Below are 72,089 nucleotides of genomic sequence, written 5' to 3' on the forward strand. Positions count from 1 at the left end.
CTGGAGTTCTTTGGGAAGAGAAGGTTTAGGAATTAAAGTCCAGATTTAAATTTATCAGCTGAGAAAAGTTGGACAAACTTCTTAGCTTTACTTAAGCCACTACTCGTGCAACAGTACTGTAGTATGAAAAGACAGGATAAAGGCCTAACTCCGTGAAAGCACACAGCAGGCCCTCCCTCAGTAAATAACTGCTTCTCACGCACACTGCTTTCCATCACTTACTCCCCCAGTGGCAGCTGCTGCCACAAGAGGGCCCCATCAGCACAACTGGAAAGGCCTGTCTGCTTTACCTTCTCAGATTTAACCAGCTACCAGCTCATGCCTAAGCTTTAAATCCATGGCGCATGGATTTTGAATGAAGAATGGCACTTGACGGGATATAGTGATGATGAGCTTGGTAGCACCAAGTCCATTGCAGGCAGACGCAGCGAGACAAGAACCTTGTATGGTGGTGAAGAGCAAAAGTCTCCCGAGTCCAGGTGACTGGGGTCTGAAGGTGGCTTTCACAACCACACGGGACAATTTACCTCACTCGGCTTCATCTCTTAAATATGGTTGTGTCTGGCCTCAAGCTCAGTCTAGCTTGATGGAGGGATGGATGGCTGATGCGACGAGAGCTGGAGGGAAGTGCTGGGCATAGCCGGTAACTGCTCACCTGCTACAGATACATGAAGGCACAGGCCCTGCGCTTTGCTCCTGTCGGCACTGCCTCTTCGGTGGTGGTCTCCAAAAATGACAGCCCCGTGCAGGGAAGCCACGCCGAGACAAGAAATCACCAAGGAGCTGAATGAAAGAGCATATAACTCACAAGTTAGAAAGATTTAAAAATCTAAGAGGATTTTTAAAACTTGATTAAAACATGCCTCAAGGGCAGTCTCTTCAACAAATGGTGTCAGTAAAACTAAATACTGGCGTGCAAAAAAATGGCATTAGACGATGACCTTCTACCACAAACAAAAACTGAAAATGGATATAAGCCTTAAATGTGTGATGTAATTTTACAAAACTCTTCGAAGGAAAAAATATAGGGGAAAAGGTTCATGACAATGGATTTGACAATTATCTCTTGGATATAACACCAAAAGCATAGTCAACAGAAGTAAAAATAGATAAACTGCAGTACATCAAAACTGAAAACTGCATCAAAGGGCAGAACAAGAATGAAAGGCAACCTACAGAGTAGAAGAAAATATTTGCAAATAATACATTTTTATAAGGAGTTGAAATTCAGAATGTACAAAGAATGACAAATCAACAAAAAGTCCAATTAAAAAACGGACTTGAGTAGACATTTCTTCATAAAAAGTATATAAATGGCCAACACGCATATAAAAAGATGCTCAACACCACTAATCATTAGGAAAATTCAAATCAAAACCACAATATGATCACCACACAAACACTAGGCTGGCTACTTTCAGTAAAACAAAGTAAATGTTACCAAGGATGTGAAGAAATTGGGACCCTTGTGCACACTGGTTGGAATGTAAAATATGCACCCACAACAGAAAACAGTACGGGAATGCCTCAAAAAAATAATAACAATAATAGAATTACTATATGACCCAGTAATTTTAAAAGAAAAAACATATGTGAAATCCCCATGTTAAATCGTATGTTAAAACCCTAATCCGCAATGTGATGATATTTGGAGATGAGGCCTTCAGGAGGTAATTAGGTCATAAGGATGGAGCTCTCACCATAGGATTAGTGCCCTTATAAGCAGCAGCAAGACAAAGCTTCGTCTCTGCTCTCCACCATGTGAGGGTAAGAGAATATGGATATTCCACAAACCAGGAAGCAGGCTCTTACCAGACACCAGATCTGCAAGCACTTTGATCTTAAACTTTCCAGCTTTTAGAACTGTGAGAATAAATGTTAAGCCACCCATTCTACAGTAATTTGTTACAGCAGCTGAAACGATTAAGACACCCATTTTTTGCAATTTTACAATGCCAAAAGTGGTAGTGAGCCAGTGTCCATCAATGGATGAATGGATAAACAAAATGTGCTATGTACACACAATAGAATATTATTCAGCCTTAAAAAGGAACTATGATGACATGCTACAGTATGGATGGACCTCAAGGACATTATGTGAAATGAGCCAGGGATTGATTTCAGATGATTTCACTTATATGAGGTTTTCCAGAGTAGCCAAATTCATAGACAGAAAGTAGGATGGTGGCTGCCCAGGGCTGGAAGGAAGGGGTAATGGGGAGCTGCTTAATGGACATGGATTTCAGTTTTTCAAGATGAAAAATTCTGGAGACTGGTTGCACAACAATGTGAATAGATTTAATACCACTGAACTGTACACTTAAAAATGGTTAAGATGGTAAATTTTGTGCTATAGGTATTTTGTCACAATCGTTTTTAAAGCCTTAATGTACACGAAATTCAGTTGAGCTTACCTGTACCAAAATGCCTCTCTTGATGAGCATATCTTATTTTGGGGTTATATCCTGGTAAAGCTACTCAGAGGCTTAGACAGCTGATTAAGCAGATGAAATATTTTATAAGTAGAAAGATTAGCATTTCTTTCTTTTGAATTTGCCACAAGTGTGCCAGAGACACTGGACATTTAATCATAATGCGCTAGTCATACAAAATACTTGTATGTATAAAGGAAAAATTCTTCCTGTGTCTTCTCTCAATACTATTTACGAAACAAATCTGCAACACCAGTTGGGTTAAGTATGACCCAGTTCTGACACTCTCTCTCTCTGGAGTTAGCATCAGGTCCTGTAATTCCCACAAGGCTCCCAGGCTCAATCCCACACGTCTGTGACCCCTTCCTCCCACCCCCTTCCAAAGCAGATCACAAGTCCAGGTTGTTAACCTATGCATCTGATCAACCAGCTATAAATCCAGGTTCCCAGGACCTCCCCCCTCAGTTTTGAATACTTTGTTAAAGCCATTTACAGAATTCAGGAAAAGTTTATTTACTAAACTACCAGTTTCTTATAAAAAGACATACCTCAGGAACAGCCAGATGGAAGAGAGACATACATTGGGCCAGGTGTGCAGCAAGGGGCGTGGGGCCCTCCTGCCCCCTCTAGGAGCACCACCCTCCCAGCACCTCCATGTATTCAGCAACCTGGAAGCCACCCAAACCTCATAGTTCACGGATTTTTACTGGAGCTTCCATTATGTTGACATAATTAAATCACTGGTCATTGGTGACTGATTTAGCCTCCAGTGCCTCTCCCCTTCACCTAGGGGGCTGGGACAAGGAGCCTTAAAGCTCACACCACAAATTGCCATGGTTGGTTCCCCCCACAACTAGCCCCCACCTGTTCTTAACAAAGTCAGGTGGAGTTGGTTAAAAGAGGCTCATTATGAAAAATAAAAGACACTCAATTCATCTTTATGGCTACAGAGCTATTTCAACAACTGGGAACAAAACTAAATATAACAAAAGACACTCTTCTACCACTTATAAAGTATAAGAGTGTTGGAAGCTATGTGCCAGGAGGAACAGGGACAAAGACCAAATATAAATTTCCATTATAAGTCACAATATCACAGGGGCAAACTTTTTTATTACCGGGTTTCAATCAACTAACTGGATGCCATCCTCTTGAATGTGGTAGACATATGGCTCTTTGTATGCACTTAGAAAGGAATTTTAATACATGTATTCAGGAAAAAGTATTTATTTGACACCTTTACAAAAATATTTAGGCACATAATTTTCATGTTTATGTCACCTGATTTACACATCTCAATCCTTAGTACCTTTTAAAACCACTAAAATGGTCATTTGGTAAACAGGATCTGTATTGAAAAAATACTATGATAGGCCAACATTTGTAGACAAAAATCAGTTGATCAGCATGAGAAATATTTATGAACAAAATAATCTCTAAAAACATTTTTTGAGACAATAAATCTAACCAGTAGATTTCTTTTTTTTAAAGTAATTCAAAAAAGAAAGCTTAAAAAAACCCACCACTGAATATCTTTCATTCCGTGAGGAAGTGGCACCCTAAGGTAAGAGCAAGAAGACAGTGATGGTGCCAGAAGTCTATAAGCACCAACAACTGAGATAAATGCAGGCTCACAGGCAACGTGGAAAAAGGATGAAGGCAGGTCTGGCCTGCAGAGGAGCAACTGGGAAAGTTTTAACTGAATCACCAATCTGAATCCTCATTCTGAAGGGAAGATAAAAATAATTTCTTCTGTTTTGAAATTCACCATCAAAATAGAAGTAATTTTGTTCCTTTTTAAAAACAGGTGGAATCACCTGCATCACATAATGGCCACAATTATATCCAGTAGGTATTTAAAAAAAAAAAAAAAGACTACTGTTATTTAAGCATTCTTGGGACAACAAAATAAAGGGTCACATTTTTCAAGAAATACACATATTGCCCGGGCCTCCAGCATTTAAGGAGCACAGATTAAGAATCTAGTTTGCCTACAGCCTCACCATGAAACAGTGACAGTAACAACACTTGCGGAGTGCCTCACATGGACTAGGGCATTGTGCTGAGTAGTTTAACATCCACTGTCTCACTTATTGTGAATATTATTGTTTTTCCCTCAAGGAAGGAAAAATCAACTACAGCCCTGTTCATAAGGAGAAATTATTCACAGGGGATATGTTCCCAGACCCCCAGTGGATTCCTGAAACCACAGAGTACCGACCCCTACACATGCTTTTTTCTACACGTACAGACCTATGAGAAAGTTTAACTTCTACATTAGGCACAGTAGGAGATTAACAATAATAAAATGGAAAAATGGTAATAAACTGTAATAAAAGTTATGTGAAGGTGTCCTCTCTCAAAGTATCTTAGGGTACCACACTCACCCTCGTGATGGCGTGAGGTGATCCAATGCCTGCTGAGGAGGTGGAGGGGAAAGACGCAGCACTGTGACGTAGCATTCAGCTACTACTGACCTACTGACGATATGTCAGAAGGATCCTGTGCTTCTGGACCTCACTTGACCGCTGATGACTGAAACTGAGGCAAGAGAAACTGCAGATAAGGGGTATGTCTATTTTATACAGTTATGGGGAAGAAACAATATGCGAAGTAGAGGAAGGAGGAACCCAGACTATTCCTGAATTCTAACGGCCTGGCACTGGTCTCAGAGCTAGTAGTTTGAGTTGTAAAGTCCTTTTAGATTAAAAAACTGCTTCAGCTCATGGGTGGGTGGGGCACCCTAATCTGTGATACCTGCAGGCAGCTCTTAACTTACAAATCACTGACTGCTTTCATCTTTCATCTCCTTTCTCTCACTATGGGTCTGGCTAAAGGATTACACATTCCTTGAGAGCAAGAACTATGTCCTGCTCAGGGTGGTTTCCCCAAAACTTGGCATAATGCCCTGGCATAAAGCAGATGCTCAAAAAATGTCTGCTCACTGATGAAACCATAATAACGAAAGCAGGCCCAAAATCCTAGGCACTATTCCAAAGCAGTCAAATATGAAACTCTACTGTTCCTTCTGTGAAGAATCTATATCTACTGACCTGAACTTTCCATGGATTCTTGATACAAAAGGACTACAGAAAACTTGCAGATGCATGGTGTTTTAAACCTACGTGCACGCTGGATCCTACAAATGACTCATAAAGTCAACAGCCAGATGAAGCAATTAAAAGTCACCTGACATGTTGGCAACATGTAGTCTGGTCAACCAGACCAGAATCAATCTGGCACCAACTAAAAGCAGACAGGCCAAAAAGGACCTTACTGTCATTAACTCAAGAAGAGGAGCCACCAGTCACAGAATTGGATTTTCAAAACTCTCATCACAGCTCATCTGTCTCAAAGGACAATTTAAGGATTTAACTATAAAGCTATCTCTTGTTCTCCCAGGAAGTAATTAATAGGCCACAGAATTTTTGCCTTCTAAGATAATAACCTTAGGGCAAAATCCAAACATTTTGGGTGATGTTAGAGTACCAGGTAAATCTCTAGTGCACTATAGCCAAGCCTGCACATAACTGAAAGACTCCAAAAATGGCTGGACAGTCTATTCAGTCTCCAACTTCTCCAGGCTGGTTTCTCTTATCTTGATATGTTGGTGGTAGTCAAAGAGGGAAAGAGAACAGGGCAGAAGCTGTGACCTGCTGTACTGCTTCTGGCCAGTCAGAAAATTCAGCACAGGTGGCAGGCCCTAAGGTCATGTGCATTTAGTAAGGCTGTAATTACACATGATTTTCTTAAACCTGGAGTGATGACAGATCTTCAAGGAACCTGACCCCCAAGAAACAGTTTAGTTCCTGCTGGAGTTTTAGCCCAAAAGCTCTAGACAGAGGCAAAGGCCTTTCATGATGAGAAATTCTACAACACAAATGATTTCTAATGTCAAATTCCCTCCATGTGCCTTGATATAAGAAGAATGAGAACCACTAAAATTAGCTCTCACAAGGCCTTTCCACTGTGCCTAGGCAAAACCAGGAAGCATCAGGCAACACTTACCAACTGAGGCCAGCCTGGAAGGTAGACAGAAGCTCTGGCATGTAGAGTGACACATCACTGTCCCTAATTTGCAAAGCCTATTCCTCTCTGACTCCAAATTCAACCAAGCACTTGCCTCCTTGAAAACGCTCAAGTTGACTCAGCCAGCCATCCCCATTTCCTCACTTCCTCAGAGGAAAATGGCAGCATGGTTCAATGGAAAGAAATGTGAATTTTTACTTATTAACAAGTCACCTACTTTCTCTTGAGTCTTATTTTCTCATTGGTAACACAGAGATAATAAAAATCATTTTACACAAGATAATATCCGATGCTCCCACTGAATTATCTCAGATCAGGTGATCCTGGAAAAAAAAAGTGAGCCTTGGGAGATCTGCGCCTGGAAGCTGGCCATGAGGCTAATTCTAGGGACCCAACAACACTGGTCAGGCTTTAGTAAAGACAAACCCAAATAAAGGAAACACAGGAACATGAAAATGACCTCAATATAATTTTTTAAAAATAAAAAGAAATCAAAACCTTCCAGGCCTCCTGTTAAGCCATCAAAATACTAATTGTTTAGATCAGCAGAGCCCTGTGGATTCCAAACCAATGAAAGAGAAGTTAGTGTGCACCAGTGCAAAAGTACCCAGTCTCTTCCACACTGACTGCACAACTGGCCTGTGGAAACACTCATACTCAAAGTCGGTGGATGTCTCTGTGCCAAGTCACAGGGCTGTGTGAGTGAACCCCCTCCCTGCCCGAAGAGGCAATTCAGGCAATGGCTACTCACAGCTGCTCTCCCAGGATGCAGCAAAGGTCTTGAAAGGTGATGTGCTCATAAGGTAAGCCACGGGACACAGGATGCAGATAACAGTATGAAAGGACACAGGTATACTTATGCCATTTAAGGAGAAAGGATAGTGATGGCTGTAACACCGACATGCAGAACAAAGACCAAGCCTTGACAATGCAGAAACCTCTTAAAAGGCTTTCCCCTCAAACCAATCCATTCATAAATATAAGACCTAGTTGTATTAATTCAAAGAGGAGTAAAAAGAGTAGCAACCAAACCTAGAGGAGGGAAGCACATGAAAGAGACAGCGGCCACCTTGCCTGCCTGCCATCCTCACTCAGAGAAGAAACACTGAGTTGCATGGTTTACAACAAAATGTAGCTCTTCATACGACTCATGATCTTGGGATCACAAGTTCAAGCCCCATGTTAGGTAGCGTGTACTTTAAAAAAAAAATAAATTTTTAAAAAAATAAATAAAGAAAATGCCGCTCTTCACATACATGTCATCTCATACTGGAGCATACGGTTGTGCACCATTGTGGGGTAGACAGGAGCAGATACTTTTAACCCCATTTATAGATTTACAGTTTCTAAGAGCTGAAAAAAGTTTCTGTGACTTGTTCAGAGTGACAGCATCTTCTGAATGGATCATAAAGTTAAGTTTTCTCTCTTAACCCTCAGTCACAATAGCAAGGGTGAGATCATTCAACTACCTCCAAAAACATCTCTGCACCCCCAGCACTTAGCATAATGGCAGGCACATATTACATACCCAGTACATTTCAGCTGAATGAATGAATTATATAGATGGCCGCCTTCCTCCATACCTTCATTATCCCCATCTTACACAACAAAGAGGGAATAGCATAATTCCAAGGAATGCACTCTGCCCATCCCATGACTTCCCAGGGAAGCCAATATGGAAACCAATATAACTTCAAGGTATCTGTATTTTTTTAGTGCCAAAGTTGTCATCTTTAGCAAATGCAGGGATAATATCCTTATGAAGAAAATGCAATCATTAAGAAAATTTAAAAAGGAGAAATTTTAGATACTTGGCTGCATTTCAGCAGAAGGAAGGCTGAGCTGCCTCAATATGCAGCAGCAATTTGAATGAGGAGGCTCCCCCTGGAGCACTTTATATACGCAGCTCTAAGGGACACCTGGCTATCAAACTATGGAATAAAATATTTTCAAAACACTGATATTTCATTGTCAGCATAAAAGAAATAAATTAAAGAGCCAAGTACATTTTCCAGTTTGATATAAATTAATTCCAACGGCATATTTAAAATAGACTCAATTATAAGTTTCTCTCATAAAATTTTAAAAGGCAGCAATCAATCCTCAGATTGTACAAGTGCAAAGGAATGGTTATTTTCTCCATAATCAAGACACCTGAATGTCTATATAAGAAATGCCAGTGTTCTCAGTTGATCAAAAGCTTGGGCTTAAGTAGTGGAAGCGATCCTCTGGGTCATACTGCTCCTTTCCCCTTAATGTCCAGCTTGTTACTGGCCTCTGATTGTTTGCTCAGCTGCTCCTCAGAGAAAGTGATGTAGGAATACACCAGGCTCCCAGCAATGCTGCAAAAAAGAAAAACACCATCAGGGAGGAAGGAAGGAATGGCAGATGAAAGGGAGACTGGTGTGAGGTATCACAAATCAACAGCACGTAAAATTAAAACAGAGAATATGGAATTTTCATCTACCAAAGAAGAGATGCTCCCTCATCATGGCATTAGCCACTGCTGTTGATGCTCTGAGGAAATGAATGCTTGCACATACCTGCCAACAGGAGTGCCAATTTTATACCTCCTTTCTGGAATGCAACTTGTTGAAATCATACACTTTAGAATTCTGCTTATCTTTTGACCTAGCAACCTACTCCATGGAGGAATTGTGTACATCTTCAGAGACTTATCAAGAAAGTGTTTACCACAAAATTCATAATAGCAGAAAATTAGATGAAGGGTAAATGTCTCCAAGGGGAGTTATATAAATTCATACAATAGAATATTACATATCTCATAAAATCATATAACATGAAAACAGACAATGACATCTTAAATGAAAAAAATAATCTCACAAAACATTAAATGCTGTCTAATCCCATTTAAATAAACATGAATTTGTACATCGATATGCATCAGAAAAAAAGTCTAGGAAGAACCCAAGAGTATTAATGGCTTTTACATCTAGATGGTGAGTGAGCTCATAGGTGATTTCCTTTTTTATTTCTATTTCCTGGATTTTCAAAACAAATCAGTCAAAACAAAGAAATGAAATTTTTAATAAGAATGAAAAACATACCAATTATTAAGTAAACATACAGGTCCTAGGGGATTCACAGAGTTAGCTGCTGTGTGACTAGAACCAAGTTCACAGTGGAGAGCCCTTGGCCTCAGCTGATTTCTCGTAACCCTCACTTGTCCACTGCACTGACCACCAGGGAGGGTTCACACATTAGGGACACTGATGATACTTATCTATTCTCTGTGGGGACCTCAAACCCACATAGGATACACAGCCTCCTGCCCCAGTCACTAAGTGAAAGTAAACTGGAGGAGCTCAGAGAGACACTCTAGACTGTTCTGACATGCTCTTCTGCTAAGCCTGACACCCGTGACTCTTGGGTCTCCAGCTGGCAGCCTGGCCTGGACTCTGCTTTCAGATGTGCCTGTCCTGGGTTGGGCCCACTATCTTTTGCCTGACCCCTTGACTTACAAACTTGCTTATCTGAAATTAGTTCTATTCTTCAGGTTTTGGAATGCCAGCACCATACCAGTTGCAGCAGGGTAAGAATGCCTAGCTAGCTCCTACAAACAAGGAAGGAAGATCAGGCAGCACTTAATCATCAAATTGTGACCATTTACTAAAGTCTATTACATGTGATGCATTTATCTACATCCGCCATGGCAATATTCCTACAAAGTACACTATCCCTGGCAAGGTGTTCAAGGTGAAACTGAGTTCGAGAGTCATATGATAATTTGCTGAGGGTCACAAAGCATCCTAATAATGGACCAGAATAAAACCCATATCAATCTGATTTTCTCCACTGAAACAGCTTCCTCCCTTATGGCCCCTGCTCCACTTGATAGAACAGAACCCAGTCCTTATTTTGTTCCCATCAGCCTCTATATTTCTAAGGCCTTACTCTTAGCTCTACAGAGTCCCTTGCACAGGGCTGACACTTTGTGGCAATACAGTAACTGCTGAACTGAGTATCTGTGATGGCCCAAAGAACCTGCAGAGCCTCATAAACCCAATCTTTGTGCCGGTTTCATAGAGCTTCATCTTTTCTCTTATCTGGTAGTTTTTTTTCCATTTCTTTTTCTTTCCTTTTTGGGTTTTTTTTTTTTTTTTTTTTTAAGGAATTTGATCTCTCAGACTCTTCTGGAAACTCTTCAGGTTTTCTAGTGCATTATGTAGATGATTTCCCTGTTAGCTGGGCTAAGGCGATGGCTTACTGTAGCCTTCTGGACTAAAGCTAAAAATTCTTTGAGGTTCACATGCACATCTACATGACAATTTCCCTTCACCTCCAGCCCCATCCCACCTCACAACATCCAGCCTTCTGGGTTCCCCCTCCCAGGACAACCTCAACATAACAATGCTTTCTTTATCTTCCCTGTCAAGACAATCTTTGATATTTATATTAAGCTGATTAAACCTGCAGAGAAACAATGGAGCAGTGCAGGATTGAAGAAGACAAAGAATACCCTGGAATAACCTTAAGGATGAGGCCTGGACCCTCAGGTCCCTAGCATATCCCTATCCCTAGCATAGTTAGTGTAATGAAAAGACATGGACTTTGTGGAGTTAGGTCTTGGTTCAAATCTTGAATATACTGTCAGCTCTGTGCCGCTTGGCAAATTCATTAACTTCTCTGAGATTCTATTTCTTTATTAATAGAAGTAATATTACCTATCTAGGTTTGTTTGCAGATAAAATGAGATAACTTGCATAAAGAACCAGGCCCTAACCATGGCACATGGTAAACAATCAGAAGATATATATTCCCTACTCCCTCCTTCCTGTCAGCTCCGCCTCTCCCAGACTCAGAGGGGTGAGGCACTATGGGAAGGGGGTGAGGGGGCTGGGAGGAGGGAAAGAAGAGGATGGTGAAAAGAAAGGAAAAAAGGCCAGATATGAATCTATATGAATCTGGATACGTCACTATCAAATGGTTTGGAATTAGTATCTTCTATTACTTTAAACAAACAACTTCTCAATCTACTGGCTCCATAAATATTCACATTAGATATGATGACTTCTGATACTCTGGATTTGTTATTTATACATTTGACCATCCTAAAGATTCATTTTATAAAATCTCAAGCAATCTTCCACTTGCCTAATATTGAGATCACAGCACTACCATTAATTCACTGAACATGCTGTGACAGACCCAGGTGATAAACAGAAGAAAAAGACGAGGCTCCGATGCCCTACAGACAGGGTCGAGTTAGAATACTGCAAGACTGGCTGGAAAAATGCTGAACAGCGCCGCCTCATCTGCTCTGACCGCTTCCGCTCTTCCAAAGTCACACAAACACAATCTATCTCTTCCAGACTTACAGCTCTGGACACATTTACCAGCCTCAGAGAATTAGACATCCATTCGATAAATATATGCTAAAAATGCCTTCTATATAGCAACTCCATAGCCAGAGAGCAGCGAGTCCTAAGGTCCAGACTGTGTCCATCTCCCTTTGTGGCTGCCATATCTGCTCACGTGTCTAGCCAGATAGCTCTACCTCTCCGACTAGATTCTGCCTTCTATATTCCACATGTAAAATATGTCAATCTATACCCAAACCAATGAGCCAAGGCAGTTTGACTTTTACTGCTATTTCTTAACATACAGTAATTCCTGCCAAATAACTGAAACTGAACCTCTGGGTACATTCTTCCTACACCCCATATTAACTCCCCACACGGCAGCATCTAGCGAGCCCTTTCTCATCTTTCTCACCAGCCAAGTAAAGCAGAGCTGTGTTGCCTCTATATATATCACCTTCCAGAGCTTTCCTATTTGAAAAGAGAGACACACAGAGGTGACAAAGGACGGAATAAAAGCCACATAATTATTTACTCTGACATTTACAAAGCTCTGTGATGTGGGACAAGTTACTTAAACTCTCAGAGCCTCAGTTCTGTGAAATGAGTCCATCTGTGAAACGGCAATTAGAATACTACTCTTACAGGACTGAAGTGAGAATTCTATAATTTATGCAACAAGAGGCTACATAGAATTATGTTAACTACATAATTTAAATTCTATACTTAAATTATATAATAGAAACAATAGATCATTAGGACACAGTAGGACACAAAAGACCTAATTAAGACACAGTAGACATCCAAGAGGGATAAAAATGCCAAGGCACACCACGAGCTAATGCCAGTTGCTGCTTTTCTTCATCTTCAAGGCTGCATACCCGTTCACTCAGAAAATCAAGGAGTCTTCCATATAGTAAGACTTCTTTGTCTTTGGTCATCCCAGAGAGGCCTTAACTATACTGAGTAACAAATCTTTACCTAATCCCTATTATCTGTGGGTCAGTAGAAACTCTCACAGTATCTCCTAAGTTGGGTATTCCTCCTTCCTCTGTTAGAGGCATTCAAGGTACTCACTCGGGTGCTGGCCTACTTTTCCAGTAGTACCCCTGTGAAATCTCTCTTACTCTAGCCACATTAAAGTACCTACAGCCCACCCTCCCAGTCTCCCATCCAACATCTGCATTTCTAGCTCCATGCCTTTTTCTGCTCATGCAGCACTCAATGGCCAGAACACCCACACTTCTGTATTCCATCACTCCAAATTCTACCTACGGTTCAAGGCCTCACCTAACTGTCCTTTTCTCTATGAAGTCTTTCACGCAGACAACCATAGCCTTTATGAGAGGTACCAGTCTAGATAGCTACTTTGTGACATTTGTGTGATGACAGCTGTTGAAAGCCCTCAGGAGAACGTGTAGAAATGCCTCCTCGTGGCTGTTATTAAGACCATATAAATGCCAAATGCTATTATAAATGCTTTATGATTCCTATATGAATGAAAGCCACTGGTGTTAACAATCATTTCATACCTTCCCTTCTCATTCCACCTAATCTCAACATAGTGGGCAAAGTAATCCTATTAAAACTAAATCAGATCTTGTCATTCCTTTAGTCAAAACCCTCTGTCTTCCTCTCTCTTAAAAGTAGTCCTCAATCTGTCACTCCACCCCATCTCATCTCATCCACTCTACTGCTGTCACACTGGCCTCCCTTGTTCCCTGAATACACCAGAACACTCACACTTCAGGGTCTTTTTACTTGCTCTTCCCTCCAGAAATTGATGTGGCTCATCCCCTCCATTTTTTAGGTATTTCACAAAATGTAACCTTCTCAGTAAGTGCCCCAAATCCCCTGCAATACTCCTTCTCCCCCCCCTTTCTTGCCTCATTTTTCTCCATTACTATTTATCATCACAGTTAACATTTACCACAACAAATACTTCACTCACTATAACTTCACTCATTTTTTGTCTTCTCTATTAAAAGGAAAACTCCATGAAGGGCAAGAGTTTTAAGCAGTTTTGATAGCAGCTTTATCCCCACTGCCTAACACAATGTTTGGTAGGTACCCACCATACATTGGAAATAAATCTTCCCAGCTAGATTACAAATTTCCTGAAGATAAAAATTACGATAAAAATTAAAATTCAACACTAAGTCTTCACTTTAACATATGTACAGAATGAGTTCAACAATTCTGATTCTTACTTGCCTGCCAAAGAACACAGAAGAATGAAGACAAATCAGTGGTAAGGCAGGAGCTAAGCAAGGCAGACTCAGGAATGTTCAAAACAAAGAGGGGCCAGTTAATCTCTTATCCCATGTGCCCTCACATGGCTACCTCATGGGGAAGATTTTTACAGTCAAATCAGGGTTAGAATCTCAGTTCTGCTCCTCACTGTGGCAGCTGTGTGCCCTTGGGTAAATTACCTTCCCAGAGTCCCAATTTCACTATCATGTGAACTGGGAGATGGTTAAATGAGATAGCACTATAAAGGTAGCATCATGTAATAGGTACTCAACAAACATTAACTCCCTATCTGCTGCCTTACCAGAAACGTATTTAGGTCCTTTCTACACTAGGATAAGTACTAGTCTGTGCACATACTTTAAAAATAGAAGTACCTTAGTCATCGATGTCTGGCCAGGATGTGAACCATTTCATCTGCCTAGGAGTTTTAGGAATTTGCTCAGGAATAAATTTAGAAAAAAGGCTCTCAAATCCTGTTGTGATGTTGTTTGGAACTCATGGCCTTAACATAGATATTATTTGTTTCATTAACTGATACAAATCAAGCAAATACTCAGAATTCTGAGGAAGCCCCACATAGATAAACAGATTTTTGTTTGTTTTTAAGACGCTGAACTAAAAAGTGTTATGGAAGAAAAAAGAATATAAGCTTAAAAGCTTGTTTTCTATCTATTCTTACTGTTTAATGTTAGCTTTTTCCAAATATAAAAGAGAAATATTCCTGCTTTTCAAACAAAATTTTTTTTCCTTTCATACTATTCCTCAACTTGGGGCTAAGTCCATACTACTTAGGTATATCCATCTTTTTTGGGGCGGGGGGAGAGGGCACAAGTGAGTGAGGGGCAAAGAAAAAGAGAGAATAATCCCAGGAGGGGCAGAGGGAGGGAGAGGGAGGTGCAAAGGGAGAGAGAGAAAGAGAGAAGTGAGGCTCACCTGAAGTGGGGCTCATGCTCACCCAAAGCAGGAAGCTTGCGCTCACCAAAGCGGGGGCTCAGGCTCACCTAAGTAGGGACTCATGCTCACCCAAAGCGAAGCTCGAGCTCACCCAATGTAGGACTCAAACTCAAAATTTTGAGAGACAGAGTGAGACAGAGCGGGGGCGGGGGAGAGGCAGAGAGAGAAGGAGACACAGAATCCAAAGCAGGCTCCAGGCTTCAAGCCAAGCATTCAGCACAGAGCCGGGTTCGGGGCTCGAACCCATGAACCGTGAGATCATGACCTGAGCAGAAGTCGGAAGCTCAACTCACTGAGCCACCCAGATGCCCCCTTACCTGTATTTTTCAAACATTCATAAAATAACTCTTGAGATACAATTCATACTATAAAATTCATCTTTTGGAAGTGAATATCTACATAGTTTATAGTATATTCATGGTGTTAGGCAGCCATCACCATGGTCTCATTTCACATTTTCATCACTCCAAAATGAAATTCCCTCCCCTTAAGCTGTCACTCCCCAGAACTGGCTACCCCTAATCTACCTTCTGTCTCTAGAGACTTGCCTCTTCATAATATTTCAAATAAACGGAATCATACAAAAAAACAAACAAACAAACAAAAAAAAAAACCGTGACCTGAACCAAAGTCAGATGCTTAATGACTGAGCCACCCCGGTGTTCTTAAACATATCCACCATTTTCTACCATACATCTATACTGCTTTTTTTTCCCCCTGCCTCTTAAAAATCCTTAAAATGTGGGTGGAGGCTCCCATCAGAACTAAAAGGATAACATATCTTATGTGTTTTCCACACCTGGAAAAGGTTCCTTCAAATGTCACAAGTCTCCTGAAAAATAACTTTCGGCCTACTGAGCATGTGACACAGTTCCCACTGGACTGTGGAAAAGTCCAGTGACAGAATCAGGATAGACAACTCTAGTTCAAAAACCGAGAGCAAGAAAACTGAGGCTGTGAAAGGGGAATTAGAAAAGAGCTAGCGGCAGTACTGGTACAGAACACATGTTTTGCAATATTCCATTTCAACGTTCTTCTGTCAGGAATTATGATACAACCAAGGACTAGCCAACCTGCCCAGATTCTATGCAAAAGTTCAAATTATTCTAGTGTGATAGATGCCACTTATACAGCTCTATAAATAGCCTGGGGGATAGTACATCAGTAGCAACTAGCTGATAATGCAAAACATGTCCTTTGCTCTCTCCAAATGAGAGAATCACTAAGCAAAGGAAAAGCTTATGTCCTTCAGGAGAAGTCTGGAACCAAAATAGAATCTAGTAACATGAAATTATACAGGAGGAGAAGCTGTCTGAAATTCGGATGCAACTCATCTTTCTAAAGAAACAGGCAAAGGAGTTCAAAATGAGGGAATAGAAGATTCATGTGCTGGGTAGATGTAGCTAGACTAAAGTCCTCAGGAACTAACTTTGGGGCTAGACTCTGAGCTGCACCATGTCCCGTTCCAGAGACTATGCAGACCCTAGGGTGACCTCAGAAGCTACAGAATGAGTTTTGTTACACAAAAGGAGTGTGTATGGCATATCATGAAGAAATACGAAAATAAAAGTAATCCATTCATGTATTCACTATTTACTAGACTATCATTAAGAATGAAGACTTGGAAGGTAAATTATGGATTGAAAACTTACCAGCTGGGTAACATGGGGCAAGTTTTTAGCCTCTCTGTGAAATGGAATACTGGCAGCATCTATCTCATAGAACTGTTACAGAGATTAAGTATGGGTACTTAGGATAACGCCCAGTTCTAGTACACATAAAACATACTGGCCAGTATTTTGTTATTAGTTCTAGATGAATGCTTATTATGGGCCAGACACTGATAAGTACTGGCACAACTGTAGAAGACATGTGATTTCTGCCCTCAAATAGCCAAATATCTAAAATGGTGATGCATACATATATGGTTTACTAGGCTACATTATAATTAGTCATTTGCTGAATGATAAATACATTAAGGAATGAGAACTTGGACTCTGGAATCCAATCCATCTGGGTTAAGATCCTTGTGACATGCCTTACTAATCGTGTGACCCTGGCAGATCTACAAGGGAATGTACCATGTCTCTCTAGAACATAATGCCTCACATACACACACGCTCAATGCATAGCTTCAGAACGCATTCAACTCTCAGCCTCTTGATTGATAAAACAGTAATAATAAAAGAACTTCAAAACAGTGTTACAAAGAATTAGGCGATTCAGCAGAGAAAGGATAACATTTGCAATAGAAGGTACTAAAACTGGATCTCTATATTAACACACACACACACACACACACACACACACATAAACAAAATAAAAAGAACTTTTCATCCAGACCTCACACAGTACATAAAAATTAATCCAAAAAAAGAGCTACATACCTAATTTTAAAACTGAAAACTATAAAACTTCTAGAACACATAAGAGGAAAAATCTTAGTAACCTTGGGGTTAGGCAAAGATTTCTTAGATACCTAACAATGAAAGCACAATTCATAGAAGAAAAACAGATAAAATAGCCTTAAAGTTTTTGCTCTTTGACAGAGAGTATTAAAAAAATGAAAAGACAGGCCATAGGCTGGAAAGTAATATTTGCATATCACATATCTGATAAAAGGCTTGTATCCATAATTAATAAAGAACTCTCAACACTTAAGAAAACAAAGGGCACCTGGCTGGCTCAGTCAGAAGAGTACACAACTCTTGATCTCCAGGTTGCAGGTTCAAGCCCCATGTTGGGTGTAGAGATTACTTAAAAATAAAATCTCTAAAAAACAAAAACACTTAAGAAAACAACCCAATTTTTTATAAATGGACAAAATATCTGAACAGCCACTTTACCAAAGAATATATATAGATGGCAAATAAGCACACGAAAAGGTGTTCAACATAATGAATCACTACAGTACTTAAAATCACAATGAGAAACCACTACAGATCTATTAGAATGTCTAGAATTTAAAAAACAAAAACAAACAATACCAAGGACTGGGATGTGGTACAACCAGTACAGAGCACCACATATGGCTGAGGGATATCCAAAAATGTTACATACATTTTTGATAATAGTTTGGCAATTTCTTACAAAGTTAAACGTAACACTTACCACACAAACCAAGAATTCAGTATTTACCCAAATGAAAAACTTACATTTACAAACTTTTAAGCAAATTATTTTAACAGCTAACACAGAACAGTTAAAAATTGGAAACTACCCAAATGTCTTTCAGTCTTTCAATTCACTGGTGAATTGATAAACTGTGATATATCCATTACAGAATATACTCAGCAATAAAAAGTTAAAAACTACTGATATATGTAACAACACAGAATCTCAGAGTGCAACACAGAATCTCAAATGCAGTATGTTACTTGAAAGACATCAGACCAAAAGTCAGTCAGTCACTGTTCCGTGACAATCTGGCCACTACACGGATAGAAAACAGATCTTTGTCAGGGGCTGATGGTAGTGGGAGACGTCCGATGCAAAGGGACACAGGGAGATTTTAGAGGTTATATAATTGTTTTATATCCTGAATGTGGTGGTAGTAGTTACAGGACTGCTGTATCCATTGGTCAAAACTCACAGAACTGTAAAGTTAAGGGTGTGAATTTCACTGTATTTAAGTCATATATTAATTTTTTAAATGGAAGAAAAAAAAGAATCACAGATAAAGATGAGTCCCAAAGGATCTAGGAATTCTAGCCTGAGTCGTTATGAGGATGATGATGTCATTATCTGGAAAGGCTATATTACATAGGCCAAACCCATAGGCTAACTCCAATAACTGATGAAAGTAAGTACAGAAGCAGGCTCTTGTCATCACCCTTCACTAATCATTCCCTACCCTCTCCACTGCCTTTTGGGGTTTGGTGAGTACTCAGTAAGTGGCTACTGGAAAAACAAAATTTAGAAGGGCTGAAGACAGCCAGGTTCTCAATAGAGTCCTACTGAAAAAAATGCTTCCTAAATCCCAAAATTTGGATGAAGCCAAATAACTTGCTACCAGTGCAAACCTCCTGATTCTTGCACTTGGATCACACCAGAGAAGACTATTTAAACTCTTCTTAAAACAACAAAGAAACTAGGCAGGGTAGAGGGAAGCTAGATGTATCTGGGTCTAATCAGAGAATCTTTTAAGAATATAGTTCAATTACAGATATGTAATAAAGCATACTCATAGTAAAATTTTCATTATATAATTCAGGTAATAAATATATGATGCTGCTGTAAAGTGCTTTCGACTTCTCTGTGAAATATTTTATGCTAAAATGTGGAATAAGAAAGTGGGTTACAAGAATGTGTGAATTCCCTTCCTTCTTTGAAATTAAAAATCATCTAATGGCTAATGGCACTCAATAAACACTAAAGAATAACACACACACACACTTCCAAAACAAAACAAAATGTTCAATTAATGATTTCCTTCAAAGTGCAGTCAACCAAAGATGGACTGACACCATTTCAATGAAAGTGAATCTGATAGCCACTTTGTTTTTTTGCATTTAAAAAATAATGTCCAAAACTTATAAGTCTACTTATTAACTTGTGGAAGAACTCAAAAAAAGTCCATAAAAAACCATAATTTTCATTTTAGAGAGAAAAAGTAAAAAAAAAAAAAATAGATTATACTTTCCTCCACACAAAAAAAGTTACATACTTTATATTAAATTATTCCATTCTAACAATTCTAAGGAGGTATTTTCTCTTTTCTTTTTATTTAAGGAGGCTCCACGCCCAGCATAGAGACTAATGTGGGAGGTTGAACTCACCCCGTGAGATCAAGACATGAGCCGAGATCAAGACTCGGATGCTTAACCGACTGAGCCACCCAGATGTCCCAAGAGACAGGGGTATTTTCATCCCCAGAACATAAGAAAGCTGGAGCTCAGAGAAGATAAACAACTCACTCAAAGTCACACAGATAGGAAGCATCAGAACTGCAACTCCAAACAAGCGCTAAGACTGAATTACTCTTCTTCCTTCTATAATATACAATCCTCAAGTACACATTACACCCGCCGCCACCACCCCCAACTCCTACCCCCACAAACAACAAATGACTTTTCATCTAAAAGATAAACAACTACAGTGGCAAATAAATGTCAGGGAAGGGGCAACAATGAGTTATTAACCTATTATCAATATTAGTATTAAATTCTCATACTGATTCATACAGAAGGTAGACTAGGTATTATCTCAACTTATTTATATTTGAAGAAGTAAGAGCTCAGAGAGGTTATATAATTTGCTACAAATTAAAGAGATGACACTTCCATATTCTATTAGAGTTTACAAAGTGCTTTTTCACCAATCCATACAGAATTCATCAAACACTTATTAAGCAATAGCAGGATTCATTCTAGGAGCTTGAGAAATGAGGCAACTACATAGGTAGAGATCTCTGTCCCCATGGAACTTACATTCTAACAGGAAAGACAGAAAATAGGCAATGAATATAAATAATAAAATTATATAGTATATTAAAAGAGATTAAGAGCTCTACAAAAACAGAATAAGAGGGTTTAGCAGGATTAGAAGTGGAAGAGCAGTTTGTAGTTTTAAATAAGGTTGTCAGGGTAGACTTCCATGAGAAGGCAACATTTGAGCAAAACCTTACAGGCATAAAGGAGTTAACCATGCAAGTGGAAAAGACTTGGCAGTAATCTAGGCCAAGAGATATTGATGGCTTAGATGACCCTGGGAGCAATGCTGGTGAGAAGTGACTCTTTTCTGGATCTATTCTGAAGGTGAGCCAAGAGAATTTGTGAACACACTGGGTAGAAGATTGAAGAGTCGAGAATGACTCCAGGGTTTTGGAACTGAGAGGCTAGAAGGACAGAGTCTGCACCAGCTGATATGTAGAGACTGTGGGTGGAGCACACATTGGAGGAAATAAAAGGAGTTCAGGTTTGGACATGTCAGCTAGAGACATCAAGTGGCCTGTTAGACATACAAGTTGGAGTTAAAGACAGGGGTCTGGCACAAATACAAATTTGAGAATTTTCAAGCACACAGATAGTATTTAAAACCATGAAATCAATTCTGGAACTGAAAAAGGTCTTTTATACACGCCACTCTCATCACTGATAAAGTCTAAAGGAATCCAGTGATATGTCCAAGGTCAGATACATATAAAGCAATTCTAACAGAGCTGCTATTCTGTAGCCCTGAATTTTCTTGACAACGCTGTACTGCCATCTAGTACAATAAGTAAAGGACTGTTGCTTGAAGGCTAAAAGGAGTTTAGCTTCCAGAAAACATTCCCTAAATACTGTGCATAAAATACGGAACCATTTTATTCCCATTTCTTAAAAAACATTACGTGAAGACATTAAATATATATAATATACTGTAGGTGCTCCATAAATGTTTAATAAAGAGACAAATTTGCAACAAAATAGCCCCTTACTGTGAGACTATTTGAGTATCCAAATCCCTCTTGTCAAAGTGGTTACATTTAAATATTTTTACTTACCTGATATTTAAGCCAATGAAGTTCGTCCATGTGAAAATATAATCTCCACCAAAGACCATTCCAATATAAGTTATTAATATATTCTACAAGGAAAAAAAGTAATATGCTATTACATAGGTTTAACTGAGCTTTTCAATACTTATCTACACAATGGCCCAAATAACTATTCTTAAAATATAAAATTAAAGATAGAAAAACCCACCAATCCTAAAATGAGTGTAGCATGAGGAAAACCACTAATAAGGAAACAATGACATTAAGCTCTTCCCAATCTACACCTCCAAAAACTAAATACTTTCACCAAGATTTATCACAAGATTTTCCACTTTCCCCTCTCCCATGGTATGGGCTGACATTATAAATCTAAATAGAGAAACACTGCTGTCACTAGGGGGAGAAAACACTAATGCACATTTAGCAATCTTAGAAAAAAATGTTTTTTTCTCCCACTGAGGTAACCACTAACTTGTGAGGGGAAAGTGAAGCAGGAAAACTTCACATGTAAGCATCTTTCTCTCTTGTTTTAAAAAGGAAAAAGGGGATGGTAAGGAGTTCACCAACATCAACACTTTTTAGAGGCATCTTCTTTCGTATCTTAAGAAAACACGTGATGGGCACCTAGGATAAGTGCCTAACTCTTGATTTCGGCTCAGATCATGATCCCGAGGTTCATGGGACCGAGACCCACATTGGGCTCCACACTGACAGCAAGCAGCCTCCTTGGGATATTCTCTCTCTCTCAAAATAAATAAATAAACTTAAAAAAAAACCCACACATGAAAAGTCATCTCAAAGTGGCATACCTAAAATTACTTCTCCTGACTCCCTAAACTCCTAGGTCTAAACATCTGCTTCTCTGGCTTTAATTACCTTCAGACCACAGAGATGAAATAAACTTTCCCAAAGTTCAAGCTATTATTCAATTCTTCCCTAACCTCCTCTCTTTCACATTCACAAGTCACTGTCTCCCTCTCCACTGTTTTTTTTTTTTAATTTTTTTTTTTAATGTTTTATTTATTTCTAGGAGAGAGAGAGAGAGACAGCGTGAGCAGGGGAGGGTCAGAGAGAGAGGGAGTCACAGACTGAAACAGGCTCCAGGCTCTGAGCTGGCAGTCAGCACAGAGCCCGACGCGGGGCTCGAACCCACGAACCACGAGATCAGGATCGAAGCGAAAGTCGGACGCTTAACCGACTAAGCCACCCAGGCGCCCCTCCCTCTCCACTGTTATAGCTGTCGCAAATCATAAATGTCACAAACATTTTTAGAACATGGGCTCTCCTACATTGGGCTTATGAAGCAGAAGTAAAGTACCAGAGTGTTTTTAAAAGGCCAAAAAGAAACTTCAAAATTAATTTTATAATGGGAGTGCCTTTGAGAGAACATTCAAAATTATGTCAGCCTCTTCTAGGTCTAAGGATGGAGACACCAAGTTACCTTAGAACATGTTTTTTTATTATTTGAGGGAAAAATTAAAATTAAATACCACGTAATAGTAAATAAGGTCAGTAGACAACTTGAGAAAATGTGTGACAGGATCTCACTTGGAACACAGAGATCCAGAGAGAAAGCAGGTTAATTTGCATAGACTGCCCAGGGAGCTATAAATATCGAAAGGACTGAGAATCCAATTGCTGCTCAAAATCAGTCAGGAAAAGACAGCAATGCTCCCAAAGGAAAACTTGCCAGCATGCACAGAAGAGTCTATGGTAGTAACTCAAAACTAAGACGGCAAGTTTCAAACTTTAGTCTACCAGAGAAACACCAGGAAACCTTGTTAAAAATAGGATTTCCAGGTTCTACTTTAGAGATTTTGATTCGTATATGTAGGTGGGCCTAGGAATTTCCACTTTTAACTAAGTAACCTAAGTAATCTTCCCACCATGATTCAGAAAAACAAGAAATACTGACAGTCCCTTGGGGCAGTGACTGAGCTAAAAGGGCTGTAACTGGAAGGCGGATAAAAGAAACTGCGCTGTGACCAGGGAGGCTCTGAACCAGCAAGGGCAGCAGTGTATTCCCATCTGTCTGAAGATGGAAGACGTCCTTCAACAGCGATACAAACAGTGAGAAGCAACAGCAGTTGTAACTAATCCCTCTAGACTTTGGAAGTAAAACTGATCCCTTGGGGACAGAGTAAATTAACAGGGTTCTGTGGGGAAGAAGAAATATCAAAAGAAAAGTACTGGACTTTATGTTAATAAGAAGGTGATTATATCTGTACTCCATGCTGATAAATAAAAAGAAAATACACTAAGAAATCTTAAGCAAACAGGTTAGTTATTAAAATTAAACAATGACTTTCCTACACTATCCTTTTTGGCTAAAAACATGGCAACAACTGGCCTCTTATTTTCTTGCTGTTCTTATTCTGCATTCACTCTGCTTTACAAAACCAAAACAGAGCTGAGAGTTGATTTGAGGGGCTGAAACTATTTTAGCAGCCTAGGCCTTTGCATGCAGATTAACTGTCTCTGGGTTTCCTGGGAATTCACACAACTAACTAGTTATAGCTTAATTTAGAATTTTATTTACACCAAACACTACAATTCCATGATTTGAAGTCATGGAATTTCTGAAATTTTAACGCAAATCAAGTTGCTAAAGCGAGGGCAAGTAGACACCACTCCATGGAGAGACAAAGGAAACATAGCAGAGCAGTGAAAACTTTATTCTCTAATCCCTTCCCTCACTATTCACAAATGGGGAATCAGAAAAGAAGCCCAAAGGGCAAGCATTCTTTTCACCAAATGATCAAGAGCTTACCTTTCTCTTCCCTCTTTCTCTTACCTCCCCTCACCCTCCTTACCTTTTTTAGAAAGCAAGCCTACCCTGCTAATTCATTTGGAAATCTGGCATGCTGTGGGATCTTAAAGTACTAGAAACACATTAAAGTACTAGAAGCACAAAGTCAGATGGAAGAGGACTCAGGCTTCAAGCCACTAACTTCACCTCAATACTCAAGTCAACTTGGCTCTCCTGGCTGAAGACAAATGAGCCTCCCTCAAATAAAATGGATCTAGAGGAAATGACATCACTGGAAATGTTAGACACAGCTTTTAAAAGTGGGCCATTTAAGGTCTGGCTCATGCATTGGAAAAATCCCTTGATTAACTTCTGGCAGGCATCCTTTCCCTACAATAGCCAGAACTCAGTTAAGGGAGAGAACAGAATAGTTTTCATTGGGTGTTAGAAGGACAAACTTATCACTATCAAGCTCGTTACCTACCCTGTCTTAAACAAGCCTGATTCCTCTTCCTCTACACTAAGATAACACATTCTCCTTTTCCCATACTCCTCAGAGCTGAGTTGCTTGAAAGTGGAGATTATACCCTCCTTGAGTTCTTAAAGATCGCTTTAGAAACCATCACCACAATCCGTCAAACTAAGACATTCTGTCAGGAAAAAAGGATTATGGAGCTTAAGGCCATAGCAAGACTTAGACTAGTAATTTTCAAATAAAGCAGGTACCTAAGAGATAAACAGTATTCTTTTCAACTCACCTTAATACAGCCAACTATTGTAGTTGTAAGAGCAGAATTATACTGCGTGCAGAGTACTGTTGCATACATCAAGATAAACCTGGAATGAAGAAGGATGAGGCATAAGAGCCAGTTGCTTACTTTACAGCAATCTCAAGCCAAGAGAAACAGTGTTGGCCATGCTAGCACATTGCAGTCACTGACCATGAGCCTTCCCCACCTTGCCCCTGCATGTACTACAGCTTTAGATTTTAAAAATTTCCCTAACAAGAAACACACATCCATTTGTTGACCAGGTGTCTTCCCAGCTACCCTCACCAAAACCTTGAAACCACTGTTGCTAATCCTGAGTACTCTTTATATTATATTCCCACTAAGTCACCTAACCCAGATAGAAAGCTGAGCTCACAGACCATGAGTCAGGTGTGCACCTCCCAATGGACAATATGACCACTGGACCAGGAGGAAAAAGAGATTCTTAAAGATGGAAGAAACCCAAGCCAGCATTACCTTAAGAGGGGCTACAGTTCACCTAACACTTAAGGATCACTTAAGTGGCAGCAGTTAGAGCGGCCAGATTTACAATGAGGTTTCCAAGCTGGAGTATCAAGGTACCATGTCAATTTTATTTTGAAGCACTTGCTCACCATGTGCCTAGCCTGTGCCAGATTTAGTCATAAACACCAACTAAACTGACTGGCCAAGGAAAAACATTCATTAGGGAAATACAAAGGTGAAGAAAAGAGGCACATTACCAGATACCCTCTTATTTTCCACATCCACTCTTCTGAGAGGGAGATAACCTGGTGGAGTGAGTCAGCCCCAAATTCAAAGGCTGCTACTGCCACCTGCTAACTGCAAATTTGGACAACTTACTAGAGTTCTGAGCCTACTTTCTCATAGGTAGGAGGACAAAAATACGTGTCCAATGGTTAATGTAGAAATAAAATAATGCCTTTTGACATATAATGGTGCTTATCGCATACTAGGTTATTTGGTAATGTTAGATTTTTTTTGGTTAATGTAGAAATAAAATAATGCCTTTTGACATATAATGGTGCTTATCGCATACTAGGTTATTTGGTAATGTTAGTTTTTTTTTTAATTTTCTTTAATGTTTTATTTACTTTTGAGAGAGAGATAGAGACAGCGTGAGCAGGGGAGGGTCAGAGAGAGGAGGCGGCACAGAATCGGAAGACAGGCTCCAGGCTCTGAGCCAGCTGTCAGCACAGAGCCCGACGTGGGGCTCGAACCTACGAACCGTGAGATCATGACCTGAGCTGAAGTCAGACGCTTAACTGACTGAGCCACCCAGGCGCCCCATGGTAATGTTAGTTTCTTGTCTGCATCCTTCTGAGCTTGACTCTGGGATCAGTTTAGAAGCCCCTAAGGGCACATTCCCAAGGTCAGTGAAACCACCTGAATCTGGAAGTTTAATTATTCTATGCTGATACATTCAAGTCACAGAACAGGATACTGAGGAATGAAGCAAAAGGACCCTAGAACAAATTTCTCTAGGAAAACGACCTGCTAACAAGGAACAAAGGCTTACCCCATCACACAAGAGAGAGTAAACTGCAGAAGAAAGAGGGTGTCAGCCCAGCCTTCAAAATCCATTGCCTGTAATACAAAACAAAGTATCTGATTTTAGAGCAAGCCCTCCAAATGGGACATTCTATTCTTTAATCAAAATCCCATGAGAAAAAATCCTATGTTGCTCCTACCATACATACATATATATACATTTCCCTTCATCACTCAAAGGATAGAGAGTGATGTTTAAGAATTTGATATATATGGAGCTGAACCAAAACAGCCATTTTCAGAAGGTTTTCTCCTTTCTGAACTGTCATGTGAGGAAGGTCTCATACTTCTCCCTGCTGGTACAAAGAAACAGGTATTTGCTTTAAAGCAGAAGCCATATCTGAGACATGGCTAATCTGAGCAGCTCTCCCAGATGACTAGTATGAAAGACTTTCTCAAACATTAAAACATACTTCTTTCCTACAACATGTGAAAACTCAAACACAGCCTTAGTTACACAAATTTGGCTGAGGCCAATCCAGGGAGAATTACTATTTTAAAACAGCTGATGGTAAAAGCAAGGTTTTATGCTGTTTTGTTTGTTTTTAAGCCAAAAGCAAAGGAATGAAGAGAAATGAAAGGGTGCAGTGATCACCTCATCCCTCATCCAAGAGGGAAACTTTCCCTCTCAAGTACATGATATCTCTTATAATATCAGTTTGTTAAGCAAATACAATAAACATTCCGCCTTTTATCTTTCTGCCAACCCAATCAGCTTCAATTCTTGTCACTTCAACATAAAGCTCACAGCTCCAGGGCTCCAGCAACACGAGGCTCTTTACTGTTTATAAAATATAACATGCATTTTCACACTCATGTGCCTTTGTTTGGAATGCCTTTCTCAACACTCAGAATTCTGACTCTTCACAGATCAAACTAAAACTTAAGCAGCCACTATGTGAAGCCTTCCTGATAAAAACCCTCTCCTGTGACCCAACAGTACTTCTCTCTAGGACTCTTATCTCTCAGAACTGCAAGTCTTTCCACACAATGTCTACAGCTCCCTTCAAGGAGGACTGACACCACATCTACCTAAGCAAATTCCTAACACAGCATTTGGCATACAGCAGACATTCAATTTGTTCATGGTTCTTTGTTGAGGCACAATATGCAAAAAATAAAATTAACCATTTTTAAAAATGTTTTTTATTTATTTCTGAGAGAGAGAGACAGACAGACAGACAGACAGACAGTGTGAGCAGGGGAGGGGCAGAGAGAGGGAGACACAGATTCTGAAACAGGTTCCCAGCTCTGAGCTGGCTGTCAGCACAGAGCCTGACGCGGGGCTTGAACCCACGAACCGTGAGATCATGACCTGAGCCGAAGTCAGACGCTTAATCGACTGAGCCACCCAGGTGCCCCTAAAATTAACCACTTTTAATTGGTGATCCCCTCCCACATTTACAACCTCTAATCTACTGTCTGTTACTAGAGTTTTGTTCTTCAACAATTTCCTACAAATGGGATTGTATAGCATGTACTCTTACGTCTGGCTTCTTTTCACTTGGCATAATGGTTTTGAGAATCACTTATGCTGTTGCATATTTTTGTTACATTCATTTTTTATTACTGATTAGTATTCCATCTTATGGCTATACCACAATCTGTTTAGTCACTAGTAAATAAATATTTAAGGTTGTTTTCATGACTTATTATCAATAAAGCTATAATGAACATTTGAGTACAAATCTCTGTGGACATTTTTATTTTTCTTAGGTAGATACCTAGAAAATGGGTGGGCTGGTTCTTTCAGCAAATGTATCTTTAACTTTATAAGAAACTGATAAAGTTACTATACTATTTTGTACTCCCACCAGCATTCTATGAGAGCTCCTATTGCTTTACCTTCTCATCAGCACTTGGAACAGTTTACAAGATCACTGTAGTAAGTAAATGGTATCTCACTGTAATATTAATTTGCATTTCTCTAATGGTTAATGAAGTTGAGCATATTTTTTTAAAGTTTTTTAGAAGATTTTAAAGTAACCTCTGTACCTAATGTTGGGTTCAAACTCAGAACCCCAAGATCAAGAGTTGCATGCTCTACTGACTGAGCCAGTCAGGGCCCTGCACTGAGCATATTTTAATGTGTTTATTTGCAATAGCATTGCTTCTCTGGTGAAGTGTCTGTCCAAATCTCCCAAATTTATCTCTTTGTCTTATAACTGAGTTATTTTTTTTTATGTATTCTGGATACAAGTTCTTAATTTTTTATATATAAAAAAGTCACACATACATGATTGTGTAAATATTTTCTAAAAAATTACGTTATATATGATTATTATATATTATATACATGATTGTGCAAATATATCCTCCCAGTCTGTGGCTTGCCTTTTCATTTCCTTAATGGTGCCTTGAAAAAAAAATTAATTTTGATGTAATCTAACTAATTGATTGTCTTTTACAATTCTTGCTTTTTATGACTTTACTATGAAACTTAGTCTAATTCAAAGTCACAGAGATTTTGTCCTAAATTTTCTTGTAGTTTTATAGTTTTAACTCTATAATTCAGGTCTATGCTAGGGGCTGTTATAAAGTTCCACCAAGAGAGTTTTGAACAACAGAAACTTTTGAGTCACACTTCTAGATGCTGAAAGTCAAGATCAAGGTGCCAGCAGGGATGGCTCCTTCTGACAGCTGTGAGAGACAATCTATTCCAGATTCAAGGCCTAGAGGTTTCCTTTTGGGAAAGTTTTTAACTAAAATTCAATTTCGTTAATAAAAATAGAGCTAAACAGCCCCATTAATTAGGGCTTCTAATTATTTTAATTAAGAAGAGCTTTTTAATTATTTAGTAGAATAGGGCTATTCATGTTATCTATTTCTTCTTGAATAAGCTTTAGTAGTTTGTCTTTTTCAAGAGTTTGTCCATTTCATCTTAGTTTTTGAGTTTACGGCATAATGTTCATAATATTCCATTATACTTTCAGTATACGCAAACTTTGTAATATCACTCTTTCATTCTTTTAATAATTTTTAAATTTTTTTTGATGTTTTATTTATTTCTGAGAGAGAGAAGCGTGAGTAGGGGAGAGACCGAGACAGAGGGAGATACAGAAACTGAAGCAGGCTCCAGGCTCTGAGCTAGCTGTCAGCACAGAGCCTGACGCTGGGCTAGAACCCACGAACCGTGAGATCATGACCTGAACCGAAATTGGACGCTTAACCAACTGAGCCACCCAGGCGCCCCTCTTTCATTCCTTATATTGATAATTTGTGCATTATCATATTCTGTCCTGATCAACTGGCTATGGTTGAGCAATTTTATTGAACTTTCATTGGCCTCCAGGTTTTAGGTTCACTGATTTTTCTCTATTGCTTTTCTGTTTTCTATTTCATTGATTTCTGCTCTTACCTTCCTTATATTTACTTTGGGTTTAATTTGCTCTTATTTTTTTCTAGTTTCTAAAGGGAAAGGCTTAGGTCACTGATTTTAGACCTTTCTTCTCCTCTAATATATGCATTTAATTAAGCTATGGATTTACCTCTAAGCACTACTTTAGTATTAAGTAAATTCTGCTGTGGCTGTGTCTTTTTTAATGTTTATTTTTTTATTATTGAAAGAGAGAGAGACAGAGTGCAAGCAGGGGAGGAGCAGACAGAGAGGGAGACACAGGATCTGAAGCAGGCTCCAGGCTCTGAGCTGTTAGCATGGAGCCCAATGCAGGGCTTGAACTCACACACTGGGAGATCATGACCTGAGCCTAAGTCAGACACTTTACCAACTAAGCCACCCAGGTGCCCCTGTTGGGTTTTAAAATTTTTAATGTTTGCTTATTTTTGAGAGAGACAGAGCAGGAGTGGCAGAGAGAGAGGAAGACAAAGAATCTGAAGCAGGCTCCAAGCTGTCAGGATAGGGCCCAACATGGGAATCAAACTCATGAACCATAAGATCATGCCCTGAGCTGAAGTCGGATGCTTAACCAAATGAGCCACCCAGGTGCTCCGCTATGTTGTGTTTTAATTTTCATTCAGTGTGAAATGCTTTCTAGTTTTCTTCATGATTTTTTTTGATCCATGTGTTATTTAGAAGTGTTTATTTACAAACATTTGAAGACTTTTCCATGTATTTTTATGTTATTAATTTCTAGTTTAATTCTGTTCTGACCAGGGAACATACTATGATTTCAATTATTTAAAACTATTAATAATCATTTTATGGCCCAGAATATAGTTTATCTTGGTAAATGTTCCATGTGCAGTTGAAAAGAATGTATACTCCATTGTTTCTGAGTAGAGTGTTCTATAAATGTCAAATTAGTTAATGGCGTTGCTCAAGTGTTCTATAGCCTTAAACGGCTTTCAGTTTAGTTGTTTTATCAATTATTGAAAGAGGAATGTTAAAGTCTTCAACTATAATCGTCAATAATGTGCTAATCCTTTCTGTTTTATTAGTTTTTGCTTCAGATATTTTGAGGCTTTCTCATTAAGTACATTCACATTCAGGACTGTTATGCCTACTTGATATATTAACTCTTTCAGCATTATGAAATGTCCCTCTTTATGGTATAGTTTCCTTTGAGTTTATTATACTTACAGTTTGTTGAGCCTCTTATATGGGTAGATTTAGTTTTCATCAAATTGGGAAAGACATCTGTCATTAATTCTTCAAAAAGTTTTTCTACCCACCCTCTTCTTCAAGACTACAGTTACACATATTATAGACCGTGCACATCACTAGCAATCTGTTCATTTATTTTCCAGTCCTTTTTTCTCCATGTGCTTCATCTTGGATAATTTCTATTGCTATTTCTTTAGTTCACTGATCTTTTCCTCTGCAGTGTCTAATCTGCTGTTTAATGCCTTCTACTTTATTTTTCAATTCAAGTTATTATATTTTTTTCCTTAAAGTTTCATTTGGGTCTTTTTTATAGCCTTCTTTTCTCATCCTTTCTCCCTCCACAATCCTTTACTACCTATTTTCTAATGTCTGAAAAACACTTTTCATACATGTTTGGTATTCTAGTAGGTTCAAGCAGGAAGATTAATCCTGTCCCTGTTACGACATCATGGCTAGAAGCAAAAGACCAAATTCAATCACTGACTCGAATTATACACCTATCTCATATGATGCCTCCACTGGGAAGATTTCACAAAACAGTGCATTCATATAAAGTTCCTTCTAAGTGCTACTTTTATCACTGACGCTGCATGTACGTGACTAAGTATATGTAGGTATGTGACTATTTGTATCTACATGATCATCTATCCAGACACTGTGAATGCCTTCATGGTTTATCTCTGTCTCCACAGTGCTTAACAAAGGGATAGCAAATAGATGTATCCCTTATTAGATAAATGAAGAATAAATGAAAGAAGTCATACATTGTCTCATGCTATGCACTTTTATACTGGTAAACACACCCCTCCTCTCCGATAAAAAATCATTTAAACACAATAAAGCACAGGCTGAGGACTCAGGAGACCAGCCTCTACAAGCAACACTATAAATTCCTTGAGAGCAGGAGCTATGTCATATGTCACTTCTGCATAGCCCCAAGCAGTTGGAAGTGTTAGGCACAAATAGCTGAGTGGATAAAACATCCATGATCTCTGGCTTAGTATAATTTTCTACTGGCAGATAAATCAGACTTTACTTTTAAAACATCCACACACCCGTGGACCTGGGTAGCTCAGTCTGTTAAGTGTCTGATTTTTGACTTAGGTCATGATCTCATAGTCTGGTCATGAGATAGAGCCCCACATCAGGCTCTGCGATGGGCATGGAGCCTGCTTAGATTCTCTCTCTGTTTCTGTCTCTCTCTTCCCTGCCTCTCCCCCACTCATGCTCTCTCTCTCAAAAAAAAAAAAAGGGGAAAAGAAAAACATTTAATACACCCACACACTACTTGTACATGCTACTAGGTTTCAAATTTCAGATTAAATCTATGTAATTTTAAATTTTCTTAAAATAGCAAAAGTCATTTTACTGGCCTACAACTCATTAGTTTTTGCACTGAGTTTAGTTTTTCCTTTTTTGAAGAAAAAGGCATAGCCCATGAAACCAGCAGGCAGGCATGGAAGAAGTGTCTTTGGGACTTTGGAAGGGTTATTGGTACCGTGCAGTAAAAGCCACTGTACCTAAAAAAAGCAGCACACCAGGATTCAGAAGCTCAGTAACTTGCAATACCTCACCACTGTTTCATTAGGCCAGCATTAGCTTCTGTGAGGGAGGTTAAACTGGGTACATATTAAGGCTTCTTCCAACTCTAACATGAATGTTAGATCAGCTTCTTAAGGAGAGACTTTACTTCACTCAAGCTGAAACACATAAAAGAAATCTCAGGTCTGGGGCACCTGGCTGGCTCAGTCAGTTGAGTGTCCAACTCTTGATTTCAGCTCAGGTCAAGATCCCAGAGTCATAGGGGCGTCTAGGTGGCTCAGTCAGTTAAGCGTCCGACTTTGGCTCAGGTCATGATCTCATGGTTCATGGGTTCAAGCCCTGCATCAGGCTCTGTGCTGACAGCTAGCACAGAGCCTGGAGCCTGTCTCCGGATTCTGTGACTCCTCTCTCTGAACCTCCTGTGCTCACGCTCTCTGTCTCTCTCTCAAAAATAAATAAAACATTAAAAAAAATAAAAAGATCCCAGAGTTGTGGCATCGAGCCTTGAATCAGGCTCCACACTCCGCACAGAAGTTCAATCTCTCTCTCATTCTCTCTCTCTCTCTCTGCCCCCCTCGCCCACCTGTACATATCCAAAGGAAAGGAAAGGAAAGGGGAAAGGAAGAGAAATGAAAAAAGAAATCTCAGGCTTAAGAACTTTCCTCAACCCTAAATTATCCTCCTTTCGACTCTTTTACCCCAAAGTCACTAAGAGAATAAAAATAAGCTGGTGTGATGACCATGAGGATTCTCTGAACCTTAGTTTCTGCATACATAATAAAAGAAATAAGGCTATCTTGTAGAGTTGTTATTAGAATTAAAGATAATATGGATACACTGCCTGATATGAAGGAAGTCCATCTCAATTAATAAATGATGACATTTACTGTATGTAAACATCATTTCTAATTTTTAATTTAAAAAAATTTTAATGTTTATTTTTGGAGGAGAAAGAGACAGAGCATGAGCAGGGAAGAGGCAGAGAGAGAGGGAGACACAGAATCCGAAGCAGGCTCTAAGCTCTGAGCTGTCAGCGCAGAGCCCAATGAAGGGCTTGAATTCACAGACCACAAAATCATGACCTAAGCTGAAGTTGGACACTTAATCAACTGATCCACCCAGATACCCTTTAATTTTTTTATCAGTGACTTAAGAGTGGAAAGAAATCAGTTATTTGGCAAAGGCTTCAAATAAAACTCTCAGCTCCTTCCCTCCTTTAGCTCTAAACATCTCCCTGCTTTCACTGTACATTTTCAAATCTACTATGTCCCCATTATGTGCCAGGTCCTACGGCTGGCCTGCGGGCACTGTGCCGAAGACAATTTAGTTTAGGTTTGCTAATAAATGAAGGAACAAATTGTGACAATAAAAAAGTACTACCTCCCTTATATTTGTGGAGTGCTTTATAGTTTACAAAATGCTTCTGCATACATCATGTCACTTCATTCCCAAGTAACCCTCTGAGGTAGAAAAGCCAAGCCTTATTATCCCCAGAAGACAATGAATGACTTACTTTACATAACAGAGCTAATACATGGTAGCCTTGAGTCTATACACTCAAGCCCAAGTTTTTCTACACTGAGCATTAAATTTTATTTAGAAAAATGCCCCAAATAAATACTGCACAGTCACCTTTGGGAACATAAGAACTCTATCTACAGAATATCAAAATAAATCCCATGAACAAAATTCCATTTACACAGAATTCAAAAATCGAAAAACAATTCTCATGGGATTGTTTCCCCTCTCTAAATACTAGGCCTGTCTCTGGAGAAAGCCAGTCTACGGCACAAGCAGCCTATTGCATTCCTCTGCTTTGCCACAGGAATGTCTCTTTGGCTACAACAGAACAAGCAGCAGCCATCTGAAAGTATAGCTATAGGGTGAATATGACCCAAACCCTACTACAGTAGAATGGAGTCTACTCCATATCATAAAGATAGCATAAAAAAATAATCGAAGCTACTGCTTAGTAAGAACTTATTATACTTCCAGGTTCAGAAATGTTAAGTAACTTTCCCCAAACTATCCAGCTACTAAGTACCTGCTCAGCTCCATAGCCTATCATATTCTTTTAGTTAAGTACCAGGAAAAACCAAAGGCAAGGAAATATGCTCTGAGTTTTTTCTCCTAGAGAGCTTCACATGCTTATTATTAGATCACTGAGTCAAAAAGTGGGCATTTAAATTCTAAATCTGCCATTAATTTTCTGAGTCCATCATAAAGTCACTTAACCTCTCTAAGCCTCTACAAATATAGACAACAGTCTGCTTCATCTGCCTCTTGTAAGACATCAATTCAGAGGTTGAAATGCAGACACTTTATACAAAATACACATACTTCCATACCACTGTTACCTCTCAGTGATAGATTTGCATGCAAATTTTTCTTCTCCCTAAGACAGGAAATACAGAAAGCACAGTGAACACATATTTTGTTAATCAAAGGCGGGGGGAACATTTAAAAAAATAAAATGTCTGCCTCCAAATATAGATAATAAAGAGCATTGTGAACAAAAAGACTGCTTGGTCATTGCGATACAGAACTAGATGGGCTCCCTTCCACAAGTGCTACAATCTTCAGTCTTGGCTGAGTGGTGGCTGTGATTATAGGCTGCACATACAAAGATGCTTACACTTCCCTTTTGTTTTGAACGAAGTCTCTGGTTCTGCCAGTGCTGGTGGTATAATGTAATGCCACAAGCCAATACATACCACAGGCATTAAAAAGAACATGGCATAAATCAGTGGGGACCTACCGCTTCTGAAAACTAGGCATTTGGTTTGAATGAGACTTTCAGTTAAATAAAAATACTTGAAAAAAAAAAGTTTAATAAAAAAAAGTGTTCTCTTCTAGTCTAGGTTAAGGAAATTAAGAAAGGGGGTATGCGAGTAAGATTAAACACTACCATAACCTAATCAATAAAATCTAGTCTGAGGATACAATCAGATTTTGTCTTCAATCCCAGCTCTAATCAACTGATTCTGGCTATCTGAACCACTATCTTGGTGAACAGTCAGTCAGTGGCTATTTCTGGGTTAGCAAGGAAGTGCCATGACTACTTGACAACGTCTACAATGAACAAAGGATAACATAAGCACCAATTCACCACCCCTAACATAAAAAGAAGCATGTAATAATTTCAGGGTACACCTGAGTCTTAGATATAACCATTCTCACTCACTTTGCTAAGCAGAGTCACCAGCTTAACTGAGATTTGAAATAAAACCCAAAGCACAAATGGCAGATTTCTTACATGTTTTGAAACCTTACAAGCTTTGATATCTGTTTACTATAAAGTCTAAAAATAAACAAATCACTTGGTCTATAGACTTCATGGTAAACTGAAGAAAAACTGATCCAACCCACGTGTTTGGTATGAGGATGCAAGGCCCAGAAAGCAGAAGGGACCTATCTATGTGGAAAGAGTAATTCAGGGTTTGAGAATCAGTCTGTATGGTCTACAGTGACCTAGAAAAGATTAATAACTCTGGACAGGCTAAACCAACAGCCTAAAATTCTTCATTATTTAGTCAGCAATGCTTAAAAAGAGACACCTCTACTTTTCCTGTAAAACTCATCTGAGCCCTGTAATTTAACCAGTGATATAATGAAAACATTATACAATGTAGCAGTGTCCACAGTACCAGCCTTGTGAGATCTACAGCAAGGGGTCTGTTCCTTCTTCCCTACGTGAGAACACCTAGCAGGGTGTGCTGTCAGAAAGCCAGGCTCTAGCTCCTGTGACTGTGAATCACTGGCTTTGTGCTGCAGACATTCCCTCTTGGGGCAAAAACTAACAAGTTTAAACACAGTCTACCCTGACACTTTGGAAAGCAATTAGTCAACTGATACTTGATCTACCTTTATCTATGTTAACTAGTTATCTTTTATTTACAGTGGGTTGGCTTTTGAAGAAAGAGAATGTTTCAAAATTAGAAGACATGCTTTAAAAAACCAAATGCTGACTATATTGGTTCCTTGTTTTCTGGTACAGCCAGGATTTTGAGAATCTTGAATAAACTTTTTTTTAAAAAATTACACACACACACATTTGCACACAAGTTTGGTTTCTCAGAAAGCTTCCATGGATTTGCATTACGTGCTCACTGGGTTGTGTTCAATTGGATCCTGCCCTTCAATTTTTATGGTAATTTAGGTTTTTTCTCCCTTGGCCTTCAATTCTTGCTTAAAGATGGTGTCAGCCCCATCAACTGCTCTGTAGAACTGCTGCCTCCCTGGGGAGCTGCCCTTTCAGAGCCCTCTTACTGGATTCCTGTCCTAACACAGAGAACTTTTCTTTCCTCTGCCTTCTAAAGTTAACAGTGAGATTTTGAAAAAAATAATTTGGATCTGATCTTGCTTTAATTTGTATGCTGGGTCAAGAGTCTGTAACCCTGAATAATGAGAAGCAATTAATCTTATTTTAAACTTTAGGATCCATCATAGAATGGTCATTATTTATAGAAAAACTTTATCCTTTCCTTACTGTTCCTTTTATAAAATGTAATTTAAGATACATTCACCCGGCTCTACAATCAAAAAAATATAAAACGTAAATAGTGAGAAGTCTCCCTCCCATTCCCGTTCTATACTTACTCTGTTCTCACGCACCCTCTCACACACGAATTGGTTACTTTATTAGTTTCAGGTATATTCTTCCAGAGTTTCTTTACTTAAATTAGTGAATAAAATGTATGTGTATATACATTATTTTTCCTTTTTATTTTACTCAAAATGTAGCATACCATATGCAGCTTTACACCATGCTTTAACAATTTATTTTCTTGATCTTTTCATAAATACATACAGAGCTTCCACGCAAAATGGCTCAGGGTCAAGAAAGCCAGGAGTCCAATGGAAGAGAGCAAGTTAATAAGCACTGGTATTCAGGAGTCAGGGAGCAGCTGGGCTCGTGCCAACCATCAAAACAGCAGCCTAGTCTCCACACTGGTATATCTTCTGCTCCTCAGAAATTCCATCTCAGCCCAGGAAAGGGCCCTACCTAGAGAACTAACCAACTCAGTTGATAAAACCTACTCAGTTTACACTTCACAAAGCAGGGCAGGGGAGCAGAGAGCCTTGTCCAAAATCAGGCAGTGGTCAAGGACAGAACTGGAAGTTGCTTCTGCATTCTGCCCCAAATTCTCTCCTTTGTATCCTTTATGTCACAAACTTTTAGGGACTCATCATATCTTCAGAGTAAATTTCAAATTACTGTATCTAGCACTTGTCCCAACTTAGAAGGAGGCAGGGTGTGACGTTGTAGGAAAAGTGAGAGTACTGGTCACAGTCAGGAAACCAGGATTCTAGTCCTAACCCTCTTTGGGCCCCAGCTTCCTCAACAGTGAAAGAGTAGGCTTGAACCAGAGTTCTCTAAGGTCTCTTCGAAGGCCTCCAACATCTTTGACTGGCACCACCTAAGCATACAGAAGAGGCTGGTCCCCGCAGCTGGGCCTGAGCTTATGATGTTAGTTCCACCCAGAATGTATCTTCTGTTTCTCTTCCGCCGCATCTTTCAAGGCCCACCTTGATCTTCCTGGTATTCACTTAACTCAGAAAATGCTTCTTGTAAAGAAGCCAGGCACTCCCACTCCCACCTCAGCACTTAGAACCTGCTCTTACCTCCAACTAGAGGACTCCTTCAGAAGTGCCGCACAAACTGGTCTCAGTCCATTCAGTTCCATGCCTGATCATATGAAACTGAGAAAGATGCCTTCTCTATCAACTCATCCCAAGCAGCACTTTCCCAATCACTCTCCTCCTTGTTCTATTTCTCCTCGTAGTTCTTTTTTTACTATTTGTTTAGTTGACTTCACCCACTGCATTGCAAGCTCCTTTAAGCAGCAAGAAGTCTTTTTTTTTTTCTTTTCTTAAATTTAGAACAGCACCTGAGTAAAGCACTCAGTAAATATTTGTCGAATGAAAGAAATATGATTACTTGTAAAAGATTAAGTAATGATAAGGCCAAGTTTCAGAAACTTTACTTCCAATATTACTCTGAAGGTGTTTCTCACAAGCTTGTTCTGTAAGAAAGCTCTGCGTGGAAGTCCCAAACAGGGGTAAACGTAAGTCAGAGACGCAGCAAATGGCTCTGAGAGATGTAACCAGACAAACAGTAAGAGATCTATCTGGAGTCAGACAGATTCTAGTTCTGAACTCTGCCACTGTGGAACCTTAATCTTGTTCTTAACCTCTAAAAATAATAACCAACCTCACAGGTATACAAGGAGGATCAGAGAAAATGATTTACGTGGAAGCATCTTGTCAAGTATAAGGCATCATACCTTACAGGCAAAGTCTTCCTAAAGGCCAGAAGTAGCCTCAAATTGTTAACCTGGAAACAGCTTTATTTAAAGATAAACTGTCTCAGGGCATCTGGGTGGCTCAGTTGGTTAAGCATCTGACTTCTTATTTCAGCTCAGGTCATAATCTCACGTTTAGTGATTTCGAGCCCCTCATCGGGCTCTGCGCTGATGGAGCGGAGCCTGCTTGGGATTCTCTCTCTCTTTCCCTCAAAATAAATAAATAAACTTAAAAAAAACTGCCCCACAAAAGTGTCCACTCTTAAAAAAAAAATAAATGCACATACATGAATGTCCACTTAATCACATACAGTGAAGGAAAAGCACAAGTCTAAAAAAATACATACTGAAAATGAACCCAACTTACTAGAAAACTCTCATCTGAAATCATGCTACATATCCCCTCAGTAATATGAAACCCTTTTTGCCAGGACTTCAGACATACAGCCTACTGACTATGTAAAACCAGATCTTCCAATGGAGGAAATAAAACTGTAACCTCTTACAGAACACTACAGCCTCTTGGGTATGCTAGGTCATCTGTGGGTAGCTTCTGTACATTGTTTCTGTGCTGGTGAATAAAAGCAAACCCCTCAACCACCTAAGTTCTATCTTTAACAGCAACTCCCAGAACAGGTTAGCATTACTTGTTGCATTTAGTGGATAAGAAAACCAAGCTCTATCTCTTCTAAAAAGTCAATCCTGATATTTAATCCAAACCAATTTCTTTCTAACCTGAATACTTATGGTACTGACTGACAAGCACGCACTTTGGTGCTAGATCTCATTCCATCTCTGTAGCATGCCAGTGTCTTCCTTGTGAAGCAAGGACTATGTCATATTTCTCATATATTCCCAATGAAGATGCTCAGACACACTCATCTGAATTGAACTTAAAATGAAATTGCAGTGACTAGTCTCATAAGCATACAAGGAATTTAGGCACAGAATCAAACAGAAGTCTTACTTCTTTCACTGTTACTTGTTTCATAACCTCCTAAAACAACACTGATTATTCATATCACTTATATTTTACTTTGTTTGTAGGCAAAGTTCCGTGAGGCACTTTGTCCCCAGCAAGGAGAAAGAATTGACCCACTTCCATTTTATATCCCACTACACCCCCAAAACACTTCTCCCACAAAACCTAGAACAGGTTATTACTCCAATGTTCACAGGTCTACTCCCCAAGACGACCGTATGGTCCTCAAAGACAAGAAAACCACCTAATTCATCTTTTTCTTCCCTTATCACCTGAGCCTAACATTGTGAGACACAAAGTAATACTTAACTATTTGAGAATGTTACAAGGAGAACATGTGAAGGAGAGAATGTTAAGAAAAAGAGCAGGAGATAGTAAGATTGGCAGCCAGTGTGTCCATCTACACCCTAGTAAGCGTATGATACGAATAATATTGGGACGCCGGGGTGGCTCAGTTGGTTAAGTATCCGACAGTGGCTCAGGTCATGATCTCACGGCTTGTAGGGTCGAGCCCCACGTTGGGCTCAGTGCTGACGGCTCAGAAGCTGAAGCCTGCTTCGGATTCTGTGTTTCCCTCTCTCTTTTTCTGCACTTCTCCCACTAGCGCTCTGCCTCTCTCTCTCTCTCTCTCTCAAAAATAAACAAACATTTAAAAAAACATTTTTAAAGAACATTAATTAATAATAAGAGTGAGGATAAACAAACACTCATGTGAAACCTAAAATGCTGATGGGGTTTGATTAGAAAGTAATAAAATTCAGCTTCTATTAGTTTATCATCCCAACTTGAAAGTATCCAGGTGAACTCTGTCATTCTCAACATTTCTTCCAAAATAAACCTTTCTTGAAATTGCCTGGCATTTTTGTTAGAAATTAAAAAAAGATTACTCATATTCTACTCCTATGCATAAAAAAGGAAAAAACCAGTGAGATGAAAATCTAAATTTCATCCTATGATAGGTGGCAAAGCAACTTTTTTCACTACGAGTAAACATTCTCAAATATACTGAAGCACTGCAAGCTGACAGTTACTGAACTTTCAAATATGCATGAATTACGTTACAACCTGGCCAACAACTTCTATTTAAATGATCATCACTCTGGAATGAAGAAATATCCCCTTTGGTCATTTTTTTCAAGTAGCTACAAGCTACTAGTCAAAGTCTCAAATTAATGAGAATTCCATCTTTGCCAAGTCTATAGACTACCTAACCACATTAATTCTCCCAACTTTCTCATATACAGACTGACCTCAAGATTTGGATCCCTCTGTGCTACCATGAGGAGTCTGGTGACTTTACCTTACATTTTTGCCCCATAGCTAAAGGGTAAGAGGTGTTTCTGTCAAGGTCTCCTAGAGGGTGAGAGAACACTGTGGAAAGACCACGGCCTTTGGAGTTCAGGCCTGAGTCTAAAATTTTTTTGTTTTATTTATTTTTGAGACAGAGAGAGACAGAGCATGAGTGGGGGAGAGGCAGAAAGAGGGAGACACAGAATCTGAAACAGGCTCCACACTCTGAGCTGTCACCACAGAACCCGATGCAGGGCTCGAACCCACAAACCATGTGATCATGACCTGAGCTGAAGTCAGAAGCTTAACCAACTGAGCCACCCAGGGGCCCCTAGGCCTGAGTTTAAACCCTGACTCTATTCACCAACAGTATGACATTGGGTCAGTTACTCAGTCTCTCTGAGCCCTTATTTCCCCTATTTCCTTAATGGCATAATAGAGATAATTCAAACTTTTAGAGGTGTTCTGGCGACTACATTATATTACAAATGTAAAGTAACTAGCACGTAATAGGGACTCAATAAATGTTAGTTTCTCTTCCCATTGTTTTCACAGCCACAAAATACTTCTTCAGCACTTTTTATCACTCAGAGTACCAGCTCCATTTCCTACTTCGGAGTCATTTTTAGGCCTGCTGGTAGCCAGGTCACAGTTCATTAAAACATTTATACATTTTCAAGATGATCTATGTGTTTTTTAAAAGAGTTCTTGATGAATAAAACAAAGGGCCTTTATAAGCTTTATAAGGTTTTTTCTGACCTTTGATTGAAGAACAATTTTTTAATAGTCTACTTTAAAACCTTGTCTTTATTTTGGCTCCTGCTGATTTGTGGGAATTGTCACTGTCATTAGAGTAAATAACCAGTAAATTTATTCTGAAGAAACTAGGCAGGGGGATCATTAGAAGAAATCTTGTTACAGAAATCTTGGCAAAATTCTAGGTTTCCATTTAGTCTGCAAAATTTTGTAAATTCTAACAAAATGGTATCAATTTTTCTCCTATGAATAGGGGTTTGTTTTAAAGAAATATGCTTGTATGGATTTATTTTGCTACTCTACTGTGGGTTTAGCCAACCATTTTAGAAAATGAGTAAACTATTAAATGTGTTTTTACATGGTTAAGTTACCACATGATGCTAAATATCTCCTAAGGAAAAAACCTAGCTTAGGATTTAAACCAGCATGACAAATGTAAAACAAAACAGAGAGCTTCTTCAAAATATCAAATATTTTGTTTAGATTTGAAGAATTCTACTACTTCAGGATTTTTTCATTTCTCAAAGATAGTTTGCCTCTATTCTTATTTTGTAGTTTAGTAGAAATGTGAAAAGTCCCCTCCTCTCTCCTTCTGGCACATTAGAGAAGGACACTAGTTGGCATGCACTATTTTTACGTTAACAGGCAAAGCTATTTTGAGCCATTTTAGTACCATCCAATACTATGCCAAGAAAAAAGCTTAGCATGACATTAGCAAGCTAAAAAACAAACTCTCAGTTTTTGGTCACTCAATAAGCACATTACTTTTTAACAACCACACAGTCTATCTTGTGGACATAAATAATAATAAAAGTCAAAAACATAAGTCATTAAATAATTACAAAGTCTTACCTTTTGCGCATCTCCTGTAAAATATGCAATGGCCAGGGTGGGCAGAATCATGAACAGTGCATTGTAATAGAGAAGACCATATTTTCCCAGCTCCTAGAATAGTAAATAATTACGTATTTCATTTCGTTCTAGCAGACAGATATACACACCCATGTGTAATGGTAGAATTCCACTACCATTACACACACACACACACACACACACACACACCATTCCCCACAATATAGACAGAAAATCAGCCAAGTCGTAAGTCTGCAAATGTTAATAACCTAAACTTTCAAAAGCAAAAAAGAAAAGCAAACCTATAAGATTTTAAATTTATTTGAAATAAATCCTTTGAGTGCTTAAAATGAGAGAAATAAAAATAACTTCAACTGGCTACCTCAAAATAGCAAGCAGGGAAAAGTTTATTTTGAATATACACACATCTCTCTATATAACCACAGTCCTGAAGCCCTTCCCTTTCCCTAACTGAATCAAAGTCAAGTCAGTCTTGAGCTTTTCAGAACCATAACCAAATGCCTTATTTAAGAGAGACAGATGGGTAGATACTGACACACGTACTAACACCTAGATCAACATGACAGACATAACTTACCAGTGAAGTATTTCTGAAAATGGATACGTGAAGTACAATAAAGATTAAGATTATTCTATCAACACCTCCCAGAAGTATGATTTGTTGTGCCCTCAGCTACTGGGGAGCAACAAAGAACCACACACACCTTCAAACGCAGGGAGCCTATGAGAACTCTCGGCCCACTTTTGATTCACACACTTCTAAGACATTCAGCTGGAAGCAGTCACCTCAAGAAGTAGGCCAGAGTTTGGGGGGCGGGGGTGGGAGGGAGTTGGATGGAGATGAAGTAGTGAATATAGGTACATGATATCCGCCTAACTTCTGTGATGAAAGATCACTGAACAATGTAAAAAGCCAAAGTACCTTCTCAAAAGGAGCTTTGAAAAACTGGAAACAAATATTCAACAACAGAAATTTCTAGTTGATTAGAAACAACCAAACAATGAAATATTATGCAACCACTAAAAACGTTAAATAATCCTGACTGATAGGGTAAATGTGTTCATGAAACTGCATTAAATGAAAAACAGACTAGAAAACATTATATATTATTGCTCTTTCATTTAAAATTGTACACAATTAAATGTGTACATATACATGCAAATGCCCACATACACACTTATCCTCCAAAACTGTGCTTCTCCCTTGATGGTAGAATTAAGAGAGATTTATATTTTCTTCCTCTTGCTTATCTACATTTTCTACTACTTCTATTATACTTTCTACTACTTCTAATATGTATTATTTCTGTGATTTTTTTTAAAAGTTAGAAACTTTTTTTTAAATGTTTTATTTATTTCTAGGAGAAAGAGAGAGAGACAGCGTGAGCAGGGGAGGGTCAGAGAGAGAGGGAGTCACAGACCGAAACAGGCTCCAGGCTCTGAGCTGGCAGTCAGCACAGAGCCCGACGCGGGGCTCGAACCCACGAACTGCGAGATCATGACCTAAGCGAAAGTCGGACGCTCAACCGACTAAGCCACCCAGGCGCCCCATAAAAAGTTAGAAACATTTTAAACTCAAAAGTTGCATTCAGGTCTGAAATGCAGCACTAAATCTTCATATCACATGTCTCATGCTCAAAGGACCATGATTTAAGCATTCCTGAAATTACAGGAAGGTAATAAAACTTCTGATTTATTAACAGCATCTCAGTGTGGCCATACTGCCTCTCAGATAAACCAAATAACTGATTTCTATGGGCACCAAAAGCATCAATGAAAAGATGTGCCTCATTTCTACGGCAGGAAAAAAAAAAAAAAAAAAAGCCATAGTAGAACAAACTACCTTTAACAACAGATGCCCAGTCGGCCAGAGACATGAGTATGATCCGGGAAGTAAGAGAATGCGCGCGCGCGCGCGCGCACACACACACACACACACACACACACACACACACACACACACCATCCAGATAACTAACAAATACCAAAAACTTATATGCCAAATTGTTCTTACTTTCTCATTTTAATTGTCTTGAGTATCTTTTTCCCTGCCTTGTTAAACATAGTGCATTGGCTAAAATTCAATTTTGGGCATCATGATAAACATGCATTACTGTATTATATCCTTATATGATGTTGTCCTTAATGCTGTTTAATCACCCTGTTTTTGGGTACTTCCATCTGACTTTTATGGTTTTCCTGTTTTGTTTCTTTTGTTGTTAGCTGACCTTTTATACCGCCTCTCTGTCTCTAAGTAGAATTCCATCTTTTAGTATATTGCTCCCAACCTATGAAGTATGAAAAGCAGATCAATATGCTTAAAAGTTCTAAGACAAACAAGTCTTAAGTTATTTTTTAAGTGAGGGAATTAAGGACTCTCATGGTAATGAAATACTCAGAAACTCTCTTTGCTTTTGTCCAGGTTCTAGAATATATTTTAGACTGTGCTTTCCAATACAGTAGTTACTAGCCATATGCAGCTATTTCAACTTAATTATAATTAAACTACTAATTCAGTTCCTCAGTTGTACCTCAACAGCCACATGTGGCTAGCAGTTACACTTAATAGACGGTAGAGATATAGAAAATTTCTATCAACACAGAAAATTCTATTGGACAGTACTGTTTTAGACAGCTGAGGCTGATGGACAAATGGAATGCTATTACCGGTACCTATTTTCCAAAGCAGCAAATGGGCTGGAAAAAAAAAAAAAAAAAAAAAAAAAAAAAAAAAAAAAAAAAAAAAACAAAAAGATAAAGATTGGGGCACCTGGGTGGCTCGTCTGACTTCGGCTCAGGTCATGATCTCACGGTTCGTGGGTTCGAGCCCCGTGTCAGGCTCTGTGCTGACAGCTAGCTCTGAGCTAGCTGGAGCCTGTTTCGGATTCTGTATCTCCCTCCCTCTCTGACCCTCCCCTGCTCATGCTGTCTCTCTCTCAGAAATAAATAAAACATTTTAGGGGCACCTGGGTGGCTTAGTCGGTTAAGCGTCCGACTTTCGCTTAGGTCATGATCTCGCAGTTCGTGGGTTCGAGCCCCGCATCGGGCTCTGTGCTGACTGCCAGCTCAGAGCCTGGAGCCTGTTTCAGTCTGTGACTCCCTCTCTCTGTGACCCTCCCCTGCTCACGCTGTCTCTCTCTCTCTCTTCCCTAGAAATTAATAAAACATTTAAAAAAGAAAACATTTTAAAAAAAAAACAAAAAGATAAAGATTGGGGCACCTGGGTGGCTCGTCTGACTTCGGCTCAGGTCATGATCTCACGGTTCGTGGGTTCGAGCCCCGTGTCAGGCTCTGTGCTGACAGCTAGCTCTGAGCTAGCTGGAGCCTGTTTCAGATTCTGTATCTCCCTCCCTCTCTGACCCTCCCCTGCTCATGCTGTCTCTCTCTCTCTCAGAAATAAATGAAAAACATTTAAAAAATTTTTAAAAAAAGATAAAGATTGTTTAGTAGTAGTAGCTTCCATTAAAATACAATCATCATACAGAGTTAGTTGTCAAGGCAAATAATTGGAGAATAAGACATAAAAAGTATATTTAAGAAAAAATTGTTGGAAACAATCCACATTGTCCCTGTTCTTCAAAGACCTTCAAAATAACTGAAAATAATGAAAACTCCTGGGATGGCCATTCCTTCCATGGTTCTTTTTGAAGAAGGCAAAGCCCCCTGCCAAGATAATACAAACTTGACACTAATACTACTATTGACTAGGTAGGGCATTTGTATTTATGATATGAGCTCTAAAAAATGGCCTGAAGGAGTTTCAGAAATACTGCACATATGATAGGGCAAACTAAAAACTAGGATGATAAGGTCATCTGACTTAGAAGAGAAAACATGGGTAGGGAAATAAGATAAAGTCATGGTCAGCTGCAACATTTAATTATGAGATAAAAAATGTAACAATGTTCAGGAAACACTATGGTGACGGTATCTCATGTGGGTCCTTATACAGGATACATCATGATAGAAAGGGCAATTCCTTCAATAACAATCCTATGATGTATACAGCTGAGTTCCACATAGCTTCTTCTTACAATAATGTGAATTTATACTATAGTGTAGTAAAAGCAATGTGGCTCGAGTTCTCTACTTTCTGGCTTGACCTAAAAATAAAATTTAGTGTGTATATATTCAAAGTATATACTAGATCAACAAAAAAATATCTTTAAAGCATGCTGCAAGTTAAGAGCTGGGTATGTAACATTCATGTGCACAAGATCTAGGCCAAGGAACCCAGCGCTGCTCCTGAGAGAGAATGATCCTAATGCTCCCTAAAGTTTCCCATTATTTGTGGGACAAATATGCAAAGTCCATTCCTGTTCCGCAGCCCCTTTCAACACTTACTCCTCAAATCTGCTCAAGGGCTTCCATATATTTCTTTCTTGTCCATTCCACAGCAATGAACATTTATGACACTTTTCTCCAATGAGCACACTTAATTACTTCCCTCTCAAAGTCAATATTCACCCAATCCCTTCCAGAAAAGGGATAAAAATAAAATCTAATTGCTAATTAATAACTGAAAAATAAAGTTTCTTATGTGAACAGCAACATACAGGTATTTTGCCTTCAAAGATCCCTAGGTCTTTCCCATCTCTCCTAAGTAATTTTCTTTATTCTCTGCTTTTTTCCTGACAAATTGACATTACCACTCCCAACATCAGTAAACATCTCTTAAAGATTTAGATTGCTACCTACTTTTGAATCTAATTTCTGTTTTACATATGCGCCATTTGCTGCTGTCAGGACATCATTTACCAGAATAAAAACATATCCTTCCAGATCAAATGCCAGGTCAGAGCTGAAAAACACAAGCAACACTTTAATAACTTACATTTAAAGAACGTGCATGTAATTTTAAATAAGTCTAAAGTACAATATATGGAAGAACATATTCTCACTTAGGTAAGTGAACATTAGGCATTTTATCAGTTTATTACTATTTCTTGATTCCTGGTTATAGTCTGCAATTTCAAACTTAATAGGAAAGTCTTCAGAAATGAAAAGTACTAACACTTAAACAATAACATTAGTAACCAATCAATCACGTCAGTTAAGAACACACTGCTCTGAATTCAAAGTCAGACAAGAAAAAGTAACCAAATTCACCATTATAATACATCTGAAGCAAGAAGGCGGCACTGGGGCTCAATTTCAAAGATAAGGAAACCAAAAAGATTAATGTGTTAACATGTCATTTTCCAAGGATTCATTCACACAAAAGGCAGGTTATACAAGTGGTTGGGTCACTGGGTGGAGTTTCTGAGGTACAGATTATAGTCAGTTCTGAGATCAAGCTACAACAGTGTCTAAGCACACAGCAGGAATTCAAATACTTAAATCACTGCTTTAAAAGCCTATGAGGTATAACTGTCAGGATTCAGGAAATTGAAGTTTTCTATTATTTAGCTGACCACCAGGCACAAGATAAGAATTTAGTAAACTAAAGGGGCACATGGGTGGCTCAGTTGGTTAAGTGTCCGACTTCGGCTCAGGTCATGATCTCATGGTTCATGGGTTCGAGCCCCGTGTCAGGCTCTGTGCTGACAGCTAGCTCAGAGCCTGGAGCCTGCTTCGGATTCTGTATCTCCCTCTCTCTCTGATCCTCCCCTGCTCATGCTGTCTCTCTCTCTGGCTCAGAAATTTAAAAAAAAAAAAAAAAAAAAGAATTTAGTAGACTAAACTGAAAAATGAAAATCTAAGAAGAGTTATGTCTTCAGTAACCTTTAGCACCCTAGATAAACTAGTGGCCCCACATTCCACATTCTCTGATTACGCAAAACTACCATGTATTTATAGCTAACTAGTACATGGAATGAGACTTCTAAGGAGCTCTATGCTACTGCTATTTTAGGCAGAACTAGTCTAATGTACATTCTCTTTTCCAAACAGCCTGACAACCTTTTAACTTCAGACTCCCTTCCTCCCAATCTGTTTCCCTACTAAAAGGTTCTGATTAGATAAGGCTGATCCAGATCTGCAGACCAGGGTTGGCCCTGAGGAACTCCTGTTGTTTGACTCAGGTTTGAATCCCACCAGCTTCAAGGAAATGCTTCAAAGACTAGCAGGGCATCTCTAAAAGAAAGACTAGAGGCTGATATACAATTTTTTTTCAGGGAGGCAATATTATGCAAAGGGAAAAACCATCAGCAATATAACAAAATTCTAGTAACTCTTCTATCCTTAAAAACAAACAAACAAAAAAAAAGGAATGAAATTTCGTTGGAGAGTTAGGGTGGAATAGAATCTGACTTTACTATTTTCTCCTGCCTATACCACAGGAATGATGAAGGTAAATGAGCTAATCCAAGAAGCGCACTGAACTCCCAGATGGAAAATGTGTGTCGGGAAGAATCTGTGTCATTAGCAAACCCACATATGTATGCCTTGGGCTAAGTAAAATGTAGAAGGACTCTAGCCATAACTTTAATTTTCTGAGTCTTTGGGCATACGTTTTCTCCCTGTTTTAAATATTAATTAATTATTTTTGAGAAAAAGAGCAGATGCACACACAGGGTAGGAGCAGAGAACTGTGAGATCATGGCCTGAAATGACTGAGCCATCCAGGTGCCCCTCTCCCTGCATTTTAAAACTTAAACTTAAGAACAACGGAAAAAGCTTTAGTAATTTAACAGAATGTCTAAGTTATGGCATTTGTGATATATCTTAAGTGAGGCCAAATAAAGAAATTCTATTATTATTCTACAAGCAAATAATTCATTATCATCTGCCTTTTCTGAGACACTATTTGCTTCAGCACTATGCAAAGTAAACGAATACCAGATGATTTATAAAAGCACACAGGCTCCAGAGTCAGGCACAAATTCAAATCTCGGTTCTGCCATTTACTAGCTGTGTAACCTTGACTAAGTTACTGAACTCAGGTTTCAGTTTCCTCAACTAAAAATAGGAAAATTATACCAGTAGCTCTCAGAGTTGTTGTAAAGAATGAATAAATAATATGTGTAAAATGCCAAACATATTATGTGGCATAAGGTATATGCTCAATACAAAGAAGAATCAGATTTTGCCAGCTTTGACCTTAATACAGCCAGAAAGATTTAACTTTTAAAGAATCTTTTGGATGCTTTTCAAAGACGGGATTCTTACTTGGTCTACAAGAAAATCTCTTTACTGGTAACTGATAATTATCAATAATTATTGATAATTTCCAATATGTTCTTAATACATTCTTACCTGGCAGCTACAAAGGCTCCAATAATCATTGCAAATACAGTCATCTTAATACCCCAAGAAAAAGTTTTCCTGCAAAATAAAATAATTAAAAAATACATACATGTGCCTTTAATTATTCACAAAGACTTAATCTTTGGCAAAAGACTTAATCTTAAGGCAAAAAAATATATATGTTTTCTTTAAAAAAAAAAAAAAGCTATAAACAATATTTTAAATGCTTCCACGAAACTGGATATTTCAAAGAGCCCCTTTTCATGAAGCAAATAGTTATAAAAAAAAGTATACTCATTTTTTTATTCTTATAATTTACTATTATTATTGAGTTTGCATTTTTGTAAATCAGAATTTCTTTAAGTAGAAAAAGAATACACACACTTGTGGTAAAAGTAGCCAAGTTATGAACACCATTTAAAATCTATACTGATGTTTCTGACCCAGCTTCACCCAGTGGCAACAGTACAGGAATTCTTAAAAGTATATCTCATGTTCAGACAGATTCCAACTACAACTCATAACCTTCCCAACTACCCTTCCCATAAACTATCAATTCCTATAGCAAAGGAAGAAAGTTTCTTAAACTTCTCAAAAGATAAAGTAGAAACAAGACAAATAATTTTACTATTTCACATATGCTGGGTCCCTTTTCAAGATGATTAAAGTTTATTAAAGACTACATATATTAGAAATTTAGCTCACTTGAGTAAAACTCCTTCAGCAAACATTGTAAACAGGATGGAGAACCTTCTCAGAACTGTAAACATTGGCAAGCTGCAAATAAAAATAAATGAATAAATGATAAAAATGATTAGGTAAAATAAAGTTTAACAATTTACTTTTTAACCTAAGACTCCTCAAATACCTTAAAATAATGCTAATCTCTTCCTTCCATTATGCTGATTAATTCCATTCCACGTTGATTAATCTGTGATTAAACCTTTACTTCTCTCTAGAATTCTTATTTGAAAGCCTGAAAAAATTGCTTTTATAAACCTACTAGAAGTGATAAATGCCAAGCTAACTATAAAAAAAGGTAGAGATCATGTATCTATTATCAAAGACTAAGAACAGCCACTTTTTTATTTTATCCTACTTATTATACAAATACCCTTAACAGTAACCATGTTAGTCTTTAAGAGATAAAGACCTTTCTCTTCCTTTTTTACTAGACTAACCTTACTTCCCACCCACTCCACTCCCCCCAAACATCTCCAACCCTCCAAACGGCGTATCTGATAACCTACCCACATGAAACAGTCCTTGACTTTTTGTGGAAGTACTTTGGTCTTCCTCTAAATTACCAGAGCACTTTGCTTACACTAGTCAAACACAGAGCCTTTTGCAATACAGTTATTTCTGAATATATCTCATCTCACTCCAAGGTGCCTTATACTTAGCTGGCAATGAAAGATAGCTGTGAATGAATGGATGGATAGATGGATGGCAATGGATGAAGAAGAGCAAATTCTATACAAGCAGCACTTTGTAGCAGGTCTGCATTTCCTTTCAAGTGGATAATGAGATGAAAAAGGATGCCCCACCCATGAGAAATCTGACTTCCATGAACCCTCCCCCAGAGGTATCATCATGGTCATTCTGTCAGGTTTCTTGGGTCTGGAGAAAAAAAAAATGAAAAACACTTTGTCTCTGATCCTCAGGGTCTCCCCATTGTTTTACAATCATCTACTATGCCAAAGGTTTAGCTTAAGTGACAGTAGTGAGGGGTGCCTGGGTGGCTCAGTAGGTTAAGCATCCGAGCTCGGCTCAGGTTATGAACTCACGGGCTCTGTGCTGACAGCTCAGAGCCTGGAGCCTCCTTCAGATTCTGCGTCTCCCCCTCTCTCTGCCCCTCCCCTGCTTATGCTCTGTCTCTCAATAATAAATGAAAATGTTAAAAAAAAAAAAAAAAAAAGTGGCAGTAGTGAAACCATGGATTTCTGTTATACGGCTCCCCTGTGTGTATAATTTTAATATCACATACACCAGTACATACTATACTCCTCAAGTGGAGAAGCCAAGAATTGGGAATTTAGAGGATAATTAAACAGTTTTGTTGTGGAGCAGAGAACTATTGCTTTTTTATGGAAGTGAATATGCTGCTTCTACAGTGATATGGCCATAGGTATAATATTTGTATCAGAGTTCCATCTGATGTTATTTTAACTACCTCAGGTTAAAAGAAAAACTATAAAAGTTCTCATACCAATCCTCTGATTTTGCTTGCAGAGTTTGCTTAAAATATGGTATTTATAAATTGTATTAAAAAATTGAAATCCCAGGAGCCTAACGTATATTCTTCACTATTATAGATCTGGAAAAATAATGAAAATCTCTATCACAGCATTTTATAACATTTTAAGACTTCTATTATCAAAGTGAAGGGGAAAAAACCCAAAACAAGTAAGACTCTTTCTATTCAAACTTAAAAATTTTAAACTAAAACCTTTGGCGTAATCTTCATTATTTAGTAACAGAAGCTTTCTGGTCCTTTCATTTTTTCCAGAATCAATAACAATGTGTTAAATACTTAACATTCAAGTACAGTTTTAAGAACACATTATATTAACCTCACTAGTAAAATAAAGTTATCCATACTTCAGTTTCTTTGTGCTGAACAGTCCCGTGATTTGGTTCCCAAAATATAGTAGAGGTAGTGGAAACGTCTAGAAAATTTAAAAAGGGATAACAAAACTCAATAATAAAGATAGCTAAAACAAGGTCCTTTCAAAGAGAAACACTTTTGTTTATACGATCAAAATCTTTCCACTTAAAACATAAGATCAGAACTCATACACAATCTGGCCCCAATGAAGCACCCACAAAAACATTACTTCTGGATAAACAGCAGTACTGTGGCAGAGAGAGGGAAGAATGGAGAAGGAAAAAGAAACAGAAATATGAATATGATCAAACCTTATGAGACAGAAACATCATTTGCTTTAAAATATAATGGATTAGCCCATGGCAAAAAAAAGGAAAGACATTTCATCTTCACATGGAGTTAAGCAGAGGCAGACAGAAAAGTAAGAAAACCCAAAGAATAATGAATGTAGGATACACTGGTTAGATTAGATGGGTGTAGAAAATGCAAAATAGCTGTCCTCCCAATAAGTTCATCGATTAAAGTAACACAAGATTTCAGGAGGCTTTTTCCTCTTAATTTTAAAGAGTTTGTAGGACTTTTTAAAAACACATATTACTACACTTATTCTTTACCTTCACTATATCCACTCTGGGCAATTTCTAGACTGCAATTTTTAAATACGCAGAGCACTGACAAAAATATACAGGGACTTCTTTTCAGAAAAAAAGTATTATTATTTCTATTTTACCTTTCGAGGTACATTTCTGTCAAGGTCAGGAAACTTGACTACTCTGAGCGCCTTTCCCACCCAGAGAACTGCCACTGTGGCCACCATCTGTAAACAGAGAACACAGATTCACTGTTCTACACATAAAGACACACACAGAAGTTCTAACGACATAAACCACGTAATGCTGAAGATTCCAACTAACCTGGCCAAGTCCAACACATAGTGAGGAGGGAAATCTACAAAAAGGTGGAGAAAGAAAAATACAGGGTCAGAAAAACCCAAACTGTAGCTCTGTGAATTCAACTTAAATGTATTTTGATACAAACACCAACATCTGTCTTTTCTCCTAATGAAAATCTGGGAGAAATCCCTGCTGGTTGGGATCAGCAACATCCCGGATTTTTGTAGCCTGGGGCGGCCACTTGTCTCATCTTGTCTGATTCCACAATTTCAGTCAGCTGCCTGCAACGGATTTTTCAAGCGGTGAAGACATAGGTGTCTTCAACGGTTTCACATCCTTAAAACAAAAATCTTTAAAACAGAAGCTCTGCTTCTGCCTCAGGGTCCCAGTGACAGCATCCGAATCGTCTTAAAAGAGCTTGGGGATGCGCACGTCCCCAGAGGCTGTCAGCGAACTTGGGGAACCCTGAAGCCCCGGCCCCCGGCCCAGGATGCCGTGAAAGGACGGCACCCCTCGCTCTGCTCCCAGCCTGCCGTACACAGGAGCCAAAAGTCACGAAACAAACTCCGCTCCGTTGCTCCGCGGGGCAAGGTCTCCAGGGCGCTGCACTGCCCGCACGGCGGGCGCTTTCCCACCGCCGCCGGTAACGCGCGCCGGGCCGTCGGGAGCCGGGAGCCCGGAGCGGGACCCGCACCCCGGGCCCGCGCGCCAAGCCGGCCCCGCCGCCCCGACCGGGCGTCCGCTTCCCGCCCTCCCCGGCTCCCGCCCAACTTTTGTTCATCTTTAACTCCGGCAGCGTTAAGTCCAAGAAGCCGGCGCCCCGCCGCCGCTGCCGCGCGCTCCTCCCCACGGCCTCCGCCGCCGCCGCCGCCGCCGCCGCCGCCTCGGCCCTACCTGTAATTGGTAAGCACGCTTTTGTTGACCACCACGATCAGGAAGGAGCTCACGCCGTAAAAGCCGGCGGCCAGCAGCTTCAAGAACACCGTCAGCGTTTCGGCCGACGCCATCCCCAGCTCCTCCTCATGTCTGTGTGTGGAGGATTTCGCGGGGGCTTCTCCTTTAACCCGGGCATGCTGACGTCTATGAACTTCCGCCATGGCTGCGGCGGCGGCGGCGGCGGCCTGTGAGAGGAGCGGCGGGCGGGCCTGGCGGTGCGGGGGGCCTGCCGCGGCAGCTCCCCGGGGACTCGCGGGGCCCTGGCCGGCGAGCTGTGTCGGCGGCGCGCTCGCCGCCTCGGCTTCCCGCACGGTAGCCGAGCGTCCCCGCCCAGGGGCAGGAACGCTGGATTTCACGCCCTTGGGGACTTGGCTCCGGCATTGTGCAACGCGGGGTCAGAGGGTAGGGGCCGCGCCGGGATTGTTCTGGGCAGGGGTTGGAGAGGGCCAGGAGACGGGACAGCGGCGACCCTTAGTCCCAGGCAAAGAGGGAAAAGAGGCCAAGGAGGAATCACTCGGGGGCACCGGTGCACCAAGCGGCAAAGCACGGCCACCGAACGCAGCGGCCGCTGCGCGCCTGCGCGGGAGCCAGCGCAGTGTCTGAGTACCCACAGCTGGGGAGGCTGGAGGCGGGGGGGCGGGGGGCCTGGCAGCCGTATTCTCCAGATAACAGCCGCAACAAAACTACGGACCATCCTCTCCCCGGTAACAGGTGGCTGGCTGATTTGTTCTCCGGTGTGCTCGTCTAGACTTTGTTCTTTTGCTCCCTCAGGCAGAAGGTCAAAGCCCTTCAAAAGTATCATACGTGGATAAAAGTAAACACTCAACAAACATTTCATTCTGCGTTCCCTCAGCCTTCTTACATTTTCTGAACCCAGAAAACACCAAACAATCCTTTCTTTGCAGATCAAGGGAAAATTTAAGAAAAATGTAGACATAACCAAAAAAGTAGTAAGATAATCAAGCAGCTTATGGGTTGGTGACAGAGCAAGGGTTTGGGAGGTGAGTTCCAATCCTGGAATTCCTAGAAACGCCCTCTCACTAGCCATGTGCCAGTCAGTTGAGTCTCTGGGCCTGCATCTCCCTATCTCTATGGATGTTAAGCTAGTGCAGACCTAGCTTTCAGTAAGTGGCAGCCAATTATTACATAACACAAACAAGTCATTATTATCAGCTTGAACAAAGAAATGACATATCTAACTTTAATGTCAAAAAAAGAAATTTGAATTCTTTTTCTAAATATTTCATCTATATATTTTTTTAGCCCATCCTTTAAATTGTGGTAAAATACACATAAAATTTACCATCTCAACTTGTTTTATTATATGGTAAAATACGCTTTGTATAAAATTCATCATTTTACCATCGAGTGTACAATTCAGTGGCTCTAAGTACATTCACAGTTGTGCAACTCTCACCACTACCCATCTCCAGAACTTTTTCATCATCTCTAACTGAACTTATGTAACCACTGAACAGTCATTCACACCTCCTCACCTCAACCTCCAGTGACCACTATTCTTTCTGTCTTTATGAATCTGACTATTCTAGATACCTCAGGTAAGTGGAATCAGACAGTATTTGTCCTTTTGTGTCTGATATTTCACTCAGCATAATGCTTTCAAGGTTCAGCTACTTGTAGCATGTGTCAGAATTTCCTTCCTTTTTAAGGCTGGATAATATTCCATTCTGTGTGTATCTTTTGATCCATATCTTTTGAGTTATTCTATGAACTCCTTTATTCTTTGAATATTCTGAAACACTGGTACACAGAATGAAGTTCTTAACAACGCTCACAAAACTTAGAGGATGTGGCTTCTGCCCACATCTCCAGAGGCACTCCACACATTTCCCCCTAAGCTGCAACTAAATTAAATTATGGCCAGTTCCCTGAAGACAAATGTGGGTTCCTGTCTCTGTGTCTTTGCTGCCATCATTCCCTCCATCTGGGATGCCTTCTCTCTCTCTCTCTCTCTCTCTCTCTCTCTCTCTCTCCTCTGTCTCCTGAAGAACTCTTACTTTTCACTTAGTATTTAACCAAAGCATTACCTTCTCTTTGGGTACCTTCCTTCGCACTGCCCCTCCACTACCTCCACAGAATTGATACCTTTCCTTTGTGTCCCTCCCACCCCATCTTTGTATGTCCCCATCATAGAGGCTCTGGAATTACCTGTTTATATGTCAGTCTGTTCCAGTAGACAGTGAGCTCCCTAAGGACAAGGACAGGCAGGATACCTAGCACAGTTTAAATGTTTTTGCTAAATGAATAACTTTTTAACAATGAGGAAAAATGGCCAGATTTCTTCCTTAATTGCTAGCAGCAGAAGAAAAATAACTAGAAAGTTTTATTTTGGGAAACATCTTCTGTGAAAAAAATATGATAAAAATAATATCCCTCATAACAAAGGCAAATAGGCAAAATAGACTCGTATTACATAAAGAGTATCTTCCCCTCTTCCTCCCCTACCCACTCTTTAAAGAAAGCAACTGCTAACAGTTTAGAGGTTGTATTTAGCACCATGTTCTGTTTACATATGAATACATACATTTACACGGACGTTTGTATCCATATCCATACACACAGGTGTATATTTACAAATGCATATTTAATACGTTTTTTAACATACATAGGACAGAACCAGGTAAGAAATCTGATCCTCAAGCCAGAGACTGACTCTGACATTAATTTTGTGACCTTGGACAAGTTACTTAACAATAATGTGCTTCAGTTTCCTTATCTATAAAATGAGGACTTTCAGTTAGCACCCACCTCATGGGGTCTGGGTGGGAATTAAATGTGTTAATAAAGGTAAAACACTTAGAATATAGTGCATACTTCACAAGTGTTTATAATAATAATTACTATTATCAATACTATTATCATTATGCAAACTCTGTTTTCACTTAGTATTTTTAAAGATCTGTGTTAGTGAAGAAATTCTACCTCATTCTTTGTAACAGCTGCTGAAAATTCCATTATAGAGGCATCATAATTCATGTAACCTTTCTTATGGACATTGAGGTTGTTGCCAGCTTTTTGGTTTATAAACGCTGCAGTCTTGATGATCCTTGTCCATTCAACTTTGTAGAGGTATAAGTTTCTAGGTGTGGAATTGTTTAATTAAAGGTTATGTTTTTTAATAGCATTAACAAATGGATCTCCAAAGAGACGGTACCAATTTTATATTCCCACTAATTGTATGAAAATGCACCTCTCTCTTATAAAGTCAGATAGCAGCAGTAGAGACCACTGAAAGAGGCCAGATGGATCAAGTGCTTCCCAGTGGAGGGATGATGATGATATGCTAGGTATAAATTTCTTCAATCAATCAATTGCAATTACACAAAATTGAATGAAAATAATCCTCCTAAAAGTATTAATCCAAAAAACTACTGTTGTTTTTCTCAGCATGATTATGTTATATATTTATTAATAAATATTTGTTAAGACCTACCATAGACAGGCCAAGAACTATATTGGATTTTCTCAACACCAGGAATGCTTTGTAGACTCTCAGTAAACTGCTGTGAAGTCTAATGGAGTCGAGCATTTGTATCAAGTGCCCATAATGATAGATGTGTGCAATCCAGCTGGGTTTTTATTATAGGTATTTAGACTTTTGGTTCTTTTAGGTATTTCAGTTACTTAGACCTGTTTTCTAACTTCTATAATATTAATCACAGAATTATATAGGGGAGATTTAGATATTATTTATAAAATTGAATAAAGGTGGAAACATCTAAAATTGTACAAGATTGGGAAGACTTGATTTAAATATTTTCACTGACATACAAGTCTACTCTCTATTTGGAAATGTCAACATTGTACCTTGATACATTTTATATTTTGCTACGTGGAATTACTGGCGGAAAAATCTTCTTTATAATTAAAACATGCCTTTTTTATCAAAACATTGCTTTAGCCATCATGTTTCTCTACTAGGAAAAATTGATTCTGCATGGTAGTTGTTAACATAACTCATGTTATTTCTTTTCCCTACACTTCTCCCTTTCCTTAGCTCACTTGCTCTGCTTGTACTGGAATTTATGTAGGATATTTTGGTGTCCACCTCCATTCACCAGTTTCTTATTTCACTGCCTGCTTAGATCATCCTAGTGTCCTGCTGTGTTGTACCACTGATTATTTTCTAGTCCAGGAACAAGGACTATACGTGTTTCCTATTCAAACAATGCCCTTAAAATCCGAGAACTAAAAAGTATGGAAGGAGAATGGAGCTTCCCTGCAGTGCCTCATACTTCTCTATGTTGGACTGAAAGGAATGAACATATTGATCACTGACGGTGAGCCTGGCCATGCGCTAGCATTGTAATTTATTATTTTATTTCATTCTTGCTACTCTAGGAAGTAGGTATGGTAAAACGACTTATAAATAGGAAAACAAAGATCAAGACAGAGTCTTAGGTATACCCTGAGTCCTACAGCTCTAAGTGACTGGGCAGACTTGGCCCCAGTGTATTTAGCAATGTGCTCCTATACTACATAAGTCCTGCCTCAAGTTGGGTAGGTAAACATACTTGCTTTTATAAGAAGTCTGGCAATACCATTTCCTCCTTCAGTTACCAAGTTTCGTATTTACCAACCATATGAAAAAGAATCATAGGATAAAAAATGACAATTTATTAGTGATAGTCAACCACAACTCATTCATAAATACCACACTAGTCTTCAAATTAGGCATTGAAAATACAAAGGCATTTCAAACTCAAGGTGCATACAGATCGACCGTAAATCAGGTGTTTTGATCCTCATCTATCTCAGTGAACTTGGCCTCACTATCCACCAATTGTCCACGCCTCTACCCTCTTTATAACCACCTCCATCACTCTTCAACCCACCTGAAACTAGTTTTACAGCCTCCACCACACTGAAGCTGTTCCTCCCTGAGTTGCCGATGACCTCCATGGAGGTAAACCCTGCAGACATGCAGTCCTTCCCTTGTTCCCGTGCTACAGCATTTACACTCCTGATCCCCTCCCCTCCTGTAGCCACACTACTTCCCTTTACTTCTCTGATGCCATACCCTCTGGAACACCTCCTAGTTTTCTGGATACTCCTTCTCATTCTTTCTGTTTTACTGGCTCTTCCTCATCTAGAATTTTTTAAGTTAGAGTTTCACATCCCTCAGGGCTTTCTTCTGGGTCTTCTCTTTTCAGTCTATACACTCTTACTAATAATTTCATCCCACTTAAATGGGTTCACTTAAGATTTACCATTTTGCCAGCACTTCCCAAATTTATATCGCATGGGTTCTTGTGAACTCCAGATTAGTATATACAACTGTCTCCTGAACATATTCACTTGAATGACTCTGAGGCAGCCTCGACATGGATAAAACTAAACTGATCATTATCCCCTCAACCCATGCAAACTGCTTCTTCTCCATTGTCTCCTATTGTATCAAGTGATGAACCCTGACTGGATGCTATCCAGCTATTTACTTAACCATCCCATATATTTACTATTACCTGTTTATCAGGTCCAATCAGTATAATTCAATCATTGTATTGAATCAGTTGATTTGGTATGTTCAGATGATCAAGATATCTATAGACAATATTATGGCAGGAGATATGATGTAACCCTGAGGTAAAACTGTAATCATGTACTACTGGACCTGCATTATAAGTAGTAATCTATTTCTAGTTGGTCTTTATAAACAGATATAGAGAAAAAAAGCATTTGCCATATCAATTAATTAGCTGAATACAAGGTACCATGAGCTATAGTGTTAATCTGCTTTAGTAAAAATACTCCATGTGGAACATTAACTACAACAAAAATCACCTCCTGATTAAGTTTATTTATTTTTTTTTTACAAATAGTTTATTGTCAAATTAGTTTCCACATAACACCCAGTGCTCATCCCCACAAGTGCCCTCCTCCATGCCCATCCCCCCCACCCCCCCACATCCATCAGTCCTCAGTTTTTGTCAGCATTCTAGAGTCTCTCATGGTTTGCCTCTCTCCCTTTCCCCCACCATTTCCCCCCTTCTTCTCCCGATTGGTCCTCTGTTAAGTTCCTCCTAGTCCTCCTATACGTGCACACATATGATATTTGTCCTTCTCTGCCTGACTTATTTCGCTCAGCATAACACCCTCAAGGTCCAACCTCCTGATTAAGTTTATGACTGTCTTTCAGATATTTTTCAAGATCCACCTTCTGCATTGGGCACCAACAGGCGACTTATGTGGGAATGTGATAGGCATCTTTCTAACTTTTTGGTAATGGGCACTAATCTCTGCAATTCACTTGAAGATACGCTATTCATTTTGTTTACTGTTTTAGTAGGATGGAAAGGTTCCAGAGGCTTCCTTTTTCTACTGTTATAGTCCTTTTTCCATGGGTCAAATTGATAATGTAAAGATTTTACCAGTTGCCAAGTATATCTATTATGTCTAAATATATATCTCTTTTAAGTTTGTTTTATTTACTTGAGAGAGAGAAACAGGCAGAGAGAAGGGGAGAGAATCCCAAGCAGGCTCCACTCTACCAGCACAAAGCCCAGTGCAGTGCTTGATCTCACGAACCACAAGATCATGACCTGAGTGGAAATCAAAGGTCAGATTCTTAACCAACTGAGCTATCCAGATCCCCCTAAACATATATATCTTCTAATTATACATTCAAAAACTGGATAAATAACCATGCAATAGGTCTGCAGACCTACTGGGTCTACTTTTTCAAATTTGGGCTAAGGATCCAATTAATACCTGATTCATATAAGCCCCCCGTTTCACTGGTAGACTACAGTGATATGGGTGTCCAGGGATTAGTGTCAATTAGCCAGTGTTTGATATTCCCCCAAAAGTCTAGGTATTTCCTTTTCCTCAGTACACACTCTAATAAGTGACTACAGGTCCCTCTGAGGAAGACTTCAAAGAAAATATACAGTATTTCAATGGTGAAATTTCCCACAATTAATCCTGGCTTACAGCCATGACAGCACTTCTCAAGGATGTGCACGCCCTACACACAAATGCATTTTTCAATATATTGGTGATGAGAGTGGCCTCTGGAACCTTTTAGGATGTAGTTGACGAATGAATGTGTAGATTACTCATTATAAAGGCATTCCAACGTTCCTGTCTCCCTAAACTTTCTTCCAGCTACATTATGATGGGGGAATTACTGGTATTTCAGTGTCATTAAACAGAGGTCACTGTAGAGCCCAAGCCTCTGTCAACTGATAAATTATTAGAATATTTCCACCTGCATGAGCTAACACATTAAATCCAGATTGGTAAGTGAGTGTAAGTGCACTCATATCAATACATTTGGCCTAATCCAGTTTCATATTCCCTCTTCCTTAATATATAGGAATGGTCCTATATATTTTCCCCAGGTTTGTATTGATGTAACTTAGGAAAATCTGGCAATTTTTTGATTTATAAGCTGCTTCCTTCTGGGTCAGACTTTGTACTTGTTCCCCTGGAGCATGCAGATATCTGACCCTAGTTATGAATAGTGGATAGTTTTCAAGCAACAAAAGGCTGATATCTTCAGACACAGAAGGAGAAGCTGCTTCCACTGACAGGAGAGGTTCAAAGTGACTTGAGATTTCAAAATTCTCACCTTGGTCTAAGTCTAGCCAGATGTATCCCCAATCCAAGTTTTGGGATCTCTCTCCTTCCCTATCACTTTCCTAACCTGGCAAGGATATAGATTCAACTGAAGTTGTAAATTCTGTAAACTGGAAAATTAAATATTTGTTCATTTTTAACAGTAGCAGCCCTGTAGCTATAAAAAATGAGAGATTCTTTTTTTTTCTATTTTTTAAAAATTTATTTGAAAGAGAGAGAGAGAATAAGTGGGGGACAGGCAGAGAGAAAGGAAGGCACAGAATCTGAAGCAGGCTCCAGGCTCTGAGCTATTAGCACAGAATCCAATATGGGCCCATGAACCATGAGATGATGACCTGAGCCAAAGTTGGATGCTTAACCGACTGAGCCACCCAGGTGCCCCATGAAAATGAGAGATTCTTTTAGGGCTGCCATGGAATCCCTCTTCCTCTCAGATGAGACCTGAACAGAGAAAATAAGGACCCAAGGTTGGTACTTTCTCTAAGTGCTTTAGTGTATTCAGAAGAACCTATTTGCCACCAGTCGTCATACTCATTGTTACTGTCTAACAGTCAAACGTTGCAGATACATGCTTCAAGGCACTTGTTTTCAGTAGGCACTTTATCCCAATTAACTACAGGTGATGGCTTAATTAATCATGATAGTTATGCATGACATGGGTTATCAGTATTCATTTCCTATTAGCCAGGAGCTCAGCACTACCCTCAAGACCAAGCACAAAACCAAGCTAATGGCCAAATCCCATCCTTTAGGGTCTGTTTCCTGGGAATACTCCTAATAACAATTTATGTGCCAGTCAGAGTCCAGTTAGGAGACAGACACCATACTGGTTATTTACTTAAAGATAATTTAATATAAAGAAATACTAACTAGGTAAAATAAAAGGTATTTTAAAAATCTTCACAGAGATAGCAACTGCAGGAAAGGCAGAGGGAATAAGGGGAAGAGATTAGAATTATTAAAACCTAGAAAATTAGAGGGCCCTCCCACACCAATAGTTAAACTCAGACCTCTGAGGAAGAGATGCTGCTTAACTGGAATCTTCGAGTTCAGAGGAGGCTCCCCATAAACCTGGGATCCAGACCTTTGAAGAGGGAGAATCATCTGGTAGACACTGTTGGCTGTGGGGGCACCTGGAGACTGACTCTGCAAATGGAAGGAAAACTGCCAACTGCATTCAGCTGCTACTATGGAAAGGGCTGGCTGCTGTGGGAAGAGGGTGGGGGGAAAGAATCATTGCTGTAGAGATGCTAAGATGAAGCAGACAGTAGGGGGTGTTTCTCCTCCAGCTTTCCAGTCTCCCTCACACCACCAATGACAGAGGCTGACAGAGAGCCAGCTGGCAAAGCAGGAATGTAGTTTGCAAGACACAAGCACCAGCTTCACAAAGCAGAATAGAGATAGTCCACACCTACTCCAAGGTTTGGAGCTGAGACAATAACTTAATAACAAGCACTCCCATCTTAGTGAAAGGAACCATCCTTCACCAAGCTGCTCACCTTGGAAACCCAGTAATCAGTCATTCTTAGGGCTTCACTCTTCCCTTTGGCCATCTCTAAGCCCCTAGATATCTCTGAAGTTTGAACCCACTGCCATCATCATCATCCCTCACCAAGACTACGAGTTAGAATACAAGCCTATCTAGTCTTCAGGCTCAATAACTAACATCTGTGCTCCTGCAGCTCATTCTCTACACAGGAGCTACACAGCAGCCACAGTGATTTGTAAAATTGCAGATCTAATTGTTAGGATTAATCCTATCTCCTGCCTTATTTCACAACATTCTCCTTTTGGTTCTCCTTACTCTATACTTATGCTTGTCTTTCGTTAATTCCTCAAACACATCCTCTCATTTCTGGATCCTTGCACCTGCTCATCACTTGACTTATTATAGGTTAATCTTCCATTTCCACAAACCCCACCTCCCTCTGCTGGCTAACTTCTTCAAGTCTCAAATAAAATAGAGAATCTTCAGTGAGGTCTTCCCTACTCAGAGACTCATTAGCATCCATTCCTGCATGCTTCTTAAGGGACATAATCACCTCAGTTACTAATTGAAATATTCTTTTCCTACTTTCTGCCTATTGCCTTCTGCTTACCATTCATGTTCATACCATAATGCATAGGCTGTTGTTTACCACAGGTGGTCGCTATTGAAATATACTCAGAACATAGGCTGCAAATTCTCAAATTCTGTGCTTAAAATTCAGTGGTGCATAAAGATTTTAGAAAAAAAGTCTTTCTCCCCTTCTCACTCTTTCTAAGCCAGAAAAACACCTTTGAAAACATCTCCCCATAGAGGCTTCCCCAACTGAATTGATGAAAAATCTATTCTTCCAGTTGTTTAGGCCCCAAAGCTTATGGACATCTTTGACTCTTTCTTTCATGGCCCACATCTAGCTTTCAGCAAATCCCATCAACTCTATTGTTAAAATATATCCATATTCCAACATTTATTACCTCTACTGGCATCCTAGTCCAAGTTACCATATACGCTTGCTAAAATATTGTAACTTTTTTCTGTAATCGTTTTTCTGCTTCGATCTTGGACTCACCTTTCTCTATTAGTCTTTTCTCCCCAAACCACCCAAAGTGACCTAAAAAATAAGTCAAACGTCACACCTCTGTTCAAACCTGTTTAATCACTTCCCATCTTACTCTAAATAAAATTCAAAACTTATAATGGCCTACAAGACCTTACATGATCTGGCCTCTTGTTGCCTTTGTGACTTCATCCTCTGCACCCTCACTCCACCTTACTCCACTCAGCCACAATGGCCTCCTTGCTGTGCTTAGAACACTCAAAGCACACTATACCTGAGGACCTTTGTACTTATTGTACTCTGCCTGGAATACTGTTCCTCCAGATAGCCTCATGGTTCATATCACTTAATTCAGGTCTTAAATGTCATCTTATCAAAGTAGTCCTCTCAGCACTGAAGAAGGAAATGAAAGAAGAGCTAAATAAATAAAGAGCTATTCTGTGTTCATAGATGGGAAAATTCAATATTGTTAAGATGTTAATTCTCTCCAGGATTAATGTAATTGCTGTAATTAATGTAACATAATAATATTCCATTGTAGGTATATACCACATTTTCTTTATTCATCCATCCACTGAAGGACATTTAGATCAATTCCATGTATTGGCTATTGTGAATAATGCTGCAGTGAGCATGAGAGTGCAAATATCACTTTGAAATTGTTTTAAATTCTTCTCTATATATACCCAGGTTGTTGCAACTGGACAGTATTATGCTAAGCAAAATAAGTAAGCCAGAGAAAGACAAACACCATATGATTTCACTTATACATAGAATTTAAGAAGCAAAACAAATGATCATCGGGGAGAAAAAAAAGAAAGGAAAGCCAGGAAACAGACTCTTAACTATAGAGAACAACTGATGGTTACCAGAAGGGCAGTGGGCAGGGGGAAGGGTGAAATAGATGATGGGGATTAAGGAGTGCACTTGTCATGATGAGCGTTGGGTGCTGTATGGAAGTGTTGAATCACTAAATTGTACACTTGAAATTAATATTACACTGTATGTTAACTAGAATTCAAATTAAAAAATTAAAAATTTAAAAAATCAAGTTAATAACCCAATTTTACACCTAAGGAAGTAGAAAAAATTGAAAAAAATTATTTTACATAAATACCCAGAAGTGGACTTCTGGATCATATGGTAGTTCTATTTCTAATTTGTTGAGGCACCTCCACACTATTTTCTATAATGGCTGCACCATTTTACATTTACCTCAATAGTGCACAGAGTCCCTGTTTCTCCATATCCTCACCAATACTTGTTATTTTCTTTTTGTTTTGTTTTTTATAATGACCATCCCAACAGATGAGGTGATATCTCATTGTGATTCTGACATGCATTTCCCTGATGTTGAGCATCTTTTCATAGGTTGGCCATTTGTATGTCTTCTTTGGAGAATGTATACTCAAATCCTTTGCCCATTAAAAAAATGTTTATTTATTTTGAGAGAGTGTGTGCATGCATTCACACTGGTGGGGCGGAGAGAGAAAGAGAAAGAATCTCGTTCCACCCTGTCAGCATGGAGGTGAATGTGGGGCTCGAACTCATCATTACCTGAGCCAAAACCAAGAGCCAGACTCTCAACCAACTGAGCCACCAGGTGCCCTGACTAGTTTGTTTTTATTTTTGATAAATAATAAAAAACACTCAAGTTCACTGTAGTACTGCTACAAATATGTACCCTATAAACCCAGACATTCTTGAAAGTTCTATTTCACATGATTTCTAAACAGAAAAAATACACCATTCATTTTTAACAGTATGCACATTTGCCAACAGTATTGAGTATTTGCCAACAAGAGAGAACTTTCATTTTGACTAAGTATTGACGAGACCCAAATTCCCTACCAATAATTTTATTTGTCTAATGATTGGAGAAAGGTTTCATAGATAGCTTCCAACTCTATATGTTTCAGATCTTGTTTCTCCTCATCCAGTCACAAACTTTTGGAACTGGCCACTGTAGGACACATTTTATTTCACTATATGTCCTCTGGACCTGTAACTTTGTGTCACATGATAGATAAAATACCACAGTAGAGAGTAGTAGTATTCTAGAAGCCCATTCCCACATTAAAACGGCTAAATAACTACATGGAAGTGACTGCATACCACCTACATAACATTCTACTAACCCCAGACCATATATTCCTCATCCAATTTCTCCATACAAGAATTCTCAAAATATTTTCTGTCATCCAAATGTCATCTGATACAAGGGGAAGCATGATGATGGAAAAATTGAGGTGGAAAGAGACAACATTCTTAACCAATTACAGCTAAAATATCTTCTACAAATTTTATTTTTGCGGTTTGGTTTTTGGGTGTTTTTTTTTTTTTTTTTTTTTTTTTGGTTTTTATTTTTGAGAGAGACAGTGCATGAGAAGGGAGGGGCAGACAGAGAGACCGAGGATCTGAAGCAAGCTCTGCACTGAGAGTGTAGAGCCTGATGTGGGGCTGGAACCCATGAACTGCAAATCATGACCTGAGCCCAAAGAGTCAGATGTTCAACCAACTGAGCTACCAGGTGCCCCTTTTCTACAAATTCTATAAAATTTATAAATATATAAAGCAAGAAACATATTTCTAGGGCCCCTGTTGGGGCTTTAGAAGAAATTCATACAAATGAGGGACATGAAGCTGAAGTTTCAATAACTTCATAGCCCATGTCTGTAAGAGTGAAGGATTTTATTTTTGTTCAGAGCTGTATTCTTGGTAACCAGAACCATGTCTTACACAAAGCCATATTGTAGGCATACAATAAACATATGTTAAAAGAGTAGGAGGGAAGAGGAAAGGAAGGAAGGGAAGGTTGGGAAAGGAAAGAAAGAGGGGAGGGAGGGGGAAAGGAGAAAGGAGAAGTGGAGTAGACCATTGCATAAGTTTATTACAGAAACATAATGTGGTTTCCCCACACCTGGCAGAAAATAACTCATTAGAGTTATTTCTGTTGGAAGAAAAATGCGTTGGGACAAATGTGGTAGTCTAGGATCCTAAACTCCACATATTAAGATGACATGTCAATACAAGAAGGTAATCTGCACTCAGAAATATCTGGACTCAGAAACAGGCAGAACTATTCGATGGCCCAGGAGAGGAAGGTTCTGGATGGAAACTTGAGCAGAATCAAAAGAGGAAACTGAAGTTAACTTTGAAGGTTTACATAGCTATGTCCATCCAAACAGGCATCTCTAAAAAATGTTAGGGTACTGCAGTCTTCTCTCTTGATGACTCTGGAAAGGTCAGTGTTGTTGATAAGGCACATAGCTGTGTGTCCACATTGCCTTCCCAATTCTACTTCGGGTTAGTATTCAGTAGTCTCTGACCAGTCTGACCAGCATGGCCACTCTGTAGTTTGAATATAGATATATTTGTATAAATGCTCATAAACAGTAATTCCCCCAGTTTCTCTGAGATTTGACCTACTTCCATGATCATCCTAGTCCCTCCTCTGGAACCCACCAGACCTCCCCAAACCAGCAACCAAAAGAATAAGTCTAGGAGTGACATCCTGCTTCAGCCCTAAGTTTCATTGGCCAATGCCTTTACTGTGCTCATTATTACATCTTTTGCATAAAATCCCTGGTTCTACTTAACAATCAACAAACTGCATGGGGAAAATCACGACTTTGAAGGGGACATAGTCTCACCCTCTCAGTGCCCTGTTGGTTAGTCTAAGAATAGAGCAAAACAAACTTATTACTTAGCTTATTGTTCTCCCTAGAGTTGAGTTTTCCCAGGGTAGAGCATTGAAAAGGTAGCTAGTTTCCCCATGAAACTACATAAGGGCATAAGTCAAGTCTATTCTAGTCACTGTTATATTTCCAGCCACTAGTACAGTGATGGCACAAAGTAATGAACATTTTTCAATTAGAAGATGAAGAGTAAAAAAGAAAGTAGAATCTGAAAGGTCTAGATCTAGAAAGATTATCCAAAATCTTGGGGAAAATATGATTGAAGGTTTTCCCTGGTATTCAAGGTGGGGAATCTGAGACTTGACAGATTGAAGGTCTTGCCCCAATAACCTTGAGTTATTAACAGAACTGATTGTAGAAACCTGGCCTCTTGTATCTCCATCCAATGCTCTTTCACTACACTGAGCTGCCTCTGTTATATCCAAAGAATCAGGTAATCCCACTTTGGATTTCTCATAGCATGGAGAAATTCAGACATGATCAGTACTATCACCCACATGGGAACCGGAAGATTTAAGTAAACTCCAGAATTACATGAGGAAGTAATCTCATACTACAGCTGCAGCTGGTTTTGCTTTCCTCCTATTCCTGGAACTGGTGGGCAGGGTGAAGTCATGAGTTTGAGCAGAGTGGGAGAGTTTGGAACAGCCACGATGAATTTGTGAAGAGAAAACCACAGGAGTTTAAAAGATTTCCGAGAGCTGAGAGAACGAGGTTGACGTTCATTAGGATGACTGTGCATGGACCAACTCAGCAAGGTGCATGAATTTTCTTACCAAAAATCTTGGCAGCAATAAAGAATCATTCAGCCCAAAATGTCAGTAGTGCTGAGTTTGAGAAATCCTGCCCTAAAAACATTTTAAGTGTATAATGGCCACATGTGGCTAGCAGTTACTGTACTGAACAGCACAAATATAGAACATTTCCATCATTATAGAACACTGTACTGAACAGCTCTCATCCATAAGATTTTCAAGATCCTTTTTATCTCTGAGGTCCTAAGAACATCGGTGAAGGAAAAGAGGAACAGAGCAAGATGGTAAGGATGACGATGGGGAGGGAAAAAAAAGCAAATGAATAGAATGGTCTTTAGGGCATCAGTTACCAGTTATTACCACTAAAGATGGATAATTCATACCAGAAACAGAGAGCCCATATTTTGATTGCAGTTCACACAAAAGTGTAGTGTTTGGATCAAATTAACTATTGACTAAATTTTAACTAAGTATGCTGCAAACTAAATGCCACTTTGGAATCAACATTGTGGCTACTTGTCTGACTAGTTCTTTGTCTCTTTCTTGCTGTCCTACGACTGCTGTGGCTATAAATGCAGTGCCCCACCTCTTATCTTGGCAGAGAACATACATAATGAAGGCTTTCTTTAGAGTGAAAGAGGCAGTAAATGGGATTTACATTTAACAATATCCCCTTAGCTTTAAAAATGGTTGGTTTTGATTCTCCCTTTGGGAACTGAAACAAAACACCTTCCTGCTCACACCGCACCTGTGTCTAATCCTGGGCACCTGACTCCTGGAGTAAAATGAGATATGTCTGAAGTCTTTAGATATCCAAATGGCTTCCAGGCAGAAGAAGAAATACTTTTCAAAAATATCCAATATTAGAAATAAGAAGGGTGATTATTGGATATTCTTTTAGTGGAATGCTGGGAATTGTCAGATTCTTAATGTAATAATTAATTCTTAAAAGGGTATGCACCCTAGATTGGCTTTCTAATAGAAAAGTTATCTTGTGGAAAATCAATTGTGAAGCAAATGATTCTTGTCTATAGCACAGATAAATTTTAAATATTGAGATGTAATTGATTTTTCTCTGGTAGAAAAGATAACCCTAAAGCTTTAAATTTATTCCCCTGTAAGATAATTAACCACTTGCATTTATTAGCATGTTTGTTTTAACATTCTTTTGGCTAACTTGACTATATAAATCTGTCCTCATATTTTCCTTTGAACTGGTTTTAACGTCTTACTCTTTACTCATTAATGAATGGGTTGAATAAAATCTTTTACATATGTTCATTTTATATTTCTATGAGAGTCATGCCTTTTAACTTTTTGAAATTATACTTAAAAGAAATCTAACTTAGTCAAATAATGTTCCTGGATCAAGTGGGTTCAGTAAAAGCCACAGATTTTTAGCTTACTGTAATGAATACCTTGCTAACAGTGTGTGCTCAATATCTTCCAAATGATTCTCAAGTTGACTCATAACCCAGCTCTGTGCCCTGGGAGGCTGATTTCTATGGATTTTATCAGTGGGCTCTCTTCATCCAGGGTTGGAACTAGATGAGCCAAAAGAGGTACCTAGGGCACGACATTTAAGGAGTCACTCACTCCCAGTGCTGAAGCTGCATTTGCATGGCCCTGACAGGAAGTGCCTCCTTGTATGTTGAACACTAGGCACCTTGCTCTCGTCACCTCACTCCAGTCTCGGCCCTGTCTTAATGGCGGACTTTTAATTGACTTTAGACAACGGAAAAGCAAAGGAGGGCAAAAGGAAACTGAGGTCCCAAGGTATTTATTATTACCCTGGCTTCCTCCCTGGGATGTTATTATGGGCTGGCATCACATGCCCCTCTCTCTGTCTGCTTTCTTCTATCCACCCCCACCTTCCCTTCAGCCTGTAGGCCTAGGGTGGTTACTATCTCTGGGGCTCTGCATTATCCCCTGTAGTTTCCTTACACTGAGATGATACCTTAGTAAGCAGTCCCTTATTATGTTCTCCTCAAATTATCTAGTTTGTGGATAATTTTGACCATGAGATTCCTGTCAAGTCCCTGTGTGATACACAATTAGCAAGACCTGAAAATGGCATGGGCTGTTTTGAGAAGAATGGCTTCACTGCCTGCTGGAGGTGATCAAGCCAATGCTGGATAGTCAGTGGACACCAAAGCCATGAAGGAGTTCTCTGCTCTGGAGGAAGGCATAATAATGTGACTATGATTTTCTAAATATGGAGACTGCACAGTCGCTCTTATACAGACACACACACACACACAAAAGCTATAGTGTGTTTGTGTGTGTGTGTATGTGTGTGTTGGTATGAGTAATGGGTATAGGGAAAGAAAAGAGCAAGTAAAAAAGGAGAAATTTATTGCCTTACTTACAAATAGGTACCTGGAAGAAATATTGTGGTTAGTAACAGAGAGTAGTGGAGTTAAGGGAGAAATTTTATACTGTCCAAATTAGCAGAATTTTAGGTCTGCTCTATTAAGCTGTGAGTACCTGGCTGCAGACTCCTGGTAAGAGTATACAAGTCTTGTGTTACTCAGGCAGAGATTTGAATTGGGCATGTTAAGTCTCTGTTACTCTATGTAACAGAAGGAAAAGTTTCCAGATGTGCTGCTTACAGCATGACCAAGATGAGGCAATGTCATCTCAGATTTAAAGCACAATATATATTCTCCAAAAAGGCATTCCTTGTCAGTAGATAGCCCATGTTAAATTTCCAGTCATCATGCTGGAAAGAGCAGGGGTCTTGGTTCAGCCTAGACTGGTATTTTAAGAGCTCCAGTTGGCATGGAATAGATGAGCTCCAGGGTATTATCCTCTGAGTTCTAGGAAAGTGTGGCTCAGGAAGCAAGGGGAGATTGGTGATTTGTAGTTTCAATTGCCCTGCCAGTTCTCTCCTCCACCCCATCTACATCCACACTCAAAGTTATGTGATGGAATCAATATCCTTGACAGCAAAACTTTAAGAAAGTACATTGGAAAATATATGTTGGAATTAGAGGGGGCTAAAATATAATGCCCAT

At 39.3% G+C, this 72,089-nt stretch overlaps 1 protein-coding gene across 1 annotated transcript; it reads right to left on the reverse strand.

Moving 5' to 3' along the window:
- Positions 1-3,643: 3,643 nt before the first annotated feature.
- SLC35D1 (solute carrier family 35 member D1) lies at positions 3,644-54,821 on the reverse strand. Its single transcript, XM_039233442.1, has 12 exons — positions 54,433-54,821; positions 53,560-53,593; positions 53,376-53,462; positions 52,639-52,706; positions 50,743-50,814; positions 50,047-50,115; positions 47,548-47,650; positions 42,829-42,921; positions 26,506-26,573; positions 24,975-25,053; positions 21,474-21,556; positions 3,644-8,803 (listed from the first exon to the last, which is right to left on the reverse strand). Exons 1-12 carry the CDS (start codon positions 54,633-54,635, stop codon positions 8,695-8,697), a joined length of 1,068 nt encoding a protein of 355 aa, XP_039089373.1. The 5' UTR covers positions 54,636-54,821; the 3' UTR covers positions 3,644-8,694.
- Between the last annotated feature and the right edge of the window lie 17,268 nt (positions 54,822-72,089).

Source organism: Hyaena hyaena, unplaced genomic scaffold, assembly GCF_003009895.1.
Source record: "Hyaena hyaena isolate Hyena2069 unplaced genomic scaffold, ASM300989v1 scaffold_75, whole genome shotgun sequence".
NCBI classification, from domain to species: Eukaryota; Metazoa; Chordata; class Mammalia; order Carnivora; family Hyaenidae; genus Hyaena; species Hyaena hyaena.

Excerpts from the sequence above, each read along its gene's own strand:
- SLC35D1 (XM_039233442.1), bottom strand. The coding sequence starts at position 54,635 with ATGGCGGAAGTTCATAGACGTCAGCATGCCCGGGTTAAAGGAGAAGCC. Across the intron at positions 53,594-54,432 it reads AGCGTGCTTACCAATTACAG|ATTTCCCTCCTCACTATGTG; the intron begins GTAGGGCCGAGG and ends ACCTTTTTGTAG. Across the intron at positions 26,574-42,828 it reads TTACAGGAGATGCGCAAAAG|GCAATGGATTTTGAAGGCTG; the intron begins GTAAGACTTTGT and ends TTTGTATTACAG.